A 72089-nucleotide genomic window follows, 5' to 3' on the forward strand; every position below is an offset into this window, starting at 1 on the left:
CAAGAAACACGGCATCTACCTGTGAACCCGTGTCTATGGCCCTCTGAGTCTCGTGGACGAATACCGCGAGCTGGGTTTCACACGACCGTCTTTTTCGAAACCCATGCTGATTCCTACAGAGTAGATTTCTAGTCTCCAGAAAAGTCATTATACTCGAACATAATACGTGTTCCAAAATTCTACAACTGATCGACGTTAGAGATATAGGTCTATAGTTCTGCACATCTGTTCGACGTCCCTTCTTGAAAACGGGGATGACCTGTGCCCTTTTCCAATCCTTTGGAACGCTACGCTCTTCTAGAGACCTACGGTACACCTCTGCAAGATGAGGGGCAAGTTCCTTCGCGTACTCTGTGTAAAATCGAACTCGTATCCCATCAGGTCCAGCGGCCTTTCCTATTTTGAGCGATTTTAATTGTTTCTCTATCCCTCTGTCGTCTATTTCGCTATCTACCATTTTGTCATCTGTGCGACAATCTAGAGAAGGAACTACAGTGCAGTCTTCCTCTGTGAAACAGCTTTGGAAAAAGACATTTAGTATTTCGGCCTTTAGTCTGTCATCCTCTGTTTCAGTACCATTTTGGTCACAGAGTGTCTGGACATTTTGTTTTGATCCACCTACCGCTTTGACATAAGACCAAAATTTCTTAGGATTTTCTGCCAAGTCAGTACACAGAACTTTACTTTCGAACTCATTGAACGCCTCTCGCATAGCCCTCCTCACACTACATTTCGCTTCGCGTAATTTTTGTTTGTCTGCATGGCTTTGGCTATGTTTATGTTTGCTGTGAAGTTCCCTTTGCTTTCGCAGCAGTTTTCTAACTCGGTTGTTGAACCACGGTGGCTCTTTTCCATCTCTTACGATCTTGCTTGGCACATACTCATCCAACGCATATTGTACGGCGGTTCTGAACTTTGTCCACTGATCCTCAACACTATCTGTACTTGAGACAAAACTTTTGTGTTGAGCCGTCAGGTACTCTGTAATCTGCTTTTTGTCACTTTTGCTAAACAGAAAATTCTTCCTATCTTTTTTAATATTTCTATTTACGGCTGAAATAATCGATGCAGTAACCGCTTTATGATCGCTGATTCCCTGTTCTGCGTTAACTGTTTCCAATAGTTCGGGTCTGTTTGTCACCAGAAGGTATAATATGTTATCGCCACGAGTCGGTTCTCTGTTTAACTGCTCAAGGTAGTTTTCAGATAAAGTACTTAAAAAAATGTCACTGGCTTCTTTGTCCCTGCCACCCATTATGAACGTTTGAGTCTCCCAGTCTATATCCGGCAAATTAAAATCTCCACCCAGAACTATAACATGGTGGGGAAATCTACTCGAAATATTTTCCAAATTATCCTTCAGGTGCTCAGCAACAACAGTTGCTGAGCCATGGCGCCTATAGAGACATCCAATTACCATGTCTGAGCCTGCTTTAACCGTGACCTTCACCCAAATTATTTCACATTTCGGATCTCCGTCAGTTTCCTTCGATACTGTTGCACTTCTTATCGCTATAAACACACCTCCTCCTTCACTGTCCAGCCTGTCTCTGCGGTATACATTCCAATCTGAGTTTAGGATTTCATTACTGTTTACGTCTGGTTTCAGCCAACTTTCTGTCCCTAGTACTATATGGGCATTGTGACCGTTTATTAATGAGAGCAGTTCTGGGACCTTTCTATAGACGCTCCTGCAGTTTACTATCTGCACATTAATATTGTTATTCCCCGTTGCATTTTGCCTACTCCTACCTTGCCGCGTTTCAGGAGGCGTCTTGTCGGGCTTAGGGAGGGAATTCTCTAACCTAAAAAACCCACATGTGCACTCCACACGTACTCCGCTACCCTTGTAGCCACTTCCTGCGTGTAGTGCACGCCTGACCTATTCAGGGGGACCCTACATTTCTCCACCCGATAGCGGAGGTCGAGAAATTTGCACCCCAAATCTCCGCAGAATCGTCTGAGCCTCTGGTTTAAGCCCTCTACTCGGCTCCAAACCAGAGGACCGCGATAGGTTCTTGGAACGATACTACAAATAGTTAGCTCAGAGTCCACCCCGCGAGCGAGGCTTTCCGCCTTCACCAATTCCGCCAACCGCCTGTACGAACTAAGAATGACCTCTGAACCCAGACGGCAGGAGTCATTGGTGCCGACATGAGCAAAAATTTGCAGTCGGGTGCACCCAGTGGTCTCTATCGCCGCCGGCAGGGCCTTCTCCACATCTGGGATGAGACACCCCGGCAAGCGGACAGATTGAACACTGGCCTTCTTCCCCGACCTTTCCGCTATTTCCCTAAGGGGATCCATCACCCGCCTAACGTTGGAGCTCCCAATAACTAATAAATCCTTCCCCCCGTGTGCCTGCTCGGACCTTGCTGAAGGAGCGGCCACATGTCCACTCACAGGCAGAGCGGGCGATGCCACACGGCCAGCCACCACATTGACTCTACTCCTCGTGCGCCGCGAACGCCGCTGAACCCGCCACTCCCCTTGGGGAGAGGGTGGCCCAACCGCGCCCGGTACCCGCGAAGATGTCTCGACAGCAGGGATAGTGGGTGAAGCATGTAACTCCTGGGGTGTACCATGCGACGCGCCAGACTCCCCACTGCCGCTACACTCCGAGGCAGCAGCCTGAAGACGGCTGACTGCGGCCATCAACACGTTCAGCTGTTCGCGAACAGTGGCCAGCTCCTCCTGCGTCCGTACACAGCAGTCACACATCCTATCCATCCTAAGAAATCAATTTACTGTAGAGAGTTAATCAACTTTTAACTAGACTGCTAATTCACTAAAGGCGGGTGATTGTTGACTAAACTGTGGTTGCTAGACACTTCTTGTAGAAAACAATGAAAATAGCACTACCTGTCTCTGGACTGTATTGATAACGAACACTGGCACTACTGGCACTATGGTTGACTAAAGGGACTCTCTCTGACTGTATTCAAAACAAACACGAAATCTGTGGAACACTATTACTAGCACTCGACAATTAAAGCTTCCTAAAAGCAAAAACACACGGAAGAAGATGTGACAAGCAAGAAAAATACAGTCAACACTCAAATCAACGCAGCTCGGTGCACAGCAGACGCGAAGCAGACGGCAGTTACAACGAAACTGACACTACTGGCACTATGGCTGACTAAAGGGACTCCATCTGACTGCATTCAAAACAAACACGAAATCTATGGAACACTATTACTAGCACTCGACAATTAAAGCTTCCTAAAAGCAAAAACACACGGAATAAGAAGTGACAAGTAAGAAAAATACAGTTAATACTTAAATTAACGTAGCTCGCTGCACAGCAGACGTGAAGCAGACGGCAGTTACGAAGACACATTAATCAATAATTCTCTTGTTTTCACACATTTTTGGAGATTAATTTCATGTTCTGTACTACAAACTAATTACACGAAATATTTCTTGATATACATGTACATTTTTGCCTGTGCTGCTTGTGAATACTTGTTTGACGTGTGTGAAAGTGTTTAATGAAGTTTGGTAAATAGGTAAATTTATTTCAATGGTAAGTGCACTGAAACATTCCTTTACTTCCTTCTCGTGCTTAAATAGGAGTTAGGAACCACTCTCTGTCATACTCCAGGCCCGGTCTTACGCTCAAGCAACACAACACGCCGCTTGGGGAGCTATGTTAAAAGGGTCGTCAGAGGAGCCAAAACTTTAAAATGTCTTTACAGGATGTTCGGAAAGTCCCGTTACAAATTTCTAGGACTTGCAGAGAGCAGTGAGTACATAATATTTTGAATAGGAACCAATGTCCGGAAACGTACTGTTTCCGTTCTACTTTGGTTTCAGTAAGGAACTGAAATAGGCGTGACGCAGTACAATTATTAGGTAATAATTTGAAAGGAAACATAACGAAACATACATTTATAGCCTGAGCATAGTTGTTTGTATTAACGTTTAATCATTATGTGTTTACATTATTCCGAAACACAAAAGCACCTAGCATACTGTACGTATAGAAAATCCTGATGAATTACAACAGCGGCCCGATGTGGCGACTACCACGGTTGTTTCAAACATTGCATCTACGAAGCATGTTCTGATACACATTCACCATCCCACCTTGTGTCTCAGCAGTTTCTAGTGCAGCGGGCAGAACTCGTACAAGCAGACCTTCCTCTGTCTCTACAGGAGTCTCGTAAATTAAACTTAGCATACGAGCCTATAAGGAATAGTCCGTAGTAGCAGTAGTACACGTCATCCTATGTACCCTATTGCACACCGCAAAAAAAGATCTGAGAATTTTGTCTTTCTCTCAGCAGATGTGAACGCGTTACGAATCTGAACTGGAACAGTTGTAGAACGGAAAAGTACGTTTCCAGAAATGGATTCTTATTCATAGTATTATGCTCTCACTCCCGTCTACGTCTCCTAGAAGTTTGTAAAGGAAATTTCTGAACACACTGTATAGGACGTGCCACAATCAGTAGCGGCCGCTTGCGGCGCCAATGGCGCCCAAATGCAAGATTTGTGTACTGTGCATGCAGCAAACAGTACCGAAAACTGAGAGGGCTGAGAAAGTACGAGGGAAAACGGTGCATGCGGAGCTGGGAGCGAGTGGGGAGTCTAATGATAAGTCGCCTGAGCGAAAAAAATATTTTCGAACCGGCCCTGAATACTATGAAGGGAAACTGCCATTATATTATGTGTTTAACTGTGGATTAGGGTTTTTATATCATGCTGAGATCTGACAGTGCTTGATGAAGTTGGAAAGCACTAGTGACTGACAAGTGAGTTACATTTTTTTAACGGGGACGCACTTGAGATCTTCGTTAGAATTTACTCTAATATTGATGTGTGAACAAGAGTGTGTAATAGTGTTGATTTTTTGTGAGGATTTTTTTTCTTCAGAAAGGTATCGTAAAATCTAACATAGGAAGCAAGATAAAAACAACGTCGCGGAGTTAATGGATGGCACATCAATGAGATCCCCGCTGTCTACACCCGTCGCGAACTTCTTCGTGGTACACTTCGAAGAGCAAGCTCTGATCTCTGCGAGGTTGCGTCCGTCTTGGTTCCTACGTTACGTTGACGACCCCTTTCTGATATGACCTCATGGTGAATACGTCAGCAATTCGCCAACCACATGAACGGTGTTCTTCCTAACATGAAATTTACCGTCGCGAAGGACGGTAAGCTTCCATTCTTGGATGTTTTAAATGAGCGGAAAGCAGGAAGCAGGCTTGGTCATTCAGTGTACAGGAAGGTTACGCACACTGACCAGTACTTGAACGCCAACGGTTTTCACCACCCTGTACACAAGAAAGCAAACCTCAACACTTTAGCACGCAGGGCAAAGATTATTTGTGACGACGACCATTTAGAGGCTGAATTTCAACATATGATGCGCGTATTTATGGAAAATGGTTACAACAATTGTAAGAGCTCGTAAATCGATGGAAGAGGTCAAGCTGGTTGCATCCCTTCCGTACTGTGGAGCAACGTCTAACAAAATAAGACGCATGCTGAACAGAAATGGACTGAGACCAGTGTTCCGGCCCGCCTCCAAGATACGAGATATGTTAAGCTTCAACGTAGGTCTTCGAGTTCCGGGCGTGTATTGTGTCTCCCATTGATGTGCCACCGTTTGCATAGGACGAACTATCCGCACTATTGCTGAGCGTAGTACAGAGCACTCACGACGTATTAAACATAGGAAACTTTATATGTCTTTATATGTATGTAGTGGCTGAGCATAGCGTAAAAACCATACATAAAATACATTTTGTAAGGTTAAAAATCTTAGCTCAGACATCGTCATATTGGGATACAGTTATACAAGAAGCGGTTTAAATGAGAATACACAGCAACAATTTCAACAGAGTCCAGGGACACACATTTAGTAAGGCATGGGGATGGGCTTTGGACACCGAGAGAAGGCAAGGACAGAAGCTTGACACTTGCAAGGAGACAGGAACAGCAGCTTTAAACGTGGCACCAGCACCGTGCGCCACCTGACTTCGCTTGGTCCCGTAGAAGACGAAGCTGCTGAGGACTGCCCAACTTTCCTTCCATGCATCTGTCACTCTGGCCCTCTCTAGCTGGTTCCAGACGCTACTACTGCATCTCTATAAGTGGAACATCGTGCCAGCCGAGGAGTCGTGTGAAGTTAGCACCTCTTTTATGAGGAACATAAATTTTTTCATAGTTCTTGATAGATGTGCCACAGTTCTAGAGTTCTTTGTACAAAATTTCAATAGTTCTGCAGAATTTAGCAAAGGAAACAATAGTACCCGAAAAAAAAAAAATTTGGTATCGAAACCATTCTTTGTAGATTTTTGCGAAAAGTAAATTCGTACAACAGTTCTGAGGACAGTTCTGAACAAAACCACCATAGTTCTATCGAAAATATAAATAGCGTTTTTTTGTGCAGCTAATAGTTTGAGATATAATTTAAATTTAAGGAGAAAATCTTTTCACTTACTGTGAAGTTGGCACCCTTTTTTCAAAAATGTATATTTTTTTCAGAGTTCTTGATAGATATGCCATAGTTCTAGAGTTCCTTGTACAAAATTTGAATATTCCTGCAGAATTTAGCGAAGAAAACAACAATGCTCGAAAAAATTTTCGTATCGAAAACATTCTTTGTTAATTTTTGCAAAAAGTAAATTTGTACAACAGTTCTGATCAGAACACCAAGAGCTCTATCGAAAATCCTTGTAACACCTTTTTGTGGCGATGATACTTTATACAGTAATTGCTTTGATGTTAGACCCACTGTCTCCACAGAAAAAAATAAATTCGTACAACATTTTTGATGAACAGTTCTGGATAATACCCTAAGACTGCTATCGATAATCATAATAACATTTTTTGTGGTTATAATAGTTTATAAGATAATTGATTAATTGCGGGGCTCATTTACTCTACAAAGAAAAATATGTCTATTCGTACATTCTGATGACAGCTCTGAATAGCATTGTAAGAGTTCTATCTAAAATACTAGTAACATATTCTGTGCAGGTAATTGCTTACGTAGTAACTGCATTTAATAAGGAATGCTTATGAGCATTTCCCGTGAAGTTTGCACCCCCTTTACGAGAAATATGCATTTTTTCCATAGTTCTTGATTTGTATGCAATACTCCTAGAGTTCCCTGCTCAAAACACGAATAGTTCTGTAGAATTTCGGGAAGAAAACAATAACTCGGCAAAATTTTTGTATAGAAAAAAAAGGAGACAAAGACAAAAGGTTAGAAATGAATAAAATTAACTGAATTGTTAAGTCGAGTTCCTGTAACATTTCCCATTGCAACAAAGAGCAACCCAAAAACAAGAAAATGTATAAGGATTGGACTGCAGTGGTCAGACATTGGAATTAAAACAATGCACCTGGAGATGCTCCTGATGTAGCTATTATAATGAATGTCACCAACGAGAGTATACTCTTAATTGTTGACTACGATTTCTTTCGTGATCGTTTGCAACACACATTTTTTCCTTTGATTTGGAGGAAATTGATCTTCAGTTAGTGGACAAGTTGTTATACTAGTATCCATCATCAAGTAGCATCCGAATTTCTTTTCTTCGATTGCTTATCCTTTACATTTTTTGCATTTTATGATAGTCTTTAGACCTCCATTTGTTGCATCTACAGCCTCTTGCATGAAGTTATAACCGAAGTCTGAAAAGCACATACGTGTCAACGTAAATATAATGTAGTTTCACACAGCATGAATTTAGGCACGTCAGACACGATATCTTTTTGTTGCAAATCGGGATATCTTTTAATATTATCTCGTATAATTCCCCAACATTCGACTCTGCATTCGTAGACAATATTTTTCGAGAGATTACTCCCTTTTTTAGGAACGGTACCACATATAAAATATCAAATATCTGCTTAAAATGATGGGAGTTTATAATTTTTTTTGTCCAAGACTTCCAAAGCCAGATCCAAAAATGGATGGCTCACCATTTGAATGGTACTTCTGAAATCATCAGTGAGTGATACTGCTTGCATGATTAAGGTCATCAAAGAATCGAAACCGCACGTTCACTTCAAGTTGTAGGAAGCAGATTTGAATTTGCTTGAGGACCCATTTGGGAAAAGTGGCAAATTAATGTCTATGAATTTCTTAGTCGAATTCCAGTTTGGGCAATCATCTAAGTAGTTTTTCTTGCTCTTAGTTTGCATGCTCGATGTGACAATGATTTCATTTTGAAGCTTTTTCTGCATTGCTCTCTCCTCCATTTCATTGTTACAGATTTCTCGTTTTTCTTCTGTGTTCGAAACACAGGATGCAATTTCAATGACATCCCTGGTGAAGTATGATTCTCGATAGTCTTTTGTGGAATGAAATATCTCTTTAGAGTCCAAATTTGGCAGTAAATTATTATCTGAAGAGCGCCGAAAACACACACTATCACTCTTGACTAAGAGACTGTTGTTCACCACATTCATAACAAGTGAGCTCCAAGTAGGAGAAAATCTCTATTCAAAATTAATTAAATAAATTAAATAAAACTATTAAAATTTTGTTTAACTCTGTCTCATTGCCATCTTCGTGTTGGGTCTCACTTCGTAAGCTATTGTTCAGTGTACTCTCAGAATTATCGAGTATATGATTCCTTTTGGGGTTTGTTATCTTCAGCTTCTTATTTTTTCCTCTCCAGTTTTCTTCTTCATGGTAAGGCAGTGATGCTTCAGTTGGTTTGTGCTTCACAGTTTGCTTTGAACTTTGTTTTTCTATCATAAGTGGCGCTAACAGTTTTGTTTCTTCACGCAGCCATTTCAAATGTTGAAAAATGAATTTGTCTACTCGTAAAGGCAGCTTGTCAAAGCCCATTGTCTTTAATTTCGACAGTTGTCCTTCAGTCGCTGCTGACGAACGAATAGATAAAGGAATATGGAAAGAAGGATACATCATAGCTGTCCACAGTGGTATAAAGTACATCAACTCTTTCAGCATCTCTGCTGCATTAGGAATGTTGTACGGATTCACATCAAAGAGATTGTTATCCTTAGACTGATTCGCGATGACTTCAGCTTCATTGTAGATACGTTTTGCCCTATCAATCCACGCGTTTGCAGTAGATTCCTTAGAGTTCAAAATTGATTCCAAAAACAGTAATCATTGTTTTCAACATCATCAGTTTTCTTGTCATCATCTTTCTTTTCGTCAATATATGAATGACGTGGACCACCTCTGATAATGTTATTAAGGTGGCTCTGATGTTTCATTGATGAATATTAATGACCGCACTCATCAATACCATCTGTCATCATGTAAATATGGCCCAAAACTCGAAGATAAAATTGTTCGACTTGTGATTTACCTCTTGAGAAGCATTTTCACCTCGAAATCATGACCATAAAATGGTTTAAATCTATTCTCAAGCAACACGAGGGTAGAATTACTCTTTGATGAAAAACAATATGACTAAAACACCTATTCAAATAATCTGTTGACGCCGAGCAATTGGCTATTGCTCTAGAAATGGCAACCAACAAAGCCTTACAAAAATCAGTTACCATTATTTTTGGTCTGGGAGCTCCAGATCTGGCGATTTCCATAAAGAAAAATGACAAGAATGATGCGTCATGCCTAGAGGATATCATCTGATAAGTTGGGCAACTAATTGATGATCGATTGACGATATTTGGATCTTTACTTTGCCGATGCACATGTACTGATACAGGTATATGTACTTTGACTTAATTTCCTTACAGTCAGTCCTGTTTGACAGATCCCCAAATCGTGAAATAACTCGAAATGCAACGCCACCTGTAGCATCTACTGAATCGTATACACTGCTATTGATTTGATGATAATATTTGTGCAACTGACTTTGATCTTTCAGCCGATATATACAGAAGAATGGGTCCAATCCGATTCCGTGAGTTTCATCCCGATGGGTTGTACGTTTTGCGATTTGCAGGTTTTCAACAGGCTTACTAGTTGTTATACCAAATCGTTTGTCCCTTTCCTCTTCTTTAGCCTTTCTCAAGACATCATCATTTGGTAAATTTGGAGGAATCATGTCTCTGAAAGACGTATTTTTCGCTTCATCTTTTCGCCAAAGAGCTGCAGGCTTCCTGTTATCAACCAATTTAGCAGCTACCTGTTGTCTTCTCGTGCCACAAAGTTGCCTTCTTTTCAAGTGATTACTATCGTCTGAAAAGTTTGAAAGTCTGCATTTTAGAATAATAACGTTGTCCTTTTTTGGCTTCTTCAGAGCAATCCCTTCGAAAGTGGCTCCGCATTCTGTACATCTTCCTTTGATCTTCAAGAAGCACTTTGAACTTGAACTTTCACACACTTTCGCGTATTTGAAAGAAAAGGCACATGGAATTTTGTGATGTCCATAAATTTTATCAGCCATCAAATCAGTCCATTTCCCTATTTCCAGTCTTGAAGGCTTTCCAAGTTTTATGATAGACCATTTTTCTGCTGACAGTAGTAGGTCAAATTGCTTTGTCATGTCTTTGTTGCACGAAGAACCAGAAACATTCCACGACTCATCTTTGCTGTCGTCGTCGTTTTCTTCAACGTAACATTCCAGCCTGAAGGTGTTTCTAACAAAAGTAAGCAGATCATGACGGTTTTCTTTAATTGTTGTGTAAATATGTTTTGAAGACATTTTCGAGCCGATGTCGGCCATGGCATCGTACAGTTTTTGGAAGACGGGATGAGACGGAGTGAACTGAAGGCCTCTATCATCGATCACTTCAAATTCCTCCATGCTGAGAAGACGTTTCAATTCTGGTAGATTGTACAAGAGCTCTGACTGAACGAGCATAATGCTTATTCGCATGAGTGTGAGTAATATTGTCACGTATAGTCATTAGGGGCAGATCAAGGAGCGAAATGCCGCGCTGGCGGGCGCCTTCACACGACGCGGCGAGCGCCACCCAAAAAGTGCACCTGTTGTTGTCATTAACTTTGATGCTACCGCGAGAAGCTTTGATGCTACTTCTATTGTAACTGCTACGCTGACGTCACTTGCCGATTGTTTAAAAGACGCAGTTCACGTGTTCATTGTTTCCAGATGTAGTGCCACTTATTTTGCATTGTTGCTGTGCTTTGTTTATTAATTTTTGGTCTTGAGAGGTCTCAGGGACGTATCATAGTTTTTATTATCCTTCCATTGGGCGCAGTTGTTCAGATTGATACATGTCGAAATTTTCTGTAAATTACTTTTCAACAATTTGCAGTATTGGCGCCTTTTCGTTAATAGATTCCCTTCTCCGTATGCTTTTCACTGTAAATTACTTGTCAACAATTGGCAGCACTGGCGCCTTCTCGTTATAACTTCCTTTCTCTGTATGCCTTTCATTGTTGTATGATTCAGTATCGACGCTAATGCCCTCTTGTTGAGATATGAGCCAATTGTTTGTTTTTATCCACTGTGCCCTTCCGTGTTTCACTTCAGCAATTAATTTATTTATTTATCAACGTAGTAAGTAGTACAAAGTTAATCCAGAATGTAAAATGCCCTAAAATTCTTTTTGAACTGTTTAATCGTCAGTGTCCGCTGTTGAACGTCAAATATCAAATTAATACACTGCGCCTGGTTGCGTTATTTTATAGGAATTTTATTATTTTAGGTGGGATGTACTAGATCATGTCGAAGAAATCCAAAGCATATTGTTCGAAGAGGATAATATTATTAGTAATTTAACTGGACCAATAGACGCAGCCAAAGCAGAGTTTGTGATGCTGCAATTGCCTCATAGGTGACGATATTTCTCTATTGTAGTTTAGTATTCCAATCAGCATTCTGAGAGCATCAAAGCTTTATTTCAGTGTGAGAGAGGGGTACAATCAATAGATGTTATTGAATGGAAAGCCTTCATCAGTCTCTTTTTTTTTAATTATTGTTAACAAAAGTAACAGATAAGGCCTGGAAGATCTGTGTGGAACTGATGGGGATGACATTGAAAAATTTCACCTCGGAAATGAACATTAAACGTTTCAAATTTATTGTGGGGTGCCTTTGATTTTACAGTCGCGCTATTCGTGATGAAAGGAGACAATTAGACAAGCTAACAGCAATTCGGGAAATACTTATTGTATTTGTACGCAACTACCAGAAATCTTATACCCTCGGAGAAAATGTTACAGTAGACAAGAATCTGGAAGGATTCTGTGGAAGGTGCAGTTTTCGCCAATATGTACCTATCAAAACAAACAAGTATGGATTTAAAATCTATGCTTTTGTGGATGCTTAAGTATTTTACCTGTACAGTTTGGAAATATACGCTGTGTTGCAACCAGAAGGATTTACCACCTGAGCAATATACATTTTGATGTTGTTCTGTGACTGTGTAAACGTATATATCAGTCAGGTCGAAATGTGAAAGCGGGCAACTGGTTTACTAGTAATGGAATGGTAATTGAGCTATGAAGGGAGAATTTTTCTTTTGTTGGCACGATGAAGAAAAACAAGCGTAAGATTCCACATGACTGAACTCTAGTTTTCTCCGTAACTAAAAAAGGGAAGTGTTTGATTCTGGCATTACGTTTGCATTAAGATAATTCGATAGACGCTGACACTGTAGATAAACGGAAGCCATCCACTGTAAATTTTACAATAGCGTCAAGTGTGGTATTTTCACAGCGGATAAGCTGAATGCTTTGTACAACGCTGCAAGAAATGTGCGCCGTTGGGCAATGGTTATATTTTTGTAATGATCAGTACGGTTGGAAGCTATGCACAAGTGATTTAATGTGGCAACAGTAAGAATTGTATCAGAAGGAAAGGGATCTTGGCATATCTATCCAGAACGCTGAAAACAAAAAATACATTCCTGAAGAAAAGGGTGCCAACTTCACAGTAAGAGAAAAGATTTTCTCCTTAAATTGCAGTTATCTCGTAAACTATTAGCTGTACAAAAAATGTTACATGGATTTTCGATAGAACTCTTGGAGTGTGATCAGAACTGTAGTGCTTATTTACATTTTGCGAAAATTGACAAAGAATATTTTCGATAGGAAAATTTTTTCGAGTATTGTTGTTTTATTCGCTAAATTCTCCAGAACTAATGAAATTTTGCACAAAGAACTCTAGGACTATGGCATATCTATCAAGAACTCTGAAAAAGTGTACATTTATGTAAAAAATGGTGCCAACTACACAGTAAGTGAAAAGATTTTCTCCTTAAGTTGCACCTATCTCGTAAACTATTAGCTGCACAAAAATATGTTACTTGGATTTTCAAATAAAACTCTTGGAGTTCTGTTCAGAACTGTGCTCAGAACTGTTGTACTTATTTACGTTTTGCGGAAATTGATAAAGAATGTTTCCGATAGGAAAATTTTTTCTAGTATTGTTATTTTATTCGCTAAATTCTGCAGAACTATTGAAATTTTGTACAAATAACTCTAGAACTATGGCACATCTAACAAGAACTGTGAGAAAAAGGGGTGCTAACTTCACACGACTCAGCCGAGGCAGTTAATTCTTTTTAACTCCTGATGATGATGGAGACTGCCGTCGAAAGATCGAGTATTTTATTACGAGCGACGCGGCTTGTAAATTGAAAAAATATTACGGAAATAATTTCATTATAGTGGATATTTTGGAGTGGGTTTGCTTAACAGTCCAATGTCTGTACTTTTGTGGTGAGAAATAGAAACTTGGAGTAAACAGTGGAAATTTCTTCCATCGCCGACTCTCCCACCCTTAAGGGTCGTAGACCCATTGCAATACAAAAGTTTCATATTCTTTATAAATTCGTTTACTCGGGGAAAATGGGTCTTGGACTTAGAAGAAATTTTGTGATATGTACATTATGTGATCAAAAGTATCTGGACACCCCCAAAAGCACACGTTTTTGTTATTAGGTGCATGGTGCTACCACCTACTGCCAGGTACTCTATATCAGCGACCTCTGCAGTCATTAAACATCGTGAGAGAGGAGAATGGGGCGCTCCGACTGTGATACCGATAGCTGCGATGCCACAACGTAGGTGCGCTCTGCTAGGTTGGCACTACGACACCGACGACAGCGCCCGCTAGCCGGCGCTGTGCAGCTCTACGAGCGCCGCTCCGGGTTCAGCCCTTTTGATTCCGTGCCGACGACCAAGCAACTCAGTTGCTACTTCATAGGGGGCCAGCCATTACTGGCTTTGTTACTTCCTGTTACTTCAATGATAGTTTGTCCAACTACTTGTAGCTGTTAGCGTTGATGCCTCTATGGCTTCGCACCTACGTGCTCATCTCAGACAAAGTTAAGTAATATTTACTTGTACATGTTCATACACCAGTAAAAGAGTTTTAACTTATACATAGTACTTCACCTTTTCGTGCTCCTATTCGGCCTACCTTTCTGTTTTACACGAGCAGACCCACGCGCCGCCTACTAAGGGATACAAAACCGAGGAACTGATGGGTTTCGAACGTGGTCAGGGGATTGGGTGTCACTTGTGTCATAATGTCTGTACGTGAGATTTCCACACTCCTAAATATCCCTAGGTTCACTGTTTCCGTTGTGATAGTGAAGTGGAAACGTGAAGGGACACGTACAGCATAAAAGCGTACAGGCCGACCTCGTCTGTTGACTGACAGAGACCTCCGCCTGTTGAAGAGGGTCGTAATGTGTAATAGGCAGACATCTATCCAGACCATCACACGGGAATTCCAAACTGCGTCAGGATCCACTGGAAGTACTAAGACAGTTACGTGGGAGGTGAGAAAACTTGGATTTCATGGTCGAGCGACTGCTCATAAGCCACACACCACACCGGTAAATGCCAAACGACGCCTCGCTTGGTGTAAGGAACGTAAACATTGGACGATTGAACAGGGTCAAAAGGTTGTGAGGGGTGACGAACCACGGTACACAATGTGGCGATCCGATGGCAGGGTGTGGGTATGGCGAATGCCCGTTGAACGTCATCTGCTAGCGTGTGTAATGCCAACAGTAAAATTCGGAGGCGGTGGAGTTATGGTATGGTAGTATTTTTCATGGAGGGGGCTTGTACCCCTTGTTGTTTTCCGCACTATCTCAGCACAGGCCTACATTGATGTTTTAAGCACCTTCTTGATTCCCACTGTTGAAGAGCAATTCGGGGATGGCGACTGCATCTTTCAACACGATCGAGCACCTATTCATAATGCACTGACTGTGGCGGAGTGGTTTTACGACGATAACATCTTTATAATGGACTGACCTGCACAGACATCTTGGCCTGAATCCTTTAGAAATCTTTGGGATGTTTTGTAACGCCGACTTCGTGCCAGGTCTCACTGACAGACATCGATACGTCTCCTCAGTGCAGCACTCCGTGAAGAATGGGCTGCCATTCCCCAAGAAACATTCCAGCACCTGATTGAATGTATGCCTGCGAGAGTGGAAGCTGTCATCAAGGCTGAGGGTGGGCCAACACTATATTGAATTCCAGCATTACCGATGGAGGGCGCCACGAATTTGTAAGTCATTTTCAACCAGGTGTTCGGATACTTTTCATCACATAGTGTACATGTAGGAGGTAATGTAGAGCATTGTTTGTTGAGATTTGAACCGTTTCATGCTTCTACCTGCTATACTGTTTACCTACTGACTACGGTTAACATTAAGTCTCTGTCAATCATTACTAAAGATCTATGTGTGTTTGAGTAGAACTTCGAACATTTTTATTGGGTGTCGATCTAGATTCATTCTGGATATTTGAAACTGCTGTTGGTTGGTGAGGCGCAATATTGGTCATTACTATCTTACGCTAATTACCTTGTGATGCTATAAAGAAACTTAAGTTTCAGAGTGTAAAATAACTTTTCACTTTCTAATCAGCTGTTGCACTTGCGGTTATTGCATTTGTAAGATTGAGTTTAATATTTTGACTGCTTATTATCTTGATTTTTTTACATTAACTACAGAATGGAGAGTATTGAAGTCTGGCAGTAGGAGTGTGCATTGACCTCTCTAATATACAATGGTCAGCAAACGAATCAGGTGTTAGCACATATCTTGAAGGAATTAAAAATAAAGGAAATGAGGTCTCATAATGGGAGGATGAAAGGCACAGATATATTTGAGACGATCAGAAAACAAATAAGGGTTAATACTGAGTTAGAGAAAACTTACAAATGTTTATGAATCTGTCACTGCTGTAACACAGGTCACTATCAATGCTGAGCAGAACTCAGATGGCACAGTGCAGTCAGCGTTTGTGAGTTGGGAGTAGGAGCTCAGGGGGATCCTGAGGGTGGATCTGTTGACCACAAAGTACATGCTAAGCCTCAGTTGAGAGAGGACTCTGATCTAGAATTATTTACAGCATATGAAAATGACTTTTGTGTTAATATAATGGTGAAAGGACAGGATTAAACTGGTATGGCACCTGCCAGCGCCATCACTGCGAATATACACACATCAAAAAAAGTTTTGCATCACCTCGGTTCCGAGAGTTCCAGAACCTGTACAGAAAATTGGACTAGAGATCAACATAAACATCATTTCCGCCTTTTTTACTGCTCATGAAAACAACATATTGCGTGTTGTACCACCATACAGCGAGACCTTCAGAGGGGTGGTCCAGATTTCTGCACACATCCTTATCTTTAATACCAAGTAGCACGTCCTCTTGCATTGATGCATGCCTGTATTCGTCGTGGCATACTATCCACAAGTTCATCAAGGCACTGTTGGTCCACATTGTCCCACTCCTCAACGGCGATTCGGCGTAGATCCCTCGGATTGGTTGGTGGGTCACGTTGTCGATAAACAGCCCTTTTCAGTCTATCCCAGGCATGTTCGATAGGATTCATGTCTCGAGAACATGTTGGCCACTCTAGTCGAGCGATGTCGTCATCCTGAAGGAAGTTACTCACAAGATGTGCACGATGGAGGTGCGAATTGTCGCCCATGAAGACGAATGCCTCACCAATATGCTGCTGATATGGTTGCACTATCGGTCGGAGTATGACATTCACGTACCGCACAGCCGTTACCGCGCCTTCCATGACCACCAGCGGCGTTCGTCGGCCCCACATAATGCCACCCCAAAACATCAGGAAACTTCCACCTTACTGCAATCGCCGGAGAGTGTGTCTAAGGCGTTCAGCCTGGCCAGGTTGCCACCAAACACGTCTCGGACGATTGTATGGTTGAAGGCATATGCGACACTCATTGGTGAAGAGAACGTGATGGCAGTCTTTCGCGGTCCGTTCGGCATGTTGTGGGCCCATCTGTACCGCAGTGCATGGTGTCGTGGTTGTAAAGGTGGACTTCGTCATGGACGTCGGTAGTGAAGTTGCGCATCATGCAGCCTATTGTGCACAGTTTGAGTCGTAACACGACGTCCTGTGGCGGCACAAAAAGCATTATTCAACATGGTGGCGTCGCTGTCAGGGTACCTCCGAGCCACAATCAGCAGGTAGCGGTCATCCAGTGCAGTAGTAGCCCCTGGGCGGCCTGAGCGAGGCATGTCGTCGACAGTCCCTGTCTTTCTGTATCTCCTCCATGTCCCAACGCCTGGACACTTCCCATGTTGAGAGCTCTTCCTGGCACAAAGCAACAATGCGGAAGCGATAGAACCACGGTATTGACCGTCTAGGCATAGTTGAACTGCAGACAACATGAGCCGTGTACATCTTTCCTGGTGGAATGACTGGAACTGATCGGCTGTCGGACCCCCTCCGTCTAATAGGCGCTGCTCATGAATGGCTGTTTACATCTTTGGGCGGGTTTAGTGATGACTCTGAACAGTCAAAGTGACTGTCTGTGGTACAATATCCACAGTCAACGTCTATCTTCAGGAGTTCTGGGAACTGGGGTGTGAGAAATAGTTTTTTGATGTGTGTAGTATTAATAAGTAATGAGGTACTGAACCAAACTTTAATGGAGCAGGATAAGTTCACAACTGATGTGACTCTCTATGTTGAAATGATTGTTAATATTTAACGATGAAGTTAATGTGACTCCATTGAGAAGTGCGTTCACAACTGTTGTGGCTCCTTGTGTTAAGAATATGGATTTTTGTGTGAATGCTGTGCCAACAAGGACTAAAGCTTTGAAACATTCTGAAAAGTAATCTGTGTCTCTTTCTATTTCCAGATGAGTGAGGTGAATTGAATTATTACGGTGATACGACAAGAACTGGGATTCTTGCGTGTTTGGGAGTTAATGAATTTGCTGTGAGAGTTTTTCAGCAGATATTGTGCAGTATTGATCCAAACAAGGAAGAAGTCTACTAAACACGGTCTCTAAAATGCAGGTACTTGTTCATCTACACTACTGTGAAACTCATCTCTTTTTATGAACAAGTGGCCATAGCACGTAAAGTATATAGTTTAGGGTCCATGTGCAATAGACATATTTTTCTTGTCGTGGTCCATACTAACACAACTGAAAACTGTCTACCCTGTAATCTTAGCTACAACAGTACCAATACATGTATTCCACTGCCGGGGGTATCGGAGCGATTTTTGCTTATAACTTTCGACTCGGTCGTTTCTGGGCCGTTTACTCTCTTCCAATATCGATGACAGTTTGTAACAACAGCATGAAATCATCCTGCATGTAATGTGGAAGTTCTTGAAGACTGATATTAATGATGGAATGTACAGTGATTTTCAATGTTGAGAGTTAATGAGGGGGAAAGTGTGATCTTCCACATAACAGTTTGATTGGGAGATTGATTAGAATGTGCTGTATATTTACTTACATTTACTCTAGATCATTCATAAAGTACTCTTTCTACATGTTTATACAATTTCTTTTTTGTAGTGTGTCCGAGCTGATGAATATGTAGTGCTGAATTACCACAATTTCTTCCTCATGTACTTTTGATGAATATTTTGATGTAATGGCACTGGATATAAGTGAATATCGTGTAACATAGTGAGATGATTTCTGGTGATAATTTTATTTTTGTTTATGTGAGTCTTGAACTGTGTCATGTGGTCACAAGTAAATTTTTCCTGTCCAATGAGGTTTAGCAGACATTACCTTACCTAAGCATACGTTTACATCTTTTCAATTTTCTATTCTAAGTGCATGGTTGTTCTGTTGCCCGGATGAAGTGCTGTTTCTGTCTTTATATGCAATTGCTAAATATGAATGTGAATTTGATATATGTCCCAACATTTTTCTCCTCCCTCCCTCTGTCTATCTCCTCCTCCCTATCTCTACCTCTTCCTCCTCTCCCCTCTCTCTGTCCCTCACCACTTCATCCCTCTCTCTAACCATCAATTCCTCCATCCACTCTCTCCATTTCCTTCTCCCCCTCCCTCTGTCCTTCTCCTCCTTCTGTGTCTATATATCCATTTCTCCCTCCTCTCATTCCATCTCCTCTTCCCTCTGCCTCTGACCTTGTGCCATGTTTATTGTCATTGAAAAAGGCATATTCTACAGTAGTATTTTAATCACAAGCCAAGAAGCGAAAAAAATATAAATTCCCCGTTTTCTGTGAAGGCCCATTGCGTGGAAGAAAACAATACATCACATTGCTGTGTATACAATTACCTACACATAATGCCAAAGTATGTAAAGAAAATACAATTTGTCTAATAGTTTTCATCAATTGCTATTCTGGTTAAAAAAAAAAAAACAGTGTGCAATGCAGTCACACTCGGTTTTAACAGAAAAAGAAAATATATACAGGGTTACCATTTATCTTGACCATCCTAAATAACTGTTTGTCCAGATGCAAATTACAAAATGTTTCAAGCACATATTCTTTAGGCGTCAGGGGACATCATTGCCTTCGTTGTAGCTTTGTTTTTTACAAAGATATGAACAGCGGCATGACTTTTTTAAATGGCACCCCGTATTTTGCACTCGGTAACTCATTTCCTCTCCTACAGACTTATTCAAAATGTATCAGAGCGTACGATTCACTGAAACACAACGTTATTAATTACGTAACACAACACTGACTTTGAGCTCTGGATCACAAACTCGTCCACTGTCTGGAGTTGTCAGAAAACTAATGAAAACCAAGTAAAAACATAACACAAAATTGACTTTGACTCTCCTGTACCATGGCCCATCTACATCTACATGTCTACTCCGCAATTCACATTTAAGTGCTTGGCAGAGGGTTCATCGAACCACAATCATACTATGTCTCTACCATTCCACTCCCGAACAGCGCGCGGGAAAAACGAACATCTAAACCTTTCTGTTCGAGCTCTGATTTCTCTTATTTTATTTTGATGATAATTCCTACCTATGTAGGTTGGGCTCAACAAAATATTTTCGCATTCGGAAGAGAAAGTTGGTGACTCAAACTTCGTAAATAGATCTCACCGCGACGAAAAACGTCTTTGCTTTAATGACTTCCATCCTAGCTCGCGTATCGTATCTGCCACACTCTCTCCCCTATTACGTGATAATACAAAACGAGCTGCCCTTTTTTGCACCCTTTCAATGTCCTCCGTCAATCCCACCTGGTAAGGATCCCACACCGCGCAGCAATATTCTAACAGAGGACGAACGAGTGTAGTGTAAGCTGTCTCATTAGTAGACTTGTTGCTTCTTCTAAGTGTCCTGCCAATGAAACGCAACCTTAGGCTCGCCTTCCCCACAATATTATCTACACTCCTGGAAATTGAAATAAGAACACCGTGAATTCATTGTCCCAGGAAGGGGAAACTTTATTGACACATTCCTGGGATCAGATACATCACATGATCACACTGACAGAACCACAGGCACATAGACACAGGCAACAGAGCATGCACAATGTCGGCACTAGTACAGTGTATATCCACCTTTCGCAGCAATGCAGGCTGCTATTCTCCCATGGAGACGATCGTAGAGATGCTGGATGTAGTCCTGTGGAACGGCTTGCCATGCCATTTCCACCTGGCGCCTCAGTTGGACCAGCGTTCGTGCTGGACGTGCAGACCGCGTGAGACGACGCTTCATCCAGTCCCAAACATGCTCAATGGGGGACAGATCCGGAGATCTTGCTGGCCAGGGTAGTTGACTTACACCTTCTAGAGCACGTTGGGTGGCACGGGATACATGCGGACGTGCATTGTCCTGTTGGAACAGCAAGTTCCCTTGCCGGTCTAGGAATGGTAGAACGATGGGTTCGATGACGGTTTGGATGTACCGTGCACTATTCAGTGTCCCCTCGACGATCACCAGTGGTGTACGGCCAGTGTAGGAGATCGCTCCCCACACCATGATGCCGGGTGTTGGCCCTGTGTGCCTTGGTCGTATGCAGTCCTGATTGTGGCGCTCACCTGCACGGTGCCAAACACGCATACGACCATCATTGGCACCAAGGCAGAAGCGACTCTCATCGCTGAAGACGACACGTCTCCATTCGTCCCTCCATTCACGCCTGTCGCGACACCACTGGAGGCGGGCTGCACGATGTTGGGGCGTGAGCGGAAGACGGCCTAACGGTGTGCGGGACCGTAGCCCAGCTTCATGGAGACGGTTGCGAATGGTCCTCGCCGATACCCCAGGAGCAACAGTGTCCCTAATTTGCTGGGAAGTGGCGGTGCGGTCCCCTACGGCACTGCGTAGGATCCTACGGTCTTGGCGTGCATCCGTGCGTCGCTGCGGTCCGGTCCCAGGTAGACGGGCACGTGCACCTTCCGCCGACCACTGGCGACAACATCGATGTACTGTGGAGACCTCACGCCCCACGTGTTGAGCAATTCGGCGGTACGTCCACCCGGCCTCCCGCATGCCCACTATACGACCTCGCTCAAAGTCCATCAACTGCACATACGGTTCACGTCCACGCTGTCGCGGCATGCTACCAGTGTTAAAGACTGCGATGGAGCTCCGTATGCCACGGCAAACTGGCTGACACTGACGGCGGCGGTGCACAAATGCTGCGCAGCTAGCGCCATTTGACGGCCAACACCGCGGTTCCTGGTGTGTCCGCTGTGCCGTGCGTGTGATCATTGCTTGTACAGCCCTCTCGCAGTGTCCGGAGCAAGTATGGTGGGTCTGACACACCGGTGTCAATGTGTTCTTTTTTCCATTTCCAGGAGTGTATGTGGTCTTTCCAACTGAAGTTGTTCGTAATTTTAACACCCAGGTACTTAGTTGAATTGACAGCCTTGAGAACTGTACTATTTATCGAGTAATCGAATTCCAACGGATTTCTTTTGGAACTCATGTGGATCACCTCACGCTTTTCGTTATTTAGCGTCAACTGTCACCTGCCACACCATACAGCAATCTTTTCTAAATCGCTTTGCAACTGATACTGGTCTTCGGATGACCTTCCTAGACGGTAAATTACAGCATCATCTGCGAGCAACCTAAGGGAACTGCTCAGGTCATTTATATAGATCAGGAACAGCAGAGGTCCCAGGATGCTTCCCTGGGGAACACCTGATATCACTTCAGTTTTACTCGATGATTTGCCGTCTATTACTATGAACTGCGACCTTCCTGACAGGAAATCACGAATTCAGTCGCACAACTGAGACGATACCCCATAGGCCCGCAGCTTGATTAGAAGTCGTTTGTGAGGAACGGTGTCAAAAGCTTTCCGGAAATCTAGAAATACGGAATCAACTTGAGATCCCCTGTCGATAGCGGCCATTACTTCGTGCGAGTAAAGAGCTAGCTGCGTTGCACAAGAACGTTGTTTTCTGAAACCATGCTGATTACGTATCAATAGATCGTTCCCTTCGAGGTGATTCATAATGTTTGAATACAGTATATGCTCCAAAACCCTACTGCAAATCGACGTCAGTGATATAGGTCTGTAGTTCGATGGATTACTCCTACTACTCTTCTTAAACACTGGTGCGACCTGCGCAATTTTCCAATCTGTAGGTACAGATCTATCGGTGAGCGAGCGGTTGTATATGATTGCTAAGTAGGGAGCTATTGTATCAGCGTAATCTGAAAGGAACCGAATCGGTATACAATCTGGACCTGAAGACTTGCCCGTATCAAGCGATTTGAGTTGCTTCGCAACCCCTAAGGTATCTACTTCTAAGAAACTCATGCTAGCAGCTGTTCGTGTTTCAAATTCTGGAATATTCCATTCGTAGAACATTCAAAGGTACTCAAAGTGGTAACCCTGGACACGGGTTCACTGGGGCACTCATTGAATGAAAGAATTATTTACTGCTTCCAGTGTTGCCTGATGAAGAGAATTACAAGCAAGCACGATACGTTAGTGCTGAATATAGCAATTGTTGTATATTGATATTGACCAACTCTCTGTTTTAATTTGGCGTAGTCAAAACAGGTGTTCTACAGATTTGAGCACAAAACTAACGTTTTTCGAGGTTTTAACATGTTTTCACTAGTTTTCTGACTTCATAAAATTATTTAAATAATATGACACCTTCTTCTGGTCCAGGTCTACTTTGTTCCTAATCTTCTGCACTGAATCTTCTTTTATTGTTGCATCCTGCGATCTTTCCACTTTTATCTTCTTTCTTCTCTGGACCTGGAATTGGGATTTAAGGCCTGCTTAGCCTTGCTACTGTATAATCCATTCTCACAGCATTTTCTTTCAAATCGTTGTGTATCCTTTACTTTATCAGGTTGCTCTTCAGGGTAGATTGGCCAAGCTTCCACCGTTCTCTTGCTTACTCCAGTGAGTATTCAGGAAATGTTCCGCTATTGCTGGATTCCGTATGGTATGTTTCATTTCATTTCATTTCATTTCATTACCTTTTCATAAATCATTTACATGATGTAAGAATTGTCACAACAAAGTTATCATACAAGTACAAGTACTACAAACATAATAATGGAATATCACTTTCAAGGCATTTTTAAAAGTACAAATTTAGACATATAAAATAAAATTCTTGGCAATAAATTTACACACAAGTACTCATCTATGTCATAGAAAGTTTTGCTTAAAAGGTAATTTTTAAGCTCAGTCCTAAATTTTACTTCGTCTATTATCTTCTTCACGTACACTGGCAGAGCATTGTAAAGTTTTATTCCAAAATAACGTACATGCTTTTGGGTTTGTGTTGTCCTTACCTTTTCTCCATAAAAATTCTTACAACTTTTTGGATTACAATTGTGGCAGTCCTCATTTGTACGTAGATATTTCATATGTGCTTTTGTACACAGAATGCCGTTAAATATATACAGTGACGGTATTGTGAGTATTTGTAGTTGTTTGAAAAGGGGCCTACAGTGAGTTAGTGGAGAATTATGTGTTATCATTCATATAGCTGTTTTCTGAGATTTGAAGAGATCTATTAAGCATGATTTAGTTTTACCCCAGAACACTATGCTGTAAGACACGGTGGACTGAAAGTAAGCAAAATACACTAGTATAGTACAGTCTGTGCTGCATACTCTAGATAATATCCTCAATGAAAAACATGCCGAATCAAGCCTGTGGGACAAATACTTGAGATGGTCTTTCTAGCTTAAGTTTTGATCAATGTGCATGCCCAAAAACTATGTGGATTGCACGCTCTCTATTTCCTTATCAATTAGTTTTAACTGGAGGTCCATATCTTGGGGGGTGCTTTGCCATACTGTATATAATTTGTTTTACTTAAATTAAGCATTAACTCATTAGCATTAAACCATTGTTGTATACAATTCAGTACTATCTCAAATGTGGCGTTAAATGATTTTTTTATCACCACTTATAATTATGCTCGTGTCATCTGCAAACAACATTATTTTGGTAGAAGTATTTGGATTTCTTATGTCATTTATATAAATCAAGAATAATAGAGGACCAAGAACACTGCCCTATGGGACTCCTATTTCCAATTTCTTTACATTTGAAACCCACTTGATTTTCTGATTTTTATGCTCTGCGATGATTTCTACCACCTGAGTTCTATCTTGAAGGTAAGATTCAAACCACTGCCTTATAACACCCCTTACACCTATTGCCTCCATCTTGTTTAACAGAATTTGGTGATTTACTGTATCGAAAGCTTTAGATAGATCTAAGTTAATTCCCACTACATTTTTTTTTATTGTCGAGACTCCTGACAATCTCTTCAGTATATGCATGGATAGATAGCTGGTTCTGTGCTGTGGCCCAACCGAAAGCCATGTTGATTGCAGTTCAGTAGTTTGTAAGCATCTAAGTAATTTATGAGTCTGGTTTTCATCAATTTCTTTAGAAGTTTGGAAAATGATTGGAGAAGGGATATTGGTCTATAATTTTCTACCTTGTGTGGATCTCCTTTTTTAAACAGAGGTCTAACCTTAGACATTTTCAACCTTTGAGGAGACACACCTTTGCTAAAAGTCAAATTGGCAATATTTACCAGAGACTATATAATTTGTTGGGCAACTTTTTGTTATTGACACAGACACCTGCAGACATTTTTGATTTTAGACTCTTTATCACCATTAATATTTCATTATCATTTATGAGAGTTAACAACATACTATTGTCTACTTTTAGGACTGTTAATTTCTCATGTTTAGTAAAGTTTTTACTTAATGCCACAGGTACACTTAAAAAGTAATTATTTATGTAATTTGCCAGAGTTTAATCTTTAATTCAATATTTTCACTATTTTTTAGTACAATTTCCTGATCCTTGGGGCACTTACCGATTTCCCTTTTCACAATTTCCCAAGTAGTTCTTGATTTATTACCCTATTTTGTTATTAATTTATCATTACTTGATAATTTTGCTTTTGTAATTACATTTCTATATATTTTTGTAATTTATTACATGTTCTTTAAACTTGGGGTCAGCATAACGTTTCAGTTTAAAGTTAAGCATTTTCATGGTCCTGGAGGAATTTCTAATATCTGTTGTGATCCAATAGTTAGCATGTAAATGCCCACATCAGTTGGTTTTGGCAAGTTTTTTAGGAAAACACATTTCAAAATTCAACATAAACAGGGAAGAAAAAACGTTATATGCAGCATTTGTGCTATTTTGTAACAGTACTTTTGCCTATGATTGGTTAATCAGTGTATTTATGAAGAGACGGCAACTATTTGTGGAAATATGAACTATTTTTGTTCACGAGGGCTATGGGAAATTTAAGGATGAGTGCGTTGTGTTCAGATAGCCCTAGGTCAACATTTATTACATCTGTAGCTATGGCATCTGTATTTGTGAAAATATTATCTATGAGACTTTTCAGAGTTAGGTAGTCCTGTAGGGTTAGTTATATGCGGATGCAAGTTGAGGGTCTGTGATGACGATAATTTCAGCCATTCTGTGTCTTGGGTTATAGAAACGCGCTTCTTCTTCTTCCAGTGAATCAAAACATTTGTTCAACATTGGTGTAACACGTCCAAGGCCATTCCGGTTTGGTGGACCTCCAGCATATCTCCTTATGCTGCTTTAAACAGTTTGCGACAGAAGTGCTGAGTATCTTTTACTTTGGCAAAGTGTTGTTATGAAGATCCATTGTGACTTCCAAATGAAAAAAGATCGCGTCAGGTCACAAGTCGACTGTATCCAGGTTTCGTCGTACATCCCCATACTTTTCCACATTGGTGTAATCCTCTTAGACTGTTGCTCCCACAAAGGCATTTCCTTTCGTCATCTCGAAAGCTGACGTATTGGGCACCGACACTCAGTGTTCCTTCCTCTCATGCCTAACCGCTCTACTCAGTTCTGCTGTCGACCTGACCGCGACGACGATGCATTTTTCTTGGTGACGTCGTGTATAATACAACATTGTGCACACCTTTGTCCATCTTACATCCACAAATTTCTCTAATTTACATGTTATTACCATCTATCTTAGCTTTTGGGTTGTTCTATCACTCTTTATCAAAACAAAATGATTATCAGAACCCTTTCTCCATTAAGATACATTATAAGCTTTACAAACACTAAAATGTTAAGATACTTTACAAAAATTCTGTATTAAAAACTATACATAAGATTCTCCTTACTAAACTCCTCTTACATCTATTTTAACAGATCAACATCATTTATCCCCATTCTATACGTACACTTTCTTTTCTCTTTCCACTATTAATATAAAGGTAATGGTTTCCTCATCTTCATCATGATGAATAGTAAGAGATGGTGTGATGAAGGTTAGTGTGTTAGTATGCCCCTTTTTTACTGACTATAGGTGCACCATATTATAAAAACTCCGAACCTTGACGCCGACTCCGGCGTCTTTTTCTCTGCAGTCTCTTATTTTCAGCATAGGCTGTAACAGAACTTCAAAATACAATGTCTCCTTGCTTCTTTCCCTTTATAAAACTTCCTCAACTATCCAGTTCCATCGTTCTAGAGCTTGTACTTTTATTAGTTGTAATTATCCCTATCTCCTTCTTATAAACAGTAAACTTTTATAATACTGTCTCCCTCTATCTTACTCTTCCTTATTGAAATCATCCCTGTATTAAACTCACATCCATCTGTCTACATCCTTCAAAGAAATAACGTGTTTCTCGCTTTCCTTAATAATTCAATTCTCTCTCTTAATTCTTATCTCCTAAAAACCTTTTGCGTCCATTTCCCTAACATGTCCTTTTAATATCGACTTCTGGTAACTTCCACAAATCATAATTACATCTCACATTCCCAAAAAATCTTCTCAACAAAATGTTCACTTTTCATGACGGAACAAACCAAAATAAGTATTTCTTTCCTGTATAATTCTTTACACATAATTTCTTGGCTTCCTTTCATCCACAAAAAATCAACTTCTTTCTACTTTACACTACTTTTTAATAGAGAATTTAATACTATTTCGTCACAACTATCCTAGTGCTAATCTCTGTCTTTCTACTCATTCCCCATAACACATTTCCTCTGCAGAAGGATTACTTCGGTTCTTACTTTATTGTTATTTCTTCACAACTATGCATTTTTTTTTTTTTTTGCTTCCCTAGTCTTTGAGTTCTACATTTTACTCTGATTCGAATCTGGATATCTGATATATGTAATTGCTATTGGGATTTAATGTTTACTGTTTTACCCTTTATACACTTTCAAATGACTCACATGGTGCAAGCCCAATGATTTTTCTGTTTTGGGTTAATCAATTCGACTGCATTATCAGGAACCATTTCACTTACTTCTATAGGGCCTTTATATACCGAAAATAATGTATGGCTTTGATGATTTTTGTTGCTAGGGAGATGGTGAGATTTCACAAGTACTTTTGTCCTAGTACAAATACTCGTGAGGTTGCCGTTTTGTCCGTGCTGTTTTTTCTATTTCACGCCACAGCCTTCAAACTGCTAAGTGCAAATTTTACTAGATGTTGATGTTGTGAATGTTCTGGGATGGAGTTATTTGCCCATATTCCTTATCATACGCATCTATGATCTCTTATCTGACTTGTGTATCAATAGTAGTTTTGCCAATGGTGCATTATCCTCTTGTCATACGATTTTTCTCTCGGTTTCGTATAAATGAACTAAATCCTCAACAATCTGGTCCTCATCAGATTTTGTGCACCTGCGTACATTAACTGTTGACAACTCTTGTTCCTCATCATCGGACGATCCCCTGTCAACTGTCTCCCAGCACGCTGGCATTTGGATCTCATCACCCCCTAAACCTACTTCAGAATCTTGTTGATCAAAGCTAAGCAAATTTAATTATAAAACCAACTTAATTTGGCGACTGAATCTTTTGTGACTGGTCTTTGTACCGTTCATCTCGTCAACCGTGTTTTTTACCAGGGTTTGGTGGCCTTAACTCGACTTCCTGCAACGGTTCATCTCGCGTGCGTTGTTCTTCTGAAGTCAGATTCTCCTTTCTGTGTTGTAGGCATTCTAGTTCGACCCTAATAATTTGATTTTTGTGGTGGAAAACATCTAAACCTCCCTGCTTCGTTTGCGTGGTGATCATATTGCGATTTATACTTACCACCATAATTTCTGGAACCAAAGGCATAATTGTAATTCCGTGGCTCACCACAACCATAATTATTGTTTGACCTCTGTGAGTTGCCAAAACCATAACTATTATTATTCCATGAACGATTACTATTATTCCAAAAACGATTACCTTTCCCAAAATTGCTATTGCCATTGTAAGCATTATTAAAGGCCAATCGGTTGCTATTATTTCCCCTACCATTACTCTATCTCACTGCATCCCGTTTCTTCGCGTCATCTTCACTGAAGATGAATTCAAGTTCACTTAGTATCCTTTTAAATGCCTGTATATTATCTCCGGCTCTGAAAACTAACGATTGCTGATAACGCAAGGGTAACTTCATTGTGCACATACGTATCAGTTCTCCGTCGCTGTGTGAGTTGTCTAAACATTGATTTCTTTTCGTCATTTCTTCAAAAAATCTAAAATCTAACTGGCTTCTTTTCTCCCGAATTTTCGAATGACGTCTTCTGTAACAATTTATATTTTATCCTATTTTGGGTTTCCGCAGACCAGTGTCGCTCCAAGAATGAAGACTTGAATTGTTCATTCAACTGAAAGTTTGCAGCGCCTCTGCATCGTTTCCGCTATTGCGCCTTCCACACGACCACAAATGAAATCAAGTTTATGTCTAAGTGGCCAATGTTCTGGTAAACCGATTTGGAATTGATGTAAAAACGTGCGGGGACGTAAGCCATTCCCGTTTGCTTTGTAATGTTGGAATTTTCTGACTGTCTAGAAATGATCTTTGTCAAATTTCTCTATTTCACCATATGGCGTTTGCGTTTTCGCAACATTTTCCCTTCCCTTCAATTGCGTAACGTTTTCCTTTATTCGTACTACCACATTTGGATCCTGAAACGACACATTTAAGTCCCATCTATCATCGCATCAACGCAATGGTGTGCAGTTATCTACACCGCACCGTTCCTTGTGTATCGGCCTGAGAGTTACGTTTAGATGTCCCGTTACTTGATCAGTGTTTTGTCTTTGTACTTGCTTCATATTGACCTGTGGTATGCGGCCTATTGTACTGTAACTCGTAAATTCAGAATTTTGTACGTGTGGCGCAGTAAACTGCTCCATTTCGCGTCATTCGCGTACGTTCGGTGGGTCGGCTGCCGCTCTGTTGGCATGCGCTCAGTTACCGCTTGTTGCACCATTGTCTGCTGTGAACGGACATTATCTGCTTCGATCACCTGTCTCAACAGTACTTCTATCATTTGTTTCTGTTTCGGATCGGAAAATACTGACGCTATACAAGTGGAGTCTCACGAGTATTCTGCATTTCCGCAAATGACACGGAAGATTGCATGACGGGCTTGGTTACATCTGGACTTTTTTCCACCACTACGTCAGATTCCGTCGCCTCACTGTCGCTATCTGTACGGTTTTCAGTACACTGCTTCAGTTCTGTACGAAGCTCTTTATACTGCTGCTTATTTTTGCAGACGATATTTACAATGGGTGTGTCGAATCTTTTTAACGCGGTCGCGTGACACGTTTTCCGACATTGAGTTCTTCCACGATTTGTTGCGCCTTATCAACTCTTTGGTTGATATTAGACACTGCATCCTGCACCTGGTCAATGTCAGTACGCATCCTTTTCTGATCGGCCATAAGCGAATGAATTAGTTCGCGCGAGTCTCTCACATGTTCATTAACTTCCGTTATAAACTTTTGCTGATCTTTGCGAACTTTTTCCGAACCCAGCATTGTTTTCAAATTTGAGACTATTTAAAGCAGCATTTGTTTCGGTTTTTAGATTCGCCGTTTCGGTTTTTAGATTGGCGTTTCGGTTTTTAAATTCGCCGTTTCGGTTTTTAAAGCCGCCAACCGTGCATTTGTTTCTGTTTTAAGTTGCTAACCCTGCGCTCATCGTTTTACTTGTTTGCTTGACAGCAATAGTGAATTGCTTCAACATTGCGAATACACTATTAGACAGTTTGCCATCGTCATCTGTCAATATTTGGTGTAAATTTTGCCGTTTGGGTCTTTCATGTGACGTCTCACCAACTTCTGTGCACTGTGCTGACGTACTTACACACATTCTTTCCGTAGGGAACTGTCCCTTTCGATTCAGAATTACAACATTTGGTTCAACATATCGAAGTTGCACGTCCTCCGATTCTGATTCTGAACCACTAGATCTGTCATCTGCCCGATTTTATGAGGTCCCAACCTAAGATACCGATTACGAAACTGACACCATTCCCTCTGCATTGTTACTTCGTTCGGTTTCGTGACGCTCATTCGATACATTTTGTTGCACGTCATTTTCTGTCCTATCAATATCTTCAAATTGATCTATAAGCGGTGGTCTACGTCCGTCCACCATCTCAGACAGTCTAACTGACCTCTGTATGTCACGATTTGCGCGTGCCCGAGTTCTAGTCAACATGAAGTTATGCGACCTGGCACGTCTCCAAAATATCTTAGGAAGTCTCTTGTGACATTAACACATCATTATCAACGCAGTTCGTAGTTTGTGGGTGCTATAAACCAACTCAAGAACGCCATGAATAACTTTGTGCGGGCCAGAAGTGTCATGCACAAGCTACTTTTACTCATTTTACTCATTACTCGTTAATGCAAACTTTTCTACTCTGTGGATCACAGATTTACAGTAATCTGACCACTGTTCTGACACATACGTTGAGTAACCTTGTCACTTTCTCTTAAAAAATTTTTTTAGTATTGATTTTTAATTCCTCCTTCTAATTTGTCTAATTTACATCCTGACAGACCAACTGGCAACCTCTCAGGATCGCCATTATCTGTCACTCGACTCCTTTTCACATTCATCAGACATCAGAAAAAACACCCTCTGAGTGCGTTAGCATTACTAGAGTAAATTCTTAGGGGGTATTAGTGGACCCTTATTCTACGACAGATCACATCAGTGTTTAGCTGCAAAGAAATTGTTTAGTTTCCATATTGTTGTCAATGAAGCACACTGCTTTACATAGATTGTGACATGACAATTTCAGGACAGTTGTCAAGATAACGTATTACGTCCTGATGAGCAGAAATAACACTGAACACAACAATATCAAATTTAAATAGGTTTTCTGCAAGATTTTTCTTACATCTAGGCCGCGCGGGATTAGCCGAGCGGTCTAGGGCTCTGAAGTCATGGACTGTGCGACTGGTCCCGGCGGAGGTTCGAGTCCTCCCTCGGGCATGGGTGTGTGTGTTTGTCCTTAGGATGATTTGGGTTAAGTAGTGTGTAAGCTTAGGGACTTGTGACCTTAGCAGTTAAGTCCCATAAGATTTCACACTCATTTGAACATTTTTCTTACATCTAGACAGTGAAGCACTGTCTGAGTTGGCCACTATTATGCCAAATCATCCGATTCCGGTTCTATGTTTGGTACTGTTTAGGATAACAATCAAGTCTACGGAAGATGGTTAGTTTTTGTGACAAGGTATGCAAAAGATTCTCAAGGTTGCTCATGTTCACAGTAGGCTCAAGCTGGTGATCCAGTAATTTAACGCCTCAGCCAGCGGCATTTACCTTTACCTGCGACGTGTTGTCGGCTGCATGTCTGCTCTCGCCCTCTGAAAATCGAAAAGATAATCAAAATATTTACTGATTTTATCAGCTGAAACTGCCCTATGTTTCTCGTTAGGCGAGAAAACATGTACTCATCGCTAGCCTGGAAACTATGGCGATTTACACGTGCATAGATTTAGCAGCTTGTATGCTTCAATGCCCTCTTAGTCCTCATAAGATCCTTTAACTACGTGGCTGTTTCCTTTCTCCGTTATCGGAGCACAATGACCCTTCAGCTAATTTCTAGATGAATGTCAGTCAACGTGAACTCAGTGTCCAGCCAAAATACCTCTTTTGGCATTGTACAGAGCGTGATACGCACTGTACTACACCTGATGCTGGTTCCGAGGAGAATCCCCGAAGTTTTCGGTATTCTATCTTTTGTAGCAAACTGTTCCCCACCTGTGTTCTTTCATACTTCGCGCCATGGTCTTTTGAGACCAATGGGAGCGCTCCTTTCATCTCGTGGAAACTACCCCCGCCAATGGCAAAGTTCGTACCTTTAAACTGCGCCGTGATTTCGCTACTTCCGCTCCTTCCGAGTTTATTTAATACAATCGGACATTTTGTGCCCGCTCCTGACGCCTAAAAGTTACCCGCGTGCATCACGAGAGCACCACGGACCTTCAACGTTATCAGTAAATGCGACTCTCTTTTCACTGCGTCTCTGGCCTGTTTGTATCCATCTGGAAATTACTCAGCGCAATTCTATAAAGAATTTCTCCATCGCAGCCAGCGCTGGGCCGCTACCTGCTGCCTTCTATGTATCACCTGGTGCTTTCGTTGTCTCCATCACCACGGGTCACTGACCCCTGTTAGAAGCCTTTCGTTGTATGTGGGTCGACGCTGTGCAACTCGAGTCTGTCCTAAACTAAAGAATTTCTGCCAGCAGCTTTTTTCACCTTAAGCTCATCGACATGCAAGATTTGGGTTCGGCGTGTTAATACCATCGAATCGAGTGTCATACCTTTTTGCTGCGTCTCTGGCCTGCTTGTATCCATCAAATTTAAATAGGTTTTCTGCAAGATTTTTCTTACATCTAGACAGTGCAGCTGCACATTTTGATAGGCAGATCTGCTCACTGTCACTGAAGTATGTCAGGTGACATATGCATCTACTTGTTATGACATATAAAATCTCATATAAGGTGTGAAATTAACATTCATTCAAGCTGCCACCTTACAGGTTATATGATGACTTCTGGTAAGGAAGCCACCGACAACTCGACACAGACAAGTATGGCTAGACTGGTGCCGTAAAAGAATCGACTGGAGGGTGGAATGGCGGTCTGTCGTCTTCATAATGAGAGTAGGTTTTGTTTCTATGCGAGTGATAGACATATAAATGGATGGCATACACTTGGTGAGCGGCGTATTAAGATGTACATGCACCCACGACTAACAGGTACCACTGCAGGCCTTATAGTGTGGGTATCTTTCAGTTACCACTCGCGCTCACATTTGGTGTTTCTCCTTGGTAAAATAAGCAATGCCGGCTACGTTGTATAGGTTGTTATCCACGTGATTCTGCCATTTCTTCAACAGGAAAATGATGTACTTTCCAACGCGACAATGCACGTTTACATAGGGGCGCTTCAACGCAGCGTACACTTCGTGATGTACGACAACTGCACTGGCCATCAAGATCACCAGATCTCATGTCAGCTTAACTCGAATTGCCCACACTAAAATGAGAGCTTACTCGTCCTCCAGAACCTGCAAGAACCATAGCCGTATTGCAACAAAATATGCAAAATGCTTGGGACAGTCTATTTCCGGATGTCGGTCGGCACCTTTATGGTCGTTTGCATGCGAGAATAGACACGATTGTTTGGAAACCTTTTACTCTGAGACGTGTGTTTCATTTGGTCTGAATTTATCATTTACGTCTACAGTGATGAACTACCTGCCACATCACCTGTTAATAACATGCCATTGTCCTTGTGAGTGTTGCATTTTTTCCAGCAATGTATGCCTACTAGCTCCGCAGACGGTGAAGAGATTGAAGGAATATGTGAGGAGGTAAAGGAAATTACTCAGATAGTTAAAGGAGGCGAAAATAATTGTAATGGAGAACTGTATTTCGATAGTAAAAAAGGAAGGGAAGGAACAAAGCAGAAGATGTACTGATGCAAAGGAATGAAAAGTGAAGTGGCCTGGTATAAATCTGATTCGACCATAATTTACTCTTTTCTAACACTTGGTCTAAGACTGATGAAAGAAGGCTGTAATGTGGAAGAGAGCTTGGAGATACCGACAGATTTCAGACAGAGTGAATGATAGTACAGCAAGGATTAAGAAACGAGATTTTAAACTATAAAATATTTCCAGCAGCATACACTGATCAGCCAGAACATTATGACCACCTATCTAATAGCCGATATGTCCACCTTTGACACGGATAATAACTGCAACGCATCGTGGAATGGAAGCAATGAGGTCTTGGTAGGTCGCTGGAGGGAGCTGGCAACACATATGCTCAGACAAGTCACCCAATTCCCGTAAATTCCAGGGAGGAGAGCGATGAGCTGGCACCACGTTACCACGTTATAGCACAGCCGTCGGAAAAGATGATCGTCATGAAGAGATGTGCTTGGTCTGACCATCATGCTGCCTTGCATGAGCTCTACTGGACCCATGGAGCCCACGTGAAAGTTCCCCAGGGCATAATGGAGCCGCCGCCAGCTTGTCTCCGTACCGCAGTCCAGGTGTCAAGGATCTGTTACCCTGGAGGACCATGGATTCGCGCACTCCCATCGGCATGATGAAGAAGGTATAAGGATTCTTTAGACCATGCAACGCTGTGCCACTGCGCCAACGTCCAGTGGCGACGGTCATGTGCACATTTCAGTCATAGTTGCCGATGTCGTGGTGTTAACATTGGCAAAAGCATGTGTCGTTGGCTGCAAATGCTCGTCGTTAGGTGTTTTCGGTGCACTGAGCGTTCAGACACACTTGCACTGTGCCCAGCATGTAAGTCTGATGTTAATTCCGCCACAGTCCGCCATCTGTCCTGTTTTTCCAGTCTGCCCAGCTTACCACATGCGGCATCTCTAATGGGATGTGACCGACGTCTGGAAGTCGTTTCAACTTAGTTTCTCCACGTGTTGAAGACACTAACCACAGAACTTCTCAAACACCCAAGTCATGCAATTCCGAAATGCTTGTTCCCAGCTTCCGCGTCATCACAGTCTGCCGTCAATCAAACTCAGATCGCGCGCCTTCCACATTCCACTCACGGACGACCCACTCACTGATACTCCACGCACAGTACGTTTGTTGACTATCAGTCATTCCTCGCCAGGGGCCGCTGCTATCGACTGGGCGGATTTGTATCGATAGTAGGTTGGTGGTCATAATTTTCTGGCTGATCAGTGTATGTGGCCTCTTACCGTAATTTAGATTTTTTTATGAACCTCAGATTAAAATCGACGAAATTGGAGAAAGATAGGAAGCTATGCGGATGTGACCTACATGAGTTGTAGGAACCATAAGTTGAGAGCTAAAAAGGGAGCGTTTAGCAACGATTGACTGAGACAGGGAAGTCAATACAATAGAAGACGAATGGCTAGTGATGACAGCAGAGCATTAATGAGGCAAAAAGAAAATTCCTCGCAGTAATCCTTGAATAATACGGGAGATATTAGATTTATTCGAAGAAAGAACAAAATCTAGAAGTTCAGAAAGTGGGGCAGCCAAAAAGAAGTAGAGACGTACAAAACTGACATTGCCTAAAAGGTTAAAATATCTAGGCAGCAATGGTTAGAGGACAAATGCAAGGATCTAGTATTATGTATGGCCAGGGAAAGATAGATGCTGCCTGTAGGAAAATCAAAGATTCTTTTGGAGAAAAGAGTACCTGTATGCATATCAAGATCTCAGATGGTAAAAGCAGTACTAAGCAAAGAAAGAAAGGCTGGAAGGTGGAAGGAATACTGGTAGATGGTGTGTAGTAATGGAACAAACTCGAAGTCAATGTAATAGAGCCGCGCGGTGTAGTCGCGTGCTCCAAGGCGTCTTGTCACGGTCCGAGTGGCTCCCCCAGTCGGAGGTTCGAGTCCTCCCATTGGCTTGGGTGTGTGTGTTGTCCATGGCGCAAATTAGTTTAAGTTAGATTAACCGTGTGTAAGCTTAGGGACCGATGACCTAAGCAGTTTGGTCACCATAAGATCTTACAAAATAAAAAAGGTAGTAGACAGAAAAGAGAAAGAAGATGAGGATGAGACGGGAGATAGGATACTGTGAGAAGAATATGATAAGCATTGAAATATCTAAGTCAAAATAAGACCCTTGGAGTGAACAACATCCTCAGAATTATTGAGATCCTTGGGAAAGCCAGCCATGAAAGCACTATTCAGTCAGGTGCGCAAAATATATGGAGCTAGAAAAATACTCTCAGACGTCAAAAGGAATCTGACAGTTTGAGTAACAAAGAAGATAGATGCTGACAGATGTGAATATTATTTAACTAACAGTTTAATAACTCATGGTTTCCAAATACTAACGAATAATTTTCAAAAGGCTGGAGTAACTGATAGGAGCTGACATCGGGGGAGATCAGTTTGAGATTCGGAGAAAATTAATAGCACATGAGACTATGCTCATCCTAAGACATATCTTAGAAGATAAACTAAATAAAGACAAACATACGTTTATAGCATTTCTTTCGATAACGTTGACTGGAATACACTCTTTGAAATCCTTCAGATAGCAAGGGTAACGTAAAGGGAGCGAAAGACAGTCTACAGAAAGCAGTCTCCAGTTACGAGGGACGAAACACAGGAAAGGAAAGCACTAATTGAGAAAGGTAGTGAGCTGTAGCTTGTCTTCAGCGTTGTTCAGTCTGTACATTGAGCAAGGAGTAAGGGAAATCCTGGAGATATTTGGAAGGGAATCTATGTCTAAGGAAAAAAAAACTTTGAGAGTTCCCTATGACATGTTAATTATGTCTGAGACGAGGTTATAAGTTGTACTTGAACAAAAGTAAACCAAGGGTAATGAAATGTAGTCGAATAAAATCAGGTAGTGCTGAGCGAATTAGAACAGGAAACGACACACTAAGTGTAGTGGATGCGTTTTACTAGTAGTACATCAAATTAAATGCTAATGTCAGATGTAGAGTTGTGCAAAATCCAGACTGCCAATAGCAAGAAAAGCATTTTTCCAAAAGAGAAGTTTGTTAAATTCGAATATAAATTACTGATTTAGAGAGTTTTTTAAAAAAAAATATTAGTGTGGAGTGCTGCCTTATACGAAATTCACATACACTGTCCATTCACATTAATGTGACAACTGCCTATATTCGACATCAGCGTACAGTAACCACTCACAGACGGCAGGTGGCAGCACTAGCAGAGGAAGGTATATTAAGCATGCCGAAGGGACGCGGAAATAGTGCAGTCGTTGTCATAATGCAGGAACGGACCGATTTATCCGACGACGGAAAAAGCATGATCATTGGCTTTCGGGCAAAGAGTGCAAACATTTCTGAAACAGTTAACTTTGTAAACTGTTCGCGTACCGCTGTGGCTAAAGTATACAGTGCATTGGATAGTGGCCCTATCCAAAACCGGCGCCAGTAACTGTGGTGCACCACGGGCCGTACATGACAGTGGTGAACAACGGCTGATAAATGTGAACGAGAGAATAGACGTGCAACTGTTGAGCAAGGAGCTACTCAACGACCGTTGAGGAAAGAATTTGGTGCATGGGCCCTCGCAGCAGGTGCCACACCCAAGCTGTCTGCATTACATTGGCGTTTAAGACTCGAATTAACACGCCAATACTGCAACTGGACATGCACTGGCTGGCGACAAGTGACATTTTCAGATGAGTCACGTTTTATGACAAATGGTCATCAGCGTGTATGGTCCTGCAACAGTGGTAGGTAAAGTCCATGCCGGAGGAGGAGGAGCAGGAGAGAGCGTTATGGTCTGGGGAATTTTTTCGTGGCGTTCGCTGAGTGATCTCGTCATTACGGAAAGCACAATGGATCAACACAAATATGCATCTATCCTTGGGGACCATGTCCACCCGTAAATACAATTTGTTTTTTCTTCGGGACGATAGCATCTACCAGCAGGAAAATGCAACGTATCACGCAGCTCCCAGAGTGCGTGAGAGGTTTGAAGAGCACAAGGATAGGTTTACCATACACCCCTGGCCTCCAGACTCCCCAAATTTAAACTCATTCGAGGGCAGGTGTTCTAACTGATGTGACTGGGCCGTGTGTTATAAAAATATATGTGTGTTCCACATCTCCTTCTAAACCAATGGACCGATTTCAATCAAACTTGTTACATACATCACTTACTGTCTGGAAAGAATCACTGTGAGGATCGGAGCCATGATCCTATCAAGGGGGTGGGAGGAGGGGTGGGGGTGAGGTTGGAGAAAGCCTAGTGTAGCTCATTACGCGTAACCTCCCCCCCCCCCCCAGATTTTATTCATTCAGTATTTGAGAACGATAGTAATTAGTGTGACTTGCCGCAGAGACACAATATCAAACCTTTTAAAACTTTTTCTCGCTGACGACTCCAACAAAATGATGAAACGAAAAAAGTTTATCGCTTCCTACATTTTCGCTTTTCATGCAGTAAAACTGCCGCAACAGGCATGACGTTTTAATTTATTACTTCTTACAATAAATATATTCACGACACATTCTGCAGACTATATTCAAATATGACACTGAACGTACCTGCAAAATTATATCTTTATACGAGCCATAGTTCAGAAGATATGATGTCATAAACACCGAGACGAGTGAAAAACTGCCACGTCCTGCATGACGTTTAAATGTATTACTTTTTTGATAATAACTCTATTCGCAACACATTTTACATACAGTATCCACATATGCCGCTCAATGTACATACAAAAATATCACGGTACGATACGCAGTTCAGGAGATACAACGTCAGAAACACACAGATGCGTGAAAAAGTGGCGCATCATGTATGACGTTTTAATTTATTACGTCTTTTCTACTAATTCACATCACAATGCATTTCGCAAACAGTGTCGAAATATGTCACTGAACATACCTGCACAATTGTGTTATAATATCTGAGATTATTCAGAAGATATGGCGCCATTAACCTTCCTATTGTGTTTCAAACAGAAACACACACATTTTGGATGGGTCTGTTAGACCCGTAACTTAAAAAAATATCTATATATTCTTAGATGATTCTTCGAAATATATTTTGTATTTAGTTTTTTATGCAGAAAAACAGAATTTTGAACTCTTCAACATTTATTGAACATATTTAATACAAAAAATGCTTTATAAAATTTTAGTACGAGAAACAAATGTTCATACATGGTACTTCAAAATAATGTTTGTATCAGGGTTTCTGCATATAAGCGTATGTTATAGCTTAAGTTTTCACTTTTACTATACACAATAATTACCTTAAAATTTAGTTAAACGATATTTGATTTCGAGGAACTATATTTATGCAATTTCTATGGGTATGGTACTGGCATACGCAGTTATTGCAGTAAATATTAGCATGCTCTTGGCAGAGGAATGATTGACAACTGTCACACTTTTTGTTAGTCTATCGATCTTTCTTCGGTCCACACTCTTTGCACCGGCCCCTCTTCCGTTCTTTTGCTCCTGAACTCATTGCAGTAATATTTTTCAAACTTTCTTTGATTTTGCTAGGAATATTTTTAGTCATTCTTTCCTCTCAAATTGGTTCTGTTAGCTCATATCCAAGTTCTCTTAGAAAGAGCCGTCTTTTGTACAATTTTTTATTGTAGCCAGGATTAGTGTGTACATACAACACATAAGCATTTATTGCAGCAATGTCTAGTATGTTATAGAACAAACAAACAGGCCATCTCTAAGTACACCTTTTACAGGAATAAGTACTGGCCAGTTTATTGTTGCGTCAACTCCTCCTTTGGTTTTGTTGTAATGTAGTATAACTTCAGTCTTCTTATGCTCTACTGAGGACAAGCTACAGTCATGGTGCATCGTAGAGAGTGATACTATTGCTTTATTCGTTTTTGGCACGTACGAAACCAGCGTTACATCCCTCTGAAATCGAAACATGGTTGAAAACACTGGTCTGCTATTGTTTGCCAGCATTTGCTTCGGAATTTCAGCTTTGTACTTTCTGAGAGTGCCAACTAATGTTGGATTTCTCTTTAGAAGTTCTTCGGCCAGGGTGTAATCCGTAAAGAAATTATCGGTGTTAATGTTTCACCCAGTTTTCTCAATACTTTCCACAGGCCTCAGTACAACATTTCTGCCTTGATTTGTTTCTAGTGGACCATTTTCCGGCTTTCCTGTATACACTTCTGCAGCTCAAATATGTGCTGTTTTCATATCAGATAACAACCATAATTTTATTCCACATTTTCCTCTCTGTTTTGAAGGCGTGTACTGACGGAAGGACACCTTCCTCTGAATGGAACCAATTGCTCGTCCACTGTGACATTTTCGTAAGGAACGAACATTTTAGGAAACTGTTCCACAAACATTTCAAAGACAGTCCTGATAGCAGCCAGTTTATCATGGCATCGCCTAGCTGGTCGATCTTCTTTGTTGTCAAATGTGAGAAATCTGCTGTCTGTATGGAAACGCTGAAGTGACGTCATTGCACGAATAACTGCTCGACCATTCATGTTGTCACATAGCTCTTCAAGAGATTCTCCAGCAGATCTGTACGCACCATCAAATATAAGAAGTCCCAAATAAGCCTTCAGGTCCTGATTTGTTATAGATGTAAATGTCGCGTGTTTGGCTTGTGATACTCGGGTCATTTCTCTGCTGGTTTCATTCAAAATCAGTGTCAACATTTCTTCAGTTATAAACAGTGAAAATGAGGCTACTTTCGTTTTGTTAATTCGCTGAACAGCAAACGGGGTAGGTCCTGGAGCAGGATGAAGAATGTTTCCAGCCCTAAAGAAATGGAAAATAAAAAAAATAATCTAGCTGAGAATTAAACACAAACAAATAACATAAAAAGCAAAGAAACACAAGAAAAGTATATCTGGGATTAAGTAAAAAGTAAATAAATATTGCATATAAGGCCCAGTAGATTATGGAAGATAGTTTTCATCTTTCTAGACAATCAGCACATTGCCTTCCCTACCACAAAAATTAGCTTTGGCCGAACCGAGTTCCGAATCCAAGACCGCAGTGGAGATAACTACCGTGCTAGACACTTTCTTACGACGCAGTCCTATAATAATAATATTCTACTCGTAAAATTCCGTTGCATATAAAATACTAATTATGCTCACCTTGCCTTTGAAGCAGCTGGAGGATTTGTAGACCACTCTGTACCATTACGCGACTTATAAACATTTCAAACTACATTAGTTTCGTTAGACAACGTAGCTGCGTCTTCATCTGCTTCAGTAACATCACTCTCCTCACTTCCAGCTGATACATTATCAACATCACTTGAACTGTCAACAGAACCTTGAAAACCTGAATTATTGGCAGGATCATCTACTGTTTAGTCATATGACTCATTCAGAAGCCTTTCTAATTGTTCATCGTTTAGAAATCGACTAGCCATGTTGGCACACTAAATCAGACTGACGGTGCAGTTGTTACAGCAATTATTACAAAATATGAAATACGTCTGAGACGTTGAAGACCATATGACAACAATCACGTGTATTACAAACAATGAGTTGGAAGAATACAAATGAACAGCAACTTGGGTCTTTAAAAGTGTGTCAAAGGTATTTATCTCAAAAAGTATTTCACATTTTGAAACTAAACTTAAGGATAACATAAATTATTACGTACTTGAGGATTACGTAAGGTCCTGTCACAAAATAAATATTATTCACGAATTTATGTTAATTTTAGTAAACGAACTGTGTCAGTTAGACTCATTCACACTAGGAAGGTTAGGACTAAGCTGTGTGAAAAAGAAACTGCAGGACGAAATTCACTATATAAAGGTTAATTGCGTGTAAAAATGTGTGTGACGTATGTTAAACACACTGCTGTCCAAAATTAAAGCAACAAATGAAAATTTTGCTAGGTTGCAGTATAAAGAACACTGACCGTAAACAACTGCAACATGCATAACGGTAGACAAAAATGTTCTTCGTTTTTTCCAACTTAACGGATTTGCAGAAAGATTTCGACAACTGGTTAAAGTCCTAACATGGGGTGTTACCGCATGTGGCATTAGTACAAGGCTGACAACGACGGGAAATGCTGTGTGTGATGTCATCAGTCTCATGTTGAGGCAGAACGCCCGTTCTTTCTGCAGAGCTGCTCGCAAGCCTAGGAGAGTGGTTGATGGATGCTGAAGTGATACAACCCGACTCCCTAGCACATCCCAGATATGCTCAATGGGATTCAAATCGGGAGAGTGAGCAGGCCACGCCATGCGTACATATCTTCCGTTTCCAAGAAAACATCAACCACCCGTTCTTTATGAGGTCGAGTATTATCGTCCATCAGTACGAAGTCTGAGCCCACACCAACTTGCAACAACCGCAAATAAGGTCCACGATCTCGTCGCGATACGTGACAGCAGTTAAGCCTTGCTGATAAACCCATACAATTTCATGGAGAGGTGCGCGCGTGATCAACATAATCCCTGCCCACGCGATTAAGGATCCTCCTCAATATCGGTTTCTTTCCACAATGTTTGGATTCCGAACTCGTGTTCCACGTTCTCTCCAGATGCGAATGCGTCTAGAATCACTCTCCATACGATATCAGAACTCACCTGCGAAAAGAATATTGGCCCACTCTTCTACTGTGGCATGTTGACAACCCCACTCTACCGGCTCTGAGCACTATGGGACTTAACATCTATGGTCATCAGTCCCCTAGAACTTAGAACTACTTAAACCTAACTAACCTAAGGACAGCACACAACACCCAGCCATCACGAGGCAGAGAAAATCCCTGACCCCGCCGGGAATCGAACCCGGGAACCCGGGCGTGGGAAGCGAGAACGCTACCGCACGACCACGAGATGCGCCACTCTACAGGTTCCCTTTTTGAAGACGCATCAGAGGAACACATACAGTAGGTCTCCGACAATAAAGGCTACTTTGTCGAAGCTTTCTGTACACCTTGTCACGGTACAACACGTCCAGTGGATGCTGCGAGGTCAAATGCCAGTTGCCGTGCCAAGACAGTACCGTCGTGCCGTCATGACCAAATAACGGGCCTCTCTTTTTGGCATCACACGTGGTCGGCCCTGCCCTAGTCTTCGGGATACTATTTCGCTCTCTATAAATTGTCGCCCCATACTAGAAACAAAAGAACGATTCACGTTAAGTTTTCGGGTCACATCAGCTTCACTGTCTTGCTTCTATTCATCTTATGGCCCTCCACCGCAGCGAGTTTGCTAGCGTATTCTTTGTGCCATTCAGCACCGTCTGCTGGATGTATACACAGCGATTGTGGATGTGGGACTACCCAGCAAACACTACGCCGTTTGACATGTGCCCTGACGTCATCTTTGACGTGGTTTTGCATTGACCGGAACGCCATTTCCCGTACAGAACACGATTCTACGGACATTAGTTGAAATTTTGTACGATTATACCGTGAATTAGATGCAACACGGGGAAACAGTGGTTTGTTGCTTTAATTTTGGATACCAGTGTACATGTGAAATATGTCTGAGATATGTGTACTCTGGCAAAGCCGCGGGTTAAAAGCTCGTCCTAAGCCTTCGATTTCAACTAAACTTTGTACAGGAATATGGAGCGATAAAAAGGTTTCCGTTCGAACGCCGTACAATCCAGAATCGGTATGGCAATCAAGCCAAATCCCTGTGAGCCCTAATGTAATCATCCTACCTACACTCCAGGTTGACGACACCCGTTTGGTAAAATACCGTGCCGTGTTGCGTAAAGTCGTAATTGCTTTCTGCACATGCTTGTCCGACAGGAATTGTCGAACATTCAAGGGATTAAAGACATTTCTAAGGAACCGAAGGCGTGATATTTTCATGACAAAGACATTTCTAAGGAACCGAAGGCGTGATATTTTCATGACGAGATATCAGGACTATATGGAGGGTGTTAGAGTGTCTCCATCTTGATTGGCGCAAGGTCTATCTTACGATGTTTGCGATATGGGGACGTGCGTTATCAGGAAGCTGCAGCACCTCTTGGCACACCATTGTACAACAATGGTTTTCCACACCGATGCTGCCCCATACACATTCTTACTTCCTCAATGGGTGTCGACCTGCATTCGTCCTTCGGCAGCCAAGTAAAGAATAACAGCACATGGAGAGGGACAGAGTGGGGAATGGGTAGATGGACAGAAATAGTGATATGAGGAGCTGGCCAGAGAGAGGTGGAGGAGGAAATGGGCAAAAAATTGGAAAAGGATGAGATGGACAGAGAGAAGGGTAGAAGAAGCTGAACAGAGACAGGGCGAGGAGGAGATGGACGGAGAGACGAGGGATGAGAAGATAAACAGAGAGAGTGGGTGGAGGAGATTGAATTACGATGGGTGAGATAATGAACTTAGAGGGGGGAAGGGAAGATGAACTTAGAGTGGGGAAGAGTATATGAAGTTAGAGGCGAGATGGAGGTGATGGACGGAAAGAGTGGAGGAGCAGATGGTCAGAGTCTGGGGGAAGAGGAGCAGATGTACAGAGAGAGGGAGAAGGAGTAGATGGAGTTGGAGAAGGGCAGGAGAAGAGAGTTCGTGGGATGAGGACATGGACAGAGGGAGCAGGAGAAGATGGAGTAAAAGAAGACTGGAATAAATATATACATAGGCAACACTGAATTCCCAGCTTGTTAGGTAATAAAGAGGAATTTGGCACAACTTACCAAAGTTAAGGATCGGTTGATAGGACATATGCTGAGGCATCTAGAAATTCAGCGTTTGTCAATGAATGAAAATATGGAGGTAATAGCTGTAGAGGGAGACCAAATCATGAATACAGTAAACAAGACCAAGTGGGTGTGCAGCAGTAGTTCATTTAGAGGTGAATAGGTTTGCTCAACATAGACTAGCGCGGAAAGCTGCATAAACTCAGTCTTTGGAGCGAAGACTGTATTAACAACATTGAGGAATCATAAGATTGAGGACCACAACAACGATGTCGGGGAATCAATCATGGGGACTTGTAGCGTTCACTTACGTGTACACCTCCGTTCTTAATGAATATGAATACATATGTAGAGTTAGTACTTCTTGCAACTGGTCCAAGAAAAGATGTTGTGAATACTGTTTTCCACCTAAAATAGACTCTTCATCAATTTCGAATGAAGGAAGTATTTTCAGATGGAGAAACCTAAAAAGTTTGTGCGTGTGACCTGTTAACACATATATATGTAATTAAGGTGAGGACGACCACTTGATCACTGCAGTGAAGATGCAAGCACTCTCTAACTCTTATGGGAATCGGCGAAATGCGGTGACTAATGAGGATAATGGACAAGAGGCACTACATCAGTAGTGTGTGGATATGTTGAGAATTTGATTCTGCCGTCCCTCACTTATTTCAGGGTTCTGGTATTGAGATATTACACACTTTTTGATATTATTTCCATGTACAAACACAAATACTTCTCGTACAATGTAAAAGTGTTACGTATATATGATGAATACCGAAAGACTGTGACATATGGTACACCTGAAATGGTTTATACAAGCTACCTGTTTAGACGAATCTGTAGCACCCCCCTCATCAGATTTTACTTTTCTAAACTGTTGATTGGCTTTCATCATTTGCTAAATGTTTGTCAATATAACCAACTTCTCAGAAGGATGTATCCTGTTGTATTCTTTGGGTACGTATGTTTAATAAATGATAATCTGTGTCTGCTCTACCGGTTTCTTTTCTAATCCAGATAACATGAAAATCCAATTCAAGAACTAAAGAAAAAAGGTAGATTAATAAAAGGAATATGGGAAAATTCTGATGCGTGTGTAACTATTTGCACTTTGACAGAGACATCAGCCGCTTGCGACTAAAAGTTGGCTCAGATTAGTGTCCACCAGTAATTTCAGTGTGAGCGTGAACAAAGCAGGAAAAATTGCAGTCATCCTCGTAATTTTCTCTCTTTAACAGAATCTTAACATGTCAAGGAACAAGCAAGTCAGATCTCACTGAAATAATGGCTTTTCATTCGTGGGAGACAATGTTCGGGGAAGACAGCCCGTCAAGCCCTGTGGACAATAAAGAGCTCACACAATGTATTCAGCACCGCGGAGAACACTTCACTCATTTGCAGTGGTGACACGCCTCCTACAGACACTATGACTCTAGCGGCTCCAGTCGAGATTTGACAGCCTTCTGATTAAGTGGAAAGTTACCTCCTCGGCAGACTCAGCGACGTCAAAGCTGCTTACAAAAACAGTGAGGAGGACTTTCGTGGTTTAGTTAAGACGCTTTCGAAAGTAGAAAATCGTAGGGTAATATGACAGTATTTGCTCATGTCTCATAGGCTAATGCCGAGACAAGAGTTCTTGTTGGCCGCTAATATATGGCGTGGGCCTTTCTGAAGCTCATAAGACGAGAGGAAGTAAGTCGTGTGGAAAATCTTCTCTCTTCCAAAAGGTCAACAAATAAGCATGATCTTTGGTTGGCTGATGCGTGTGTTTGGCAGAATTATTTTTTAGTGCGTCACCAGAGTTAGGGAAACGAAAAGTATGACAACGTTGGGCGTCATAGATCACTAGACAGAGCATCTGGTGTTAGAGATCAGTACAAAGAGCATTCGGTGTCGGAGATCGCTGGAGACCTGCTGCTTTCTGGTTCTCAGATCGATGGAGAGCAGTTGGGGTTCATTCGAGATCTCAGGCAGCAGCCAGAATGGTGAGTATTCACGCTGCGACGATAGGATTTAAGGTTATCATCGTGTGAAGTTTAGGAACCTTGTGACCAAATTAGAGTCGTTTCACAGCTATAGTCGCTGGCCGCGGTGACCGAGTGGTTCTAGGCGCTTCAGTCCGGAACCAAGCGACCGCTACGGTCGCAGGTTCGAATCCAGCCTCGGGCATGGATGGGTGTGATGTCCTTAGATTAGTTAGGTTTAAGTAGTTCTAAGTTCTAGGGGACTGTTGACCTCAGATGTTAAGTCCCACAGTGCTCAGAGCCATTTGAACCATTTGAACCACAGCCATAGTCATGATTCTTCTTTTTTAAATTTCAATTCTTTCGTGATTCGGGACTCAATGTTTCTTACAGTGAATCTTCAGTTACCATGACTTGCTTGTTAACTTGTCTGGTACAAATATTAACTCTGGTTCATGTCTGACCTCTACTTAAAATCATGGGTAACACAACTATTTCTGCCACATCATTTTAAGTCGAATCAGACGCGATCTCTGCAAGTAACGCCTCTTTTATACTGTGTTTTCCGGTACCTTTTGGTCCCACAGTAAGTGTATTACTTGTAACTGAGACATTTTAATACATCATGTATTTCTTGTTAATCTTAACGAAGACGTTCGCCATTTGAAGTAAAATATAGTGAATGAATTCCTCTGGTCATCATTTTGGTGGTTAGTTAATCCATGTTACTTGAATGTAGATTAACCAAAGCCATCAGTCTTACTTATATGAAAGGTACATTGTTTCTTATGACAATTTCTTGGTGCAGATCTTCTTTTAAATAATAGTTTCCAGTTATCCCGCAGGTCACAGGGTATATTCCATTATTTTGTATTAATAATTGATGCTCAGCCATCTGACGACCTTAGGATTGAATCATTAGTAAAAACTAAGAGCAACAACTCACTTAGCTCATCCCCACATAATAACAGATAGGTTTCAGTTAGCTCAACCTGCCAAGATATCATTCCTTGTTAATAATGAAATAGGTTTCATCTGGCAAACGCTGTCTCAGGACATGCGGACTTGTACGAATCTTTTGATACGTTGCACCACGAGAATAAGCGCCTTATTTAGAAGAAGATTTTTAATGATTTACCGTTTACCAATGTCAAATGGATTTCATAGCCTTTTGTATCGCATGATATTGTGTTGCTCGGTGGTCTGATATGTCCTTTTGTTAACATTTTTGAGGTGTTGTGATTTTTAAGTTTTTCGTTTAACTTTGTGTGTACTGTAATTTTTGTGGGAAAACTTGTAGAGAAATCGTGAGGTGTGTGTCACTAATTCTTTTTGTGGGTGTTAACTTTGTAATTCTGCACAAGTACGGGAAATCTATCTTAAATGGCATCACGCAACTGATCTAAGAGTAATTTTTGAGAGCGGAGTGTGTCCAGGGGGAAGGATCGGTAGAATTAATGTGCAGAAAAAAATTCAAGTGGGAAAATAGATGAACAAAGCACTCAAACTTTAAAGTTAAACAAAAAATATTTGAATAACGCCAACGTCAGTGCTAAAAGCTAGACTAGCTTAGTAAATTTCGAGAAGCATGCGCAAAGGAATGTAGCAAGTTGGGGAAGAAATTTACTAATAAAATCGAGGAGATCGGTAGTACCGGTATATTAGATGAGTGGTTCCAAACCCTTAGGCTTTATATGAGGCAAGAGTTCTGGACCGAACAAGATGCAACATTTACAAGGACCGAGGGAAGTTTTTATACATTCACGACATGATTTATATTACGATATGATAAAAATGTATCGTTCAGGACGGTAATTTGATATTTTCCAAATATATAAGAGCTGTGGGGCACCAGCTGCTGTTAACATGAAAAAATACACTCCCTAGCACAGGTTTTATAGATTGACGACGTAATGCATACTACGATGTGATAATAGTGTATTACTCACGGTTTTACCACCTGACGATAACGATTTTATATATCGCCCAACATGACGGTGTGAATACTTTTATGGAGCTGATGATGGTCAGACGACTGAAGCTGGTTGTGTAAATTAAATATTTGCCAGCTGCTAAAAGCGGTAACACGACAGTTTTCAGATCAAGGAAAGGATTGAAACCATAAAATAGGAACAGCTTAAATTACGAGAAGAAGTTAAAGGGTATGTGGAAACAGTGCAACACGATATCGAAGCATTATGAGCGCAACGGATGAAAGATCAGGTGCAGATTATGACCCAAAGTACTTCCATACAGAGTGTGGAAGATAAGTTATAATGCTTATGATTGAGTGCTGAGGACAACAGTATAACAGAATGAGATTTTCACTCTGCAGCGGAGTGTGCGCTGATATGAAACTTTCTGGCAGATTAAAACTGTGTGCCCGACCGAGACTCGAACAAGGCAAAGGTCCCGAGTTCGAGTCTCGGTCGGGCACACAGTTTTAATCTGCCAGAAAGTTTCACAACAGTATAACTTCGAAAGGCAAGGTAGATAAGTTATTCGAGAATGTGAAGGCATCAGTGATTGCAGATATAAGCAATGATGGTACAGCACCTATTGTGGTGGCTGACATTGCCAAAGTTAAATCCTTGTTGAAGTTTAAAGAAGGACAAAGTGAAATTAATCAGCGATATTGCGGGTGGGTGCGTGAACTTCATGATTGTGTGACGTATGTAGAAAGACGATTAGGCCACAGTCATGAAAGAGAAGAAACATATGCGCTATACACGGCACAAAAATCAAGAGGAATGTCCGAGGATTTTCACAATGGCAAGAAGTGGCTAGCTTCGATTATAAGAACTTCTTGTCCATAAGGAAGTTTGAAGTGTTCTGTAATTCCTCAGATGGTACCCATCCAAGATTTGGTCAAAGCAATTCCACTATTCTCTGCCTTCCACATCGCCTAGTGGTTATAGAATCGATTTCATGTGCGGTTATTGGCAACAAGAACCAGCCCTTCGTATGAGACCAATTGCGCAAGAATATAGTACGTACCGAGAATTTTTCCAATCATTCTTGTAGGCATACTGGTCAGGGGCTGTGCAAGATCACAGTAAACATGACATTATAATGTAACCGAATTACTAACCGTCATAATTCACGTGTCTGACGAGATTCTTTGAGCATATGGTTCAGAAGAATCAGTTTCTGTATAGTCCGTACAGTCGCACCGAGTTAATCAGGATTTGTACTGCCGATACGTCTCAGGCATCTTATTATAACTGAGAGATGCGAAAATGATGTATAGTAGACATATCACAGACCTGAAGCCTAGAACCACTAGCTGAAACAGTGCGTATTTCATTTTATTTTTCTGTACTATTTCATATTCTCATTCTGTTTTAAATCTAGATGAGTATGGGTTCTTCAGCTATTGGTATGCTTGGCGTAGAGTATGGTGAGATTAATCAGCCGTGCAAGAAACCCCCAGGGGGCAAATGTGTGCGTATATGTAAAATCCGAGGGTTGCGCAGAAAGTAATGCACCGCAATTTTTTTCTTCAGTAACTTTTTATTGAACATAATGAGAATTACACACACGAAAGAATGATGTTTTACCTACACATCCTATTTTTCCACTTAATCTCCCTCCCGTTCCATGGTCTTCCTCCAGCACGAAGGAAGGGCGTGTATGCCCTGTCGGTACCAATTATTGTCCTGGTGGTGGAGCGAGTGCTTCACTGTGTAATCACCTCCCCATTGTCACAAAATGTGTTCCACGAATGGCATTCTATAATGGGCCAAACAAGCGGCAGTCCGAGGGGGCTAGGTCAGGCGTGTCAGTTCTGATAGCTGTGGAGGGACTTCCTAACCGCAACAAATCTTGGAGCTCCTCCGAACCGCCTTCTGATGACCTCACCCTCCGTGCCCAGCGACAGCAGATGCTCCATAAACATTGCACAAGCGTTCGAGAACATTTCCCACAGTTTCTTTCTCTGCAGTGACAAATTCAATGACAGCACGTTGCCTTTAACGTACATCAACTAGACGCTATTTTGAAAATGTCCTGTAGCTACGCTATCTTTCAGAAGTGACGGAAACTTCGTGCGTTCACTCAGTAGACTTCAGATAATAAACGTACGTTTCACATTCGTAGTATTGTTTTCCGCTGAGAAAAACAATGCGGTGCATTACTTTCTGGGAAATCCTCATACTTGACTAACACGAGGTCACCCATCCAAAACAGTATATATTTCGTATTTTATTTATTGTAGTGTTTGTTATTCTTATTCTGTTCTATATGCGTGAGTGAGAATCCTTCACTGTCGGTACTCATTATGTGAAAGTTGTGTGAAGTTATTAGTTCTCTAGGTAAGTGTGTGCCCATGTGAGTGTTTAGACTATTGCAAAAGTTTGGGGTCTCTGATGAATGTGTTATGTAGTCGAGAAATTTGAGGAATAAATTAGTTTCCAGATGCATGTTGCGTAGATTTCTAAAATTCTAACTCAGGAAAAGTTCGGTTAATAAGATCTGATGAGGTAGTCTTTTTCAGCGAGATTTTTATTTATTTATTTATTGGTAATTGGTATTTCCGTGCAGCCTGTGGAGGTTAACTATTCTACGAAGTGGTTATTAAATACTTTTACTGTTTATTGATTCCCTCTTAGTGAGAATGACGTGGAGATATTTGGTGATTTTGATTCTCTCTTAGTGAGGATGACAAGGAGATATTTGGTAGTTTTGATTCCCTCTTACTTAGGATGACACTGTGATTCTCAGGTCTAATTGAAACGCTCTTAGTCATGATTGCGTTGGGGTTCCGATGGCTGTATTGATGTGGTAGTATTCGAGTTATGTAAGTTCATTGGGTCTTCTTCATGCGTAGGTTATCATGAGACGATTTTTCAAATCATAGTCAGAAGATAACCTTGAGCAGTAATCCTTAATGCCCACCCAGGACCTACATTTGTTCTAGATCTTTCTGTTAGTTAGTAGAGATGACTGGCAATGCCTGAAAGTAGAGGACTGTGCTTACGTAACCGAAATTAATGATGATAGTTAGTTTTGTCTGCCTGAACTAAGAGGAACGTGCCCGTTATTGAGGATATTATATATTAGATGCTGGTGCAGGAATTATTACAGCTGTTTAAGGTAATGAGGAAGGAAACATTAGCCGCAAAAAGTTGAAGAACTCTTGAATATATTCCCAGTTCGAATATAATAATCTTCCTTGAGACGTTAAAGTTACCGTTCACGAATCAGCGTGGTTTTAGACAGTAGCACTCCTGCGAAACTCAGTTTGCGATTTTCTCTCATGATATCTGCAAACGACGGATCAAGGGCTACAGGCAGATTACATATTGCTAGATTTCCGAAAGCATTTGACACGGTGTGCCATAGCAGACTGTTAACGAAGGTCGTAGCACACGGTATAAGTTCCCAGATAAGTGACTGGCTCGAAGACTTCTTAAGTAACAGAACCAAGCTAAACGACGAGTGTTCGTCAGAGACAAGGGTATCGTCAGGAGTGCCCCAGGGAAGACTGACAGGACCGCTGTTATTACCTGTATACACAACTGACATGGCGGACGGGATGAGCAGCAAATTGTGGTTGTTCGTTGATGGTGCTGTGGCGTACGGGAATGTGTAGTCGTTGAGTGACTTTACGAGGATTCAAGCTGACTCAGACAATAATCCTAGCTGGCATGATGACTGGCAGCTAGCTCTTAGTGCAGGAAAATTTAAGTTATTGCAGATGACTAGGAAAAACAAACCCGTAATGTTCGAATAGAGTATTAAAAATGTGGTGCTTGACACGGTAACGCCAACTACATATGTAGGCGTAACGTTGCAAACCGATATGAAATGGAACGAGAGTGTAAGGATTATAGTAGGAGAGGCAAACTGTCGACTTCGGTTTATTGGGAGAATTGTAGGAAAGTGTGATTTATTTTTAAAGGAAACCGTATATCGTACACTAGTGCAACCCATTCTTGAGTACTGCTCAAGTGTTTGGTCTCCCAACCAGGTCGAATTAAAGGGAGAAGTCGAAGCAGTTCAGAGGCAGAGTGCTAGATATTTGTTACTGTAGGTTGTTTGAACAGGAAGAGTTACGGAGATTCTTCGGGAAGTCAAATGGGAATCCCTGGAAGGAAGACAACTTTCTTTCCGAGGAATACATGTGAGAAAATTTAGAGAACCGATACCTGAAGCTGACTGCAGAACGATTCTACTGTCACCGACATGCCATCATTTTCCGCCTGATATGGATGCAGTCCACATACGTAGCTGTCTTGCAGGTCTTCTAATCTCTTTTCGGTATAGTCGTTTAAATATACACTGTTCTTTATGGCAATCAGTCCAGATGTAAATTGACACCACGATATTCTATATAGTGAGAAACACGTTAACAGACATGATACAGTCCTTAACGAATGTAAACCCAACTTTATTACAGTAAGTATCATTTCAAAGGCATTGCCCCACTCTTCAGAATATGAGACAATTAACTCTGCGACATAAATCGTAGAATTACCGTTAGGAAAAATGAAATATTTTTATGGGTAAGAGATTTTTAGCCAGCTCCAGGACTCCTAAAGTTCTATTACAATTCGAAGTATTTTTTCTCTCTAATAACTTTTTTCACACCCGTTGAACGTCATCAAAAAATGGCTCTGAGCACTATGGGACTTAACATCTGAGGTCATCAGTCCCCTAGAACTACTTAAACCTAACTAACCTACGGACATTACACACATCCATGTCCGAGGCAGGATTCGAACCTGCGACCGTTGCAGTCGCACGGTTCCGGACTGAAGCGCCTAGAACCGCTCGGCCACCGCGGCCGTCTAAACGTCATCCACGTGGCTTACGGTGTTGCACAAATTGGTTATTGTAGTAACTTAACCACTCCCCTCAAAAAAAAAAAAAGTATCAGTTAAGACCTCTGAACTTCAAAATAAATGAATAAATGACAAAAATTTTGGTACTGAACTGGCAGTCCTGTCAAGACTCTTATTTCCCTATTATCTAACTACGAAGTATGTTTAATATAGTTTCGAGTAACAATGTACACGTGAATGACATAATGTAAAGTTTTGTGACTGGGATTTGAACCCAGCCCTTAATTCCATTGTTAAATAAGTAAAATCAGATGTTAGCTATTGAATTCTTTCACCAGTATCGGGGTGTTTGAAGCTAAAACGACGATACAAAAATTTTTTTTCCGAACAACAAAATAAAATGTTTCAGAATTTCAACTGTTTTCGTTGTGATAAACTCAAATTTTAGCGTTCTGTGTGGTTCAAGTTCACATTTTCGTGGAATTATTCAAAAATGTAGAAAAATATTGCATAGTCTGAAACCTCACATCCGACTCAGCCATCTTACACTTAGTCGCCAACCAGAAATTCTAACTCTGTTAAACATCAGGCTCAGCAATGTGCTGTAGCGAAGACTATTTCCCAGTGCTTTTCTCGCCGGAAGATCCACAGCTGACTTATAGGGCTACTCTGTATCAGTATTTTCGCCTACAGGCAGTGTACGTGGATTGCAAAACTGAATCGCTCCGAGTTCTCCAACTGCGTATATGCCTGACCTAAGCTGGCCCTGCATCATGTCAGGCCCCAGGTAGTGCAACATTCCACTGACACCAGAAGTGTGGTCGTACTGCCAAATTTATGTTCGTTTCACTTGATGTTATAATCCCTGAGACCTGAGATTAAATTATCTCCCAACACGAGTGGTTTCATTTCGTTCCTCCTTTCCTTCTGGTAGATTTTTTTTTTTTTGTCACCTAGTGAGCTTTCCCCTTTCACGCAGCGAATTGTGACAAAATGCGGCAAGTAATCGATTCACAAACAGCTGTTTGGTACTGTTAAGGTGGTTTGTTTTACCGTTCGTCTTAGGTGGAAAAGCTTAGTTTCCTCTAAGTATGTCTTAAGTATCAATGTTCACAAATTTCTCTAACAAAAATAGCTCACTGTACAGAACGTGAGAGGTTCAAATGGCTCTGAGCACTATGGGGCTTAACATCTATGGTCATCAGTCCCCTAGAACTACTTAAACCTAACTAACCTAAGGACATCACACAACACCCAGTCATCACGAGGCAGAGAAAATCCCTGACCCCGCCGGGCGCGGAAAGCGAGAACGCTACCGCATGACCACGAGCTGCGGACAGGACGTGAGACGTTTGAAAACAAAATCTTCGCTGTCTGGGCGAGGTCGATCGTTTCGTCTCATAGCACTGCGTAAGTATTTTGACTAAATGTATCACTAGTTTTATTCCTTGAGATGTGGAAACCATTGCTTGAAACCGTGTTCAACGCCTGAGTGTACGGCACTGCTAAAACTAGCATACAGTTATCAACCGCATGCTGCGTTTATCCTCAAACCGAGGCATATTTACGGTACGGAATCTAGGGGAGACTATTTGTCTATGTCTTCCTCCAACGAGCGATGGAGGCCGTATACTCCAATGTATACTCCACTATGAATACCACTAGTACTAAAAGAACGATCTCCTCTTAAAATAGTAATTCTTGGTGTACAACGGAATGAAATACGTTGAAGCGACAGGATTCGATACCGACAATTACAGATCATACGAGTAAGCTTAGCACTTACAGCATTAAGTCATCCTTAAACGTGTGTGTGGTGCTGTTGCCACCTTGTTTGGTGTTACGTGTGGGGTAGCGCAGTTGACTACAACCATGCGACAGCTGTAGCAACATGACATGAATCATTCTATTTTACTTTTAATCTCTGAAAACGCTATCTTTGTTACTAGGTGTGGTGTTTACAGACAAAATACGTTTCCACGACATTCAAAATAACACCGTCAAGAAACTCAGTTACGAAATATTTTTCAAAGCATGTAGTCGGAGATGAATTTGAGACCCGCCAGGTTAGCCGAGAGCGCTAGTGCGCTGCTTCCTGGACTCGGGTAGGCACGCCGGCCCCAGATCGAATCCAAAAATGGTTCAAATGGCTCTGAGCACTATGGGACTTAACTTCTAAGGTCATCAGTCCCCTAGAACTTAGAAGTACTTAAACCTAACTAACCTAAGGACATCACAAACATCCATGCCCGAGGCAGGATCCGAACCTGCGACCGTAGCGGCCGCGCGGTTCCAGACTGTAGCGCCTTTAACCGCTTGGCCACCACGGCCGGCTAGATCGAATCCGCCCGGCGGATTAACGACGGAGGCCAGAGTGCCGGCCAGCCTGGATGAGGTTTTTCGGCGGTTTTCCACATCCCACTGGGTAAATACCCGGCTGGTCCCCACGTCCCGCCTCAGTTACACGGCTCGCAGACATATGAACATGTTCAAACTATTCCATGGATTATACTAGACGCAGACAGTTGGGGTACACTAATTCCGTCTCGGGGGGTACACGGTGGCGGAAGGAAGGGCATCCGGCCACCCCTTAAATTAACCTTGCCAAATCCGATTAACCATGCCGACCCTGCATCACTGTGGGAAAAAAGCACAAGCGACAGAAAGAAAGAAAGTCGGCGATGAATTTGACTTCTGCTATCCACCTTGTATGGAACTTCATTTCCTCTTGTTTTGTCAGCAGATTCATACTTGCATGAAGGCAATATGTCGCAGCTGAAGGAATTTGATAAAGGTCACATTCTTGTGCTTTGTGAAGGTGGATATTGTATCAGTGTCATTCCCGTGCCCTAGGACACAGTAAATCTACGATTCCTCTCTGGGTAAAGGGGATGGCAGATGGAGGTCACGTCAACTAGCGTCCTCACTCTGGACTTCAACGGACTACCACTGATGATGATTACATTAGAGTACTGCACTGCAGTGGACCAGTGCAGAAAATTGGAATAGCTTTCAGCTAGGAGTCAGCAGGTCGATTATAGGTTGTTGACTGAATGAGAAAAAGAGATATGAACAAAAATCAGGTGTTAAGGAAATGTTGAAAGAGCAATGTGAGGCTGCCAGATCAGACTCGGTACTGGCATACAGAAGGAAGCCGTGACCACGTTATATTTACCGACATGAAGGTATTTTCCTACACAAAAATGGATCGGCCCATGTATGTTATCCAAGTGGAGAGAGATTCGATAGAAAATATGTCCAGCTGAGACAAAGGTGTCATCAAAACTCTGTCACAGTTTGGGGATGGGTATCAGCAAATGCTTGCAGCGACTTGTGGGAACTGTACTGTGCTCTTTATAGCGATTACTACTACAAAATACTGGAAAACATAATGCATCCTTCTGTTCATCACCAATTTTCGAGAGGCAGATTAATCTTCCAACATGAAAGTTTCCTGTCCGCACAGTGAACTGTGTAAAACACTGGTTTCAAATGAACAGAGACGTTGGTCTGGCCTCCCAAATGTGCTGACTTTAATCTTATAGAGCACGTATGGACAGAGATGGCGAACATTATTATGAGAAGAAGCCCTGCACCACCAACCAATATAGCACAGTCCGCGGCAGTTCATGATGCGTGAGAAGACATGTCTCAAAATAAAAGATTCATCCGAGAATTTATTGCCTCTGTTCCCTGGCGGCTAAAGGCTTTCGTATAGAATGATGCAAACTGGACACAGTACTGAATCTATTGTATTACTAGGATTGAGAAGCTTTATTTGCCACAAAAGAATATTTTGTTTATCCTTTCATTACATTTCTGGACCTTTTACATTATTAGGATCGAAATAAAATTTCTTTTGATTCGATCTTTTCTTTTAAATAAATGTACAGCGTAACCTAATCACAAATGTTTCTGCAACAATGGCTACGATATGTATCTTAAAGAAGAGGAGCATACTATACACACAAATCAGAGTGACTCTGCTTCACTTGTTTCTATCATTCACTCCGCTATGGATTTTAATTATTTTACGACCATGTGTCAAGAAGACCAAGGCTAGCACGAAAACAATTTATTTTCACGTGGCGTACGACTCCGATGCCGATGAAGTGACTGAAGAGAAACCATGTAGCTTTCTTGCGTCATATTCTTTTGCGTTCTCTTTATTTATATGCAGGCAGGGCACGAATACCAACTAACGCATAAGTGAGCGAGCCTATACCTTTCAAATGCCAAACAGAAAGCGCGAAACATAAAGAACGAAAGTAGTGAAAGGCCTGCGGTGAGCACGCAAGGTAACGTGTTTGAGTCCACTGCTTCTACAGTTCCGTAATTATGGGCACTTTAGCCGCTGCAATTGTCATTGTCCACCAAAACTTATAACTCTTACAACAAATAGAAATGTACGGAAGCAATAGGATTCAAAACCATTATCCAAAGAACCGAAATTTACTGACTTGCTGACTATTCCATTCCACCTTGTGTACACTATTACCTTAGGGTATGACATAGTCAGTAACGTCATACCTTTGTTTAAACACAATGAACAGCTAGAGCAACAAAGGATGAATTACTAGGTGAATCTAAATTTCACTTCTAATGTATGATGTTTGCCGGTTCGGAAGCATCTGAGACAGTACAGTCTTGGTCCTAAACAACAGGTCACCTCCAGCCTCTGCAACAGATAAGACACAACCAGTTCGTTAGACGGAAATAAACATGACATTCTTAAGAACTGTGTGTCTGGCAGTCTACACAAATTCAGAACATACGCAAGCAGAGATTAGGAGGTCACTACGATCTATACCAAACAACGCTGAAGCTCTTTAGATGAACACGGAAAAGCCAAAGTGGTAAATATATGATGAGTTTCTGCTGTCAAAGTGTTCAGTGTTGTTGTAGGGGAGACGAGCTGAAGCTATTTTACTGAATGAAAATACAAGGAGTGACTGTTAACAACAACATAAGGATTGCTCTAGCCAAAGAATTTATGACTGTATATTTTCTGCTCGGTGCTTCAGTTAAGCATTATGACAGCTCTCTGATTTTTGAGACCTTTCTGTCTTCTTTGCAATGTTTCCACGCTACCATACGAAATTAAAATATTGTGTAATTGATAGAACAGCTAATTATCGAGTAACTGTCTGCTGTCTTTTGCTGTGCTAATCGGACTTGACGACTACCTGTTCTCAGCATTGAGAAGGGCGCTTTCTATTTATTAAATCAGTATGTCTCGTTGTCCTCATTCGTTCTGCGAACCTTTCATCTTCGGAATGGTGGTAGCACCTCTTCTTTTAATTTAAGACGTTTCATCCTCTTTCGGGTAAGAAGATAATGATGATTACTACTGAATATAATGAGAATATGAAAATATAAACAAGTTGCCATTCAATTAAATTTGGGTCTCGTAAAATATTTTAACAGAACACCGACGTTTTGCTTGAGTAATATGTTGAATAAAGACAGCACTCTCTTGACACTCATTATCAACAAGTTACATGATGAACTCTTGCACATCCTGCTTGGTGTGTATATGTTCACTGACAAATCATCTCAAACGCACATATTACGATGTAATAATAGTAGAAAATATCAACAACAGATAGCTGAATCTGAACTTTGCATGCTTACAATAACTCTCATCAAAATCTTTGATTGCCCAAACACTTCGTCACAGCAGATACGATGAATCAAGTGAAAGCAATATTATGCAGGACATGGCCAAAATATAGCACGTCTCACTAATTATCCACCCAAATCTCTGCCACAAGATAAAGGAATTTTCCCAGCAAATAATATGAGATGCTGATAAAATGAATTAAACAGAAAAAAAGTAGATGCTATTGCGAACTTTGAAGGTCTCGAAGGAGAAAGGGTTCCGTGACATGAAGGTAATTCATTTCCACCTCTTTGAAATGAAACATGTCTCATGGAGTGTGAGAAAATGCCCATTTTTTCGGGAGTCTGCAGCTTACGAAACTTGTGACGGACGATTTGGGTTACACATATTATCGACAATGAGATGATTAATGGTGGAGTACAAGGCTGGATTGAATAAAAATAAAGAGGAAAAGACCTATCAGTTTCAAAGAACTGACAACAGGCACATCACTTAGCGAAAATAATTGGTGCAGACAGCAGTCAGAATAGTTTGCAATTCATTCAGTGTGGCGTCAGCAGACAGACAAATTAACGTTGGCGTCTCCGACTAAGCATTCTTTACATACCAGGATAGATTCACGCTAACGACGATTTACAGGCATAACGACAGAGTAATCAGTTCAAAAGTCGAAAGGTTCTGTTGTGGTACGTCTCGGGTTGTCCCTGTCGCTTCGCCACTAGCAGGTCAAGTTCTTGAATGATGTCTAAAAGCGTCTGTGTGTCTGCTAAACAAGAGAGAACTTTTCGAATTTGTATCTGCTGTAATCAGTACGTTTTTACCATAAGCATAGTTATCCGATTCCCTGACTTTTTCAGTATACGGTTCAATGTGGTCAGAATACTGTGCATATTTATCCGTGAAAATACATTCACTGTTTTGGTGCCGAAATACAGTAGACTCCGAATTCTAGCTACACATTTCCGAGATTTTGTTGATTGCTATACCTTTGTTTGCAAATACAACACTGCCTTTGCTTTTGCTGATCCAAAGCCGTGGAGGGGGGGGGGGGGGGGGGGGAGGGAATGTGTGGTGAATTTCCCATTTTTCAGATATGGCTTCTGAATATATAACAGATCATCTCCCACTTCTTCTGTCCTTTTTTCAAGTTCAGCCATTTCGAAGGAACTTTTCACTGCATGAATCTAAATTTTTTGAGACCATTATGTGACGTGTGTTAGAAGGTACCACTGGGGGGGGGGGGAGCTGGGAGGAGGTGGTAGTCTGGGCTATAATTCAGTTCGTCCATGGGCTCATACGAAGTCGCCATGCACGTAGTGTATACCCACTGGTTTCGATCTTGAGTGTAGACTTGACGTAGCAGGTCACTGAATTCTTTAAAATCTGTGAGCCGAGTGTCTGCCTTCAGTATTAATCTGTCTGATGTACGGTTGTGGAGAAGGTGATTGGTTTCCCCTTCGCATGCCCTATTCTTGTTATGTATCGGAGGACGATGTGTATGGTTCTTTCGTCCTTAGCCATTAGTGTAAGGTAGACGCATGGGCTGCGACAGTAAAATATTTTGTATTCTGACGGGGACAGTGAACATATCATATTTCAAGAAGGAGCCAACGATCAAAATGCACGATTCTAATCCTATGGGGTTTCAAAGACAACAAAAGTATCGAGTATGATGATGGGTGTAGGCCCACATTCCGTTAAACTCAGTAACAGTGTTTCACCATCCATTTCAATACAAATGTACTTCAGTTTCTTAGCACTGGTTTCCTCTCAGGGTGTGAGCAGATTATTTACAGAAGATTTTAAAGACTGGTGCAATCTGAACGTAGGGAAGATCGGTTTCGATTAAGGAGAAATGTAGGAAACCGCAAAAAATACTACCTTACGACTTATCTTAGAAGAGGACTGGAAAAGAAGATTAAACCAGATTATAGCATTTATTGCATATATTCACAGAAAGCTTTTGACAATGCAGTGCAGCATGATAACTGATCATATCAGAAGTAGAGTGGATATAAAATGCACACCAGCAATAGCTAGGTAAGTCTCTGAGAAAAAGAGAAGTGTTAACAAGTATATTCAGACAGTAATCGTCTGAGGTGTAGAAATTTATGGAACTGACACGTATATACAGCATACAAAAAATGCCTTCGAACTGAGGCATAGAGAAATGATGAATTTTATACGGGTAGATTTATGCCACATTGCTGGCTACGGTTTGTTACACTACACCTAATTGCTTATACTGCTGTAGCTATGCGAGCTTGTAGGAACAAGAGGTTACTGACTACACAAGTAACAAGTGGTCAGGCCGTATGGATAGGGGAAGTGGGAAACCATGAGAGTATTCCATGTAGTCCTGGAGAATCGACAGACAGCAGGGAATTCCATGTTGGATTTGACACCAAGATGAATGTCTTCTAATACACCTCTATAATGTTTAAATGATTAAGAAACTAATCTGACTACACTGAAGAGCTTATCCACACCGAAGTCTATCTAACTATGGTTTCAGTTATTCAAAATTATCGAGCAAAGATTAACAAGAGAATGAATTTGAGGTTTCGAGTGATTGCTGAAGCTAGTGACCTATCATAAAAGAACTCTGTGCGGACAGACGGGAATCAGTTATGATAGCCGAGCACCGAGTCTAAGGCTAGCCTTCATACAGGCAGCATACAAATATGTGCACTATGACTGGTGGTTTCGTTTCGTTAAAAGTGAGGAAAAGTTTAATTTCACCATGGGTAACGTTTATACCCAGTCTGGAGCCGAGCAACCGCTACGGTCGCAGGTTCGAATCCTGCCTCGTGTATGGTTGTGTGTGATTGCCTTTAAGACTGCGTACGCGTATAAATATCGACTGCTAATAGGCTATTTTCCTATGTTAAAAATATGGTCCGGATTGTTGTTATTCTGACTTATTATAATATTTAAACGGCACTGACGGTCAGTATTCTCACAAAATGTTGTTTTTATGTAATTAAAGCTTAAATATCATTAAATATCATGATCTGGTTAAGTGATGGAAAAAGCTGTGTTATTGGCTTATGTCTGGTGACGTTACAGACTAGGAGTAAGACGAAGCTTTACGTGCGTTATAGGAGCGCTAGCCGAAGTTATGGGGCTTTTACGTATTTGTTCTCCAAACAGTTTACCTATTTAGTGATCGAAAATGCAATATAACTAGACTGTCGACTATTAGTCACGAGCTACAACCCACAGCACAGTATAATTATTTTCTGCGTCAATTGCTGATTTCCTCTGTAGAAGACACTCATCAGTGATCAAAATGCAGCATGTATATGCTGGCGTAACTGATAGCACATTCAACTGAAAATAAAGATACGAGTAATTCGTATCCTTTAAGGGTTACACATTTTTAAAAGTTTTACTCGCAATACGAAAACAGTGTTATCAGGAAATGATTGTAGCAGTTGTTCAGATTGTGGGATATGTTAGCAGGTCGGAGTGGCCGTGCGGTTCTAGGCGCTACAGTCTGGAGCCGAGCAACCGCTACGGTCGCAGGTTCGAATCCTGCCTCGGGCATGGTTGTGTGTGATGTCCTTAGGTTAGTTAGGTTTAATTAGTTTTACGTTCTAGGCGACTGATGACCTCAGAAGTTAAGTCGCATAGTGCTCAGAGCCATTTGAGATATGTTATGAATAGGAAAATAGAAATGCGGGTAACATCGAGTATAGATTTAACTGTCAGGAAGTCTTTTCTGAAAGTATTTGTATGGAGTGTAGTCATGTATGGAAATGAAACATGGACGATAAATAGTTTGGCTAAGAAAAGAATAGAAACTTTCGAAATGTGGTGCTACAGAAGAATGCTGAGGATTAGATGGATAGATCACATAACTAATGAGTAAGTATTGAATAGGATCGGGGAGAAGAGAAGTTTATGGCACAACTTGACTAGAAGAAGGGATCGGTTGGCAGGACATGTTCTGAGGCATTAAGGGATCACCGATTTAGAATTGGAGGGCAGCGTGGAGGGTAAAAATCGTAGAGGGAGACCAAGAGATGAATACACTAAGCAGATTCAGAAGGATGTAGGTTGCAATAGGTACTGGGAGATGAAGAAGCTTGCACAGGATAGAGTAGCATGGAGAGCTGCATCAAACCAGTCTCAGGACTGAAGACCACCACAACAACAACAACATATATAGCTTCACATTAGTCTTAGTCTGAAAAATAGACAACAGAGGATAAATGCATTTACTTTGCGAAGAAACAATTTACTTTTTTGGAAAGCATTGCTAATAGTGAAGATGTCACCATACGCCCACAATACAACGAGGAGTAGAACGATGAGGTTATACGGAGAGAGACAAAGCGTGTACAACATGCAGGTAACCAAACGTAAGAGCTTGATGCTTGTGAGTGTAAACTAATGTTAGCGTCTGAAGCAGACCTTACTTCATCTTTATCTACCATGATGAAACTGCGAAACTTTAAACAATAAGGATCCTAGCTGGACAGTAGTGAGATAAAAGCACGGTTTCTAATAAAGTAAAAAGTGTGTGGTCACATTAACTAGAAAATATCTGTTTGAAAGTGAAGTGTGTGACAGCGACTGCAAATGTTAGCGCTTGTAAACAGCAAGAAAAACAGAATAATATTCTATTTCTGATTGGTATGGTGAAGTTTTGTACTTATTATTTGGTTTCCATATGAGGGGACTATCTAGACGTTTTACAGATAAGTTAAAATGTACTTTCTGGTTAGATACGAAGCAGCGAATGATGGACATCATCTTGTAAAATGCGACGTTTTACGGCCGTAACAACTGAGCTAGGGAATAAATGAACTTTAGTTGGGTAAAATGAAAATTTTCGCTATGAATTTAATTTCGTTGAATGACGCTATCCTTCGTTGTAACAGTGGGAGAGCATACCTCGCAGGTAAGTCAATGCAACTTCACAGTGTAACACATTTTTAAGTTAGTGAATTTGCGCGTCGACGTGGTGGTAATTTGCCTGTACAGTGAAACCACATTTTACGCACCTTCTCATTCTCTGGAACACTCAAAAGCAATGTTTCAGGAGTTTTTTATATACGTAATTGTACAGTATGGTACTACACACCATTTGTTACCCAATTTCCGAAACGTAAATTCCAAAAGATCGCTGTGAATTAGCGTTATGACAGTAGGAGCAGCGTGGTAGCCAGTGACGTCACAGCGCTACAAAATTCGAATGGAATGTTTTATCGGGCTTCCAAATTATTTGAATTTAATTTCCGTTTTTATATAAGAATACCGAAATTCAAGTGGAAAACGCTTGTTAAGAGCATAAAACGACGTAATTAATCATTTAAAACAGTTTCCAGAAAACAGTCAAATACCTTTTTCTCACTTAAGAAAATAATTTGGAGTTTATTCTGACTAGTTCGACGATCAGAACTGCATAAATATGGATACATATACCGTATATTGTTTTGTGAATATTATCATACTCGAAAGTTTATAATCATAAACATTGATCGTTACTGTAATTAAGAATTTCCGACTCGCTTGTCAAACAAGGTTGACTGTAGAAACACATTTTCCTCTCATGCGTTTGAATTAATAAATGTGGTGGCATCACCTGTATTGGTACGTTATTGTAGCTTCTCAGTAGCCTTAGTGAAGGCCGCATCAAAATTAACTGTCTTTAGATCACATGTTAGGTATCGCGGCCTACGGAAAAGAAATTCAGTGGGGACATAGACATCTTTAGAAGAGACGGGGAAAGCAGACCTCCTTCTCATGATCTACGGAAGAATCAGGCGAAATTTTCTAGAATTTTCCTTTTCGAATTCACCTTTTTGGTACATTCAAAGTAGTTGCAGTCATTCAGCACTTTGCAAACTACATCTTGGATGGTTAGTGTGTCTGACGTAGTAATGCGTCAAGGTAAGACCATTTCTTCTCGTTCATTTACTGGATAGGAGAGCAAAGGCTATAAGGTAACTAACAAAGAAGTACTGATCTGCACGAATGAGTGTATAAGTTCGTGACACATTTGGAGTAAAAAACTGGACACATTGATAGGACACATCGTGAGCCATCAAGGATAGTTAATCTAGAAATGGAGTTAAATGTAGGACGTTTTGTAGGTCTGATTGCCATTAGATGCAGCTAAGTCATCTTATTATTTCAAACATACTAAAGCAGTGATGGTTATTTCTAACCACTCATGTACGCAAAGTTTTGTCTGCGAGTTCAAAATTCCACCTCGAGAGAACATGCATTAATCGTTGAATAGCTAGAAAATCACGAATTACGGCTGGCAAACGCTCCACATGCTGTGGAAGAGATTTGTTTCGCACTATGTTCACTAGACGTTTTTGCTTCGAATGATCGTTCCTGTCGTATCTCAGAATACTGACTGTTCTTCCTGAGGCACCTTGCATTATTTACGCGTTTCACGCCACAGAAACTTATCTTCGGGCATCAAAAAGGTGTACAAAACGTTTAGTTACCTTTTATATTTATTATACCAACGTAAAGGTTGTTTCTCTGTAGTTATTGTAGAGGTTTGGTCTTAATCTCGAGCGGCACTCAACTTTCCATAGGAATGAAAAACGTATTGAAACCATTTTTTGGGCAGTAAGATGTTCTAATAATCTGTAAATATTTCGGGTGGTGTTTTCCTGATGAATTATTGCACGTATGCTGCCAGTCGGCTGTTTTACTAAGACGTACAATCTTCTGTTTGTTACATACCACGTTACATGTTTTTAACACTGTTTTCCTATCACAACCTGGACATGTCCAGGGGATAATATTACAACGTAGCTTGTATGCGAGTTTTCAAAGCATCAACAGTTGTTGCTAGAGTACTGTGACTAGTGGTGAACATCCCAAACGCATTCAATGACTGACATTTGAGAGAAACGCAGAGCTCAGGAAGCAATGTTATCTGCAGTTCTTCGAAGAACATATCCACACTCGTGGTTGTACGTCACAGAGCACTGTGTTGACGACATAGAGCTCTCGTCGTACCCTGAAGGCCAACAAGTAACTTGGGTTTTGAAATGAAACCATTACCGTTCATTAGATTCCATCAGGTAAGAACCGAGATCGTATATTTTATCCAAAGGTTAGAAAAGTCATCCACCATGGCACTTGCCTGCTATGGCGCTCAGCAGGGCAAGCTACCAGATTGTAGCCACACAGTAGCATATGCCACACATGGGGGAAGACTGAAAGGAAAGTCGTCCAAATACAATACATTTTAGGAGTCAGCACACCAGGAAGAGTGTTCATGCACATTATTTCCACTAATCAGCCCAGGAGAGTAGTAGACCGCAGGAAAATTGTGTTTTGTGCATATGGTGCTCCATAGCTAGTAAATAATTAAAGGAAGTCCTATTTATGAACCACCGAGTACTGTTGATATTATAAACCTTTATTTTCTCCTACTTTACGTTGAAACATTCATTATCAGGACATATAAAATCACTCATAATAGCTTGCTTGAGTATGCAGAGTGCAGGGGAACTACATATTGGCAGTGTACGTACTAAGAGTACGCATCGATTGTCCAGCACTTTGCCTTTCATGACAGTGATGCAGCGTAGTTTTTTTTTAAATTTATTGTTATTGGCTTTAGAGTAAGAATTATACCTAACAGGCTACTGTAAATTAGTTTTATAATTTGCTTTAAAAATATAAAATTTCTGCAGTGCTCCAGCGTCGAGTCTATTATGAACGTATGACGGCCACAATGCGCTCGTTGTGGATTGCGACCCTCTTTTATCCGTGATTTCAAAAACGCACTATTGTCGTAGCAGCATGTCCAATACGAGACGAAATGCCTTCATAAAACAAACACGTTTCCAAGCGACTGCTAAATCTCAGTTACGTATTGTTTTTGTGTCTGTTGATTGCAACGTATGACCGTGGCATTTCCCTATTTAACTGGCAGCTCAGTTATCTCTTCGACTCTCCGCGAAGCATGGACCCCTTCTCTCCACTGATGTATGACTTTGGAAGACCCACTATTGCTAGAACACCACTTATGGTAAGCCTCAGCTCTCTGGCGACGTCTTGTGACAGGTACTACCTCACTGGTTCCAATCAGTTAACGATATCCACAACAGGTGATATGTGTGGCACAGGGCCGAAATTCAGACCTCCATTCTGCACTTAAACTGTTATTTCTTCAGCATTATTCTTTAACAGGTTGCTGACAGTGTGTATAGTTCCTGTACAGGAAGACGGTCGGTTTGTCTGAACAAGGCGTTCAAGCTACTTTCTTTGTGTTGCCGTAGTATTGCTATGATCAGTTGTGAGATGGACTACCGTGGTGCTACCTACCAATTTCTAGTCAACAAACGACATAGATGCAGATAAAAACTGGACTCCCATGCCCACTGGTTACATAATTGCTATAGCTATTTATGCAGGTCATCATTGTATAAAATGATGAACTTTTTATTGGAAAACGATAATACAAAGGGAAGAGAAGCTGAAAGAAAATCTGATAATTAATCGTGAAGAATCTGACTTTTTTAAATTTATCACTTCACGGCAATATCGTAGATTCGTGTTTATCAACGTAAAGATTGAGTAACATCGGGGAGAGGCTGCAACCCTATTTATCTGCCTTCTCAACGACTGTTTCAATTTCATATTCTTTGACCTTTATATCTGCAGTCTGATTTCTGTACAAGTTATAGATAACCTTTTGGTGCCTGTATTTCAGCCCCTGTAACTTTAGGATTTCACGAGCATATTACCTTTTAACGCTGTCAAAAGCTTTCCCTAAATCTACAGATGCTATAAATGGAGGTTAGCCTTCCTTTACTCTATCTCATAATGCACGTCGTAGGTCCAGTATTGCCTCGTGTGCTCATACATTTTTCCGGAACCAATACTGATATTGCCCAAGGTTGGTTTCTGCCAGTTTTACATTCTCCTGTAAATAAACTGTGCCAGTATTTTGCAAGAATGGATGATGAATGAATGCATTTCACACATATTCCAGCACAAGCAAGTGATGGTCCATGTACAGTTCGAATTCATGTATCATACGTACGGAGAATAAATCATAATATTTAGGTCTTTCCTTTATTTACTTCATTCGTCGACCCGTGCGTTTTTCGTATTAACTAACGGGCTATAAAATACTACAATATTCTCATGTTTTCAGTATCGTTCTAGTAGCGTTAACTAGCACACGAGATTTCAAACCGCGTATTTCAGTATAATGATAAAATTTTGCACTTGCATCCGTGAGCATTTACGAGTGAGGAATGGCGTTAGGTACATTCTTAGACAATAAAACTGACCGCCGGCCTGCCGCCACAGAGACTAAGTCCGAGTCATTCACTTAAGGTGGCCAATTAAACTGACCGCCCCTGACAACTCTAAGTCCGGCCATCTGCACAATCTGGCAAAACTGTAATATGCGGAAGTGTTAGGAGGAAATGTTCCCTACATCCGAGATGCGATCGGATTGTGTGAGCCCGTGGTCTAGTGGTAATCGTCGTGCATTCTAAACTTATAGTTGGCTGTTTGCGTCCAACTGTATTTTTTTTACCACATTTCGGTCTAAAGTTAGGAGTCTGATAGAGCATCGAAGATAATTCGCTTAACATTCTACCCACCAGCAATAACAAGTATCCCAGAAACAACTCCGCAGGACATCTCGCGGCTGCCTCGCGATCATAACAGCTTACGATGGAGCGTTTCCTCGCGCTGCAGCGGCTACCGGCCACCGGCCAGACGCCACCCGCCTCGTGAAATCCGGCGCCGTCCATGTGGACGCGGCGCCACGCTGTCAGTGTATGTATCAACTGTCATTTTCGAATTTGAGGTTATAGTTATCATCTTACAGGTAAGCATTGGATTTTGCATACTTGAAAGCATTGTAAAATTGAGTCGCAAATGGAAAAAGGTGTAACATCTGCAACGCAACGTTTACTTTAGGTATAACAGAGGGGTGAATGCAGAGGAGGCAGCTAGAAAGATTTGAATTGTGTGTGGAGCGAGTGCTTTTGGGGAAAATACGTCAGAAAAAGATATTCTTGTTTCAACAAAAATCGTTCTGGCATTAATGATTTTCCACATTAAGATGTCTCGACTACTGATATATGTGATAGATTACCATTCTACCATCATGCGACATTTGCATTCAACAGGCAAAGTTCAGAATTCTGCTGTAGGGGTACTGCATACTCTAATTCGAAACAACAAAAACCAACGAAGTGACTATTATTCAACGTCATCAGGTCGCTCATTGAGCATTCCTATGCAATACTGTTACTGGTGACGTGTTATGATGCCTTTTTCGTTAACTTCCTAAGAAGAAATGAAAGGCTGAGCCCCACCAAAAGACGTAAACTCGAGCAAAGAGTAGTGTGAACATAATATTTTATATCTGGTAGCTCCAAAAGTGTGTTTTGGGCTACGAATTCTGTCCCATGGGGTGCGTGCAACACAGCTGGAATTTGTTGCCAACAACTGAGACATGTTTCGGTGGCAGTGTAAGAAAATTGAGCAAAAAACTGCATCACCTATGCTACTGCATGATAACGCACTCTGCTGATTTGAGAACCAAAACTATCCAGGAGGTTGATAGGAAAGTCGTCTCTCAGGCACGTGCATTGATAGAGAAATCCTCTCTCAAGAACTTGTCCCTCTCGTCATATATTAGTAAAATTTTACCTTTCCTGCTCTTGATCGATTAACCGTAAAGGCAATTCATTTCTAGACGAAAATACTCTTAAAACTACTCTGGATTAATGATATCGTTAGTACCAGTAGGTTTCTACTGGCGTGGAATTTGTAAACAACTTTAGCATTGTCAGATCGTTTTAGATATCGTGAAAGAAAATTCTGCTGCTGATTAATTTCTCTTTGATGATTACTGTTGCGTTTAGTAAACTGATGGAAAATGCAATTAAAATATTCACTGTACTAATACAAATTAAATTCAGCTTACTATAGAAACATCACGACGGTAGTCTATCTCAATAAAGCATCAAGTGTCTTAAGACGATTCTGCCTATTTTAACACGAATTAGTAGGATATTACCGACTTTTGACTTCGATAATGTCTGTATTTACTTCATTTCCTGTATCATTCGCAAGCATTATGATAATGTGGCATTTCATAGATAAAGTTATGTATTCACAACAACAAAAATATGTCGGCAGAAAACAAAAGTGGCGTTATGAATTTGGCACTACCCTAAGGTTTTTGCTCTGACACTAAGGGTTACTGAAAGTAGCAGGACGAATTTTGCTCGAGCGTTGTCTTACGACTCCCTTATTGAGTTTGTATCTGCGTGCTTGTAGCTCTGCTACAAAAGAATCTGCCTTTCAGCGAGTCTTGAAAGGCGAACGAAAGCAGCTTGCACCTGGTAGCCAAGCACGTTACGTGAGAAATGGTTTTTTCCTAAAGTGCGAAGACATCCTTTTGTAGTTGAATTGTTGGTAAGTGTCTGTCACACGTGTGCCGTTGTTCTAAGCGTTTCGGTGTGTTGAATTTATACCAATTATTTTTCTACAGGTTTTTTCTGTCCCAAATAGAGAGTTGAAGTCTCCCATTAGTATTTTCACGTCATCTTGGTGAATTTTGCTCAAAGTATTTTCGAGTGTGTTCCAGAATTTTTCGACATTTTCGGTGTTTTTCTTATTTTCGATGTTGGTGGGGGCATGTGCATTGATGAGTGCATATTTTTTACTAGGGGTCTGAATGAGCATAGTCATAAGTCGATTGTTGGTGGGTGTGATTTCTTCGACAGAGTTGATAGTAGATCCGTGTTCGAGAAATGCAATGCCGAAGATTGGTACGCGCTTCGCTACCTTTTGTTGTATTTTACTCTTGAAGAAGAAATGGTTTTCGTAACGCAAGTTTTCATTGTCAGTTAGTCGCGGTTCTTGAAGAGCAAGGATGAGAATTTTTTGTCGGTCGATTTCTTTTGTGAGATTATTTAGTTTTCTTGTGTCGATCAATGTACCGATGTTTAGTTTTCAAATGCATGTTTTCTGCTTGTAGGGAAATTTACCAGAGATCTTCGATATTCTCTGCCGTGCTAACCTGGACTCCCCAGAATCCGAAAATCCAACTGCCGCCTATGGACAGCCGGGTTGTGTACCACCTGGGGTAAAGTTGACTTTGTTTGCATAGTTCATGTTTGCTTGTATTTCATTCGTTTGGCGTGGGTGACACCAGGACCGGACAGGACCAGAGGGTGTTGAAGCTTTTGGAAGCAAATATTTTCAAAAAAATGGTTCAAATGGCTCTGGGCACTATGGGACTTAACATCTGTGGTCATCAGTCCCCTAGAACTTAGAACTACTTAAAGCTAACTAACCTAAGGACAGCACATACATCCATGCGGGAGGCAGGATTCGAACCTGCGAACGTAGCCGTCAAGCGGTTCCAGACTGAAGCGCCTAGAACCGCACGGCCACACTGGCCGGCCAAATATTTTCAGCCCAGCTCATTGAGCTAACAGACGGTGACCAGAGTAGCGGTGATTCTCACTCAGACGTGTCTGGATTCTGGGTTCAACGGAGTGAGTAGCCGTTCAAGATTTGTTAGTATATGGTTCACCCCAAATACACTCCTGGAAATGGAAAAAAGAACACATTGACACCGGTGTGTCAGACCCACCATACTTGCTCCGGACACTGCG

This window comes from Schistocerca cancellata, chromosome 4 (assembly GCF_023864275.1).
Source record: "Schistocerca cancellata isolate TAMUIC-IGC-003103 chromosome 4, iqSchCanc2.1, whole genome shotgun sequence".
Classification (NCBI taxonomy): Eukaryota; Metazoa; Arthropoda; class Insecta; order Orthoptera; family Acrididae; genus Schistocerca; species Schistocerca cancellata.